Here is a 72089-nt window from a genome sequence, read left to right on the forward strand (position 1 = left end):
GAAAAAAAAAAGAAAAAGAAAAAAACTAGACTTAATTCATTAATAAAGAAAAGGATGGGAAAAAAGAGCTTTAATTTTAAAATGCTCACCAACAGCGGGGCCCACAGAAGCGTGTGTATGTTTTTTCATTTGGAGGTGGGGCAAAAGGGACACGTGTCAAGCGTTGGTTGATCCGGCGGCTGCCATCGCAAGATTATTATTTTTTGTGTTTGGTCGTGGAATTATTATTAAATAAATAGGATTACATAATGGTACTCTGTTATTCGAAATGAAAACGAAAGATGAGAAAACAAAAGATTTTGGAGTCTTTTTTTCCCCTCAACCAACGAAAAAAAGAAAAAAAAAAAAGAAAAATGTGGTATTTGGCTTATTATTCAAAATGATATTCCCATTCTACCATGACTTTATAGTAAATTAGAATTAAATTTTATCTAAAAAAGTTTAAAATTATTGTTATATTAAGTTCACTTTATTAACTTGAATGGAATAATTTCGTTAGTTTCTATTTTCGAAATTTGTAATTACTTTTTTTTCCGGAAGTTATTTATTTTTGGCCTTTACCTCTCTCAACAAAAAAATGGAATTATTAGTTAGTTATATTTTTTTTTAATTTTTTTTATAAAATAAATCAAAATTGATAATCATTTGATCCATGTGCTTTTAAAATATAATATATAATCTTAAAAATTGAAAATTTTAACCCACTCATTTTTATTTTTATCTCACTTTTAGATCGCATTTTTAACATGACTATATTTGCTAACTATCTTAAACTATACCCATGAATTTGTATTAACAAATTTTCATTGGGTATAAAATCTATGCTAAAGTTTTATAAATAGGGTCCAAAATGATAATTTTTTTTTTAAAAAAGAAAAACTATGAAAAAAAGGGTATTTTGAAAAAATAGAGACAAAAAATGAAAAAAAATTTGAAAGTACAATAGACCAAAATAAACCAAAGTCAAAAGTACCAATATCAATAATCTGAATTTAAACTAACAATGAAACTCGTGGACGTAAAATTGTGTCTATAAACTTTATTTTCAAAATCAAAAATCGGCCAATTTGATAACCATTTAGGCCCCGTTTGGTAATCATTTTTGTTTTTTAAAATTAAGTCTATTTCATCCACATTTCTTACCATAATTTGCATCTTTCTTAAGTACAATGGTTGAATTTTTAGCCAAATCCCAAAAACAAAAACAACTATTTTAAAACAACTTTTTTTAGTTCTCAAAATTTGGTTTTGTTTTTTAAACCATGGGAGGTGGAAGTAGTGTCCATAGACTTAATTTTCAAAAACAAAAACCAAAAGCAAAATGGTTACTAAATATGCCCTTGATTTTTAATTTTTGGTTTTTGTATAATGAAATATGTTGACTTAGGGTAGATATTTAACTTATTTTATTTTAATTTTATTTTCAAGAAGTAATCTATATTTCTTTAGAGTCTAGAAGTTGGTGGAGTAGGTCATTATAGCCTACCCCATGTTTGGGGCACTAAATATAATAATAGTGTGTATAACTATTCATAACATATAATTAAATATAACAAATACTATTTAAAAACCCTTTTTACTATATTATTTACTATTTGCTACAATATTTGCTATTTTTCACTCATCCGCTCTTTTCTTCTTCGTTTCAATATTCATTATTTCCTATCAAAACAAAAATAGTTTACACATCAAACACAAATTATTATAATCTAAACTAAAATAGTATACACTCCAAACACTAACTATTATAACCGAGTGATTATAATAAGGGAAATTATTTTAAATGATAAAACTGTTGAAAATATTTACAAGATATAGCAAAATTTTAGAACTATCAATGATAAACATTAATAGACACTGATAGATTATCAATGTCACTGATAGAAGTCTATCAACATCTCTCAGCATCTATCATTGATAGTTATAAAATTTTGTTATATTTTATAAATATTTTAGTTCATTTTTCTATATTTAAAAACAACTCTTATAATAACCCATTAATAAATTTAGAAATCGTGATTACTAATTTACAAGTGTACAATAATAACATTCATCAATCCAAATTACGTATATATGTAATTGTATTATATTGAATGATCACCATGTTTTGGTAGATTTGTTTATTTGTTTACATTTGCTTGAAATTTGAATTTTTCTTCATATTGAATCCCTTTGATTTGTTTTTCTATTTTTGACCATTTCCTTTTTTTTTGTTTCAAAATTTGGCTTCACCTTTAGAGCTTTAACATTTCTTAAAAAATTATTTTCATGATTGTTTGCTTTTCCATACTTCCACTATCTTTCCAATTTTCTTTTAGTTGATCTTTCTCGTTGGATATGTATTTATCATTTAAAATTATTTAGGTTAAAAAATATTATTGGTCCTAAATTTTCATGAAAGTAACAATTTAATCCCCGAACTTTGTTTGTAACGATTTAATTCCCGTACTTTCAATTTTATAACAATTTAGTCTCTGAACTTTAATATGTAACAATTTAGTCCTTGTACTTTTAAATTTATAACAATTTAGTCTCTAATGTAAACAAGTTTATCAAAATTAGATATAAATTTTTATTATTTTATGATATAGACTTTGTATTTTACAAAACTATCGAGCCTTTAATTAGTTTATCGGTTTATTTATGCAAGAAATCTTATTAAATCTTAACACTAATTGCTACAAAAGGGACTAAATTGTTACAGATTTAAAGTATAAGACTAAATTGTTACTTAGGTTCAAGGACTAAATTGTTACAAAATTAAAAGTTCAGATACTAAATTGTTACAAACTAAAGTTCAGAGACTAAATCAAAGTTTAGGGACTAAAAGTGATTTTTAATCAATTATTTTAATTGATATATGTTTTTCCCTTTTATGATGTCATTTTTATTGCATCTATCATGATGAGAATATCCGTGGACATATCTATAAATCAAAGGGTTTGAAATTGATATTAAATATTCATAGATATCTCCAACATCTTTTATAAATGGTCATAAACAAAAAAATGTCATTTGTTTAGTCCAATATGAATATAAATACTAATAACAATATTTATAACTTAGTTTGAGAGTAAAAACAACTTAATTATTATTCTAAATAAGTTTTATAAATTCCATAGCTTACAGAAAGATCCGTTGATATCAATATTATATCAATATATCTGTCTTTATATTTGTAAAATTAAAATCTCGATATCGATAATAATATTTTAATCCTTGCACCCCCATATCTTTAATGATTTATTTTATTTGGTGGAATGTCTACATAAATGATTTAATTTAGTTAAATAAGTACACGCTATACTTTTCATGTGAAATTTATAAGTTTTTTTTAATAATTAACTTATTTGTATATTAAAATGTGCAATGTCATTTGTTTAAGTGAAATATTTGGGATGAAATAAGAAAAATATGAACAACAAAATAACAATGAAAGTAAGACAAGAGAGAAAAGTATAAGAGAAGAAGTGGAAAGCTAATATTGAACTCAATTGTAATGTCCTTTATAAAGGCACCTTACAATCCTATTTATAGGGCATGGTGGAGCGTATGTTACAAAATAAAAGTTAATAGGGGAGGTTATGGGATAGAATAACTTATGAAGGTTATGGGTTTGTTGTAACATAAATAAGTTATGTTATGTTATGGATATCTACAATATTACATTTAATATACTCCCCCTTAAATATCCATAATATGTAAAATAAATGCCTCCTCGTTAAAATCTTACTAGGAAAAATCTGGTAAGATAAAAAACTAGTGAAAAAAAAGAATACATTTTTCATATACTTTAATAATTGCCTCATTAAAAACCTTGTTAGGAAAATCAGTGGGACAAAACCATAGTAAAAAAAAAAAAAAGAGTGCAACACATTTACTCCATTTCATGAAAAATCACTTGATACTCTTGGTTGTTACATACAAATATTGTGTGTTAACTTCTCAAATGTTGTTGTAGGTAACACCTTCACATACTTTAATAATTATCTCTTTAAAAACTTTGTTAGAAAAATCCAGTGGGACAAAACCATAGTCAAGGGAAAAAGAGTGCAACACATTTACTGTTTTTCATGAAAACATCACTCGATACTCTTGGTTGTTATATACAAATATTGTGGGTTAACTTCTCAAATATTATTGTAGCTAACACTTTGTCAATAAGTCTCCCCAATCGTCTTTTGAAGAATTTCGTTGAATAGTGATGTCGGTGCTTTATGCTTTATCATTGGCTAGTCTCGTACATCATCAAGATTTTAACATGATTAAAGTAGTTGTTATGATCTACTTATAAACTGCCATAATACAAAAATTCTTCTTTATGTAGGGCCTTTATCGTTCTTGGTATTCCAATGAAGCAACTCTAATCTCAACAAAATCTCCTCAAGTGGTATAGACTCATGCTGATAACGTGTGATGAAATAAGAAGAATATGAACAACAAAATAACAATGAAAGCAAGATGAGAGAAAAGTAGAAGAGAAGTAAGAACTAATATTGAACTCAATTGTAGTGTCTTCTACAAATAACCCTATTTATAAAGCATGGTGGAGCATATGTTACAAGGTAAAAATTAATGGGGGGGGGGGGGGGGGGGGGGGGGTTATGGATTGGATAACCTATGAAGATTATGAATTTGTTGTAACATAAATAACTTATGAATATCTACAATATTACATTTACAATAATATCCATTTTGTCCATATGATTTATTTTAACCTTAAAACTTATGATTTTATCTAACTTAAAATACTTAACCAGTAGTGAAGTTAATATTTTTTGGATGGGATTGGATAGCCTGTTTGGATGGCTCGGGAGAGAAAAAGTGTTTTTCAAACATGCATTTTCTTTTTAAATATTTTTTGAAAAAACTATTTATAATTAAAACACTCATTGGTTACATTATCTCAAAAGTATTTTTATACCTAAATTTCTTAATTTTTTCTACACTTAAGATGTTTCAACTACTGTCAAATTACTAAAAAGAACGACAACACTACGAACTAATAACTTAAATTTGAGTGATTTGAGTGATTGCTGGAGTTAGTCACTGTCATTGATTGAAAAGTGGGTTGGGGATAAAGAAAAAGATGCATGCAATTCATTGAGTACAGTTCATAGAGTATAGAAACTTATAATGGGTTTATGAGAATTCCAAAGTATTTCAGATGCTGAACATGTTCCTGCAATAGATTCTTCTAAACTAGAGGAAAAAAGTGAAAGATCAAGGAGAATCTCATTGTCACATGACTTGAACTCTAGCAACAGGCAATTAGATACTCGATTGCAGTTTCACGATCAAGCATGCGTGTCTGTGGAGGGTGTAGCAAATTGAAGTGGAGTTCTTGCTGTTAATATGTACAAACAAAGAAATGTTTGAGAATGATTTCAATCACTTTCGTCAGGTTCAAAATCATTTTAAAACATGTCTTTAACCCTTTAATATCTATTTAATATTTGACTTTACACTTCTAAACACGGTTTTTTTTACCATCAATGTTGATTTTGAATGATTTAAAACTTCTTTTGGAGTGATTTTGTCAATTAAAAAAATGATTTGAACCATTTCATTGTCATTCCCAAATATGCCTTTATAAGTTGCAACTGATTCCAATGGGCTGAACTCGAGAGAGCTAGCACAATAATCCATCCCCAGCATAAAGAACTCCATAAACTTGAAAAAGACTATGGAACTTCTCATTTGAGAAAGCAGCTCCAGGTTCTCGGGTAAACAATGCAGACAAGCCAACTACCAAGTGATCTGCAGATTTTCAAGTATGTAAAGAAAAACATAAACTTTAAGAAGCATACCAGAATTTTCTCAATCTTGTTTAAAGAATATGAGAGAAAAACTCCTCTAGATCATTTACGACTGCTCCGAGTTTCCAAGAAAAAATTGCATCTTTCACATCAATGTTGTTGTTCGGATAAACATTGGCCGCCTTGATTTCCATATACTCATTCAGGTTGTGTATAGTTCCATCTGATAACGAGGACAGTACATGAGGAAACAATGAAAGAAGATCATTATCAACCTCGAGTTCAAGTAATTAAAGGCAAAGGCCATTAGATAAATATTCAATCTAATAACATTTCAGATTTCAAATTTAAAAAATGATTTTGAACAATAAACTAAAAAGCAATTTTGATTGTTTATTCCATAATATAAAAAGGAGAGGCAGTAGATAGGAATTCATCCCAGTTAAGCAGCTTAGAGAGTTCGCAATTCATAGATAAGTTGGATGATATGTAAATCAATAGTAAACTTTCAAATTTGATTCACTTAAAGAAAAATAGAAGAGAATTTATTGAGATACTTGTGCTTGGTCACTCGCGCTAGATAATATATTCGAAGTATTCTTGACCTAGATAATATATTCAAAGTATTCTAACAAGTAGCAATTGATAATATAATTTTGAACCACAAGCAAATCTATCCCAAGCTATCCTTTTGATGATGAATTCTTGACAAAATATTTCAAGCAAGACCAAATCCATTCTTAGTTCATCTAGCCAATTCCTTTTGGGGGTGAAGCATCTCACACTAGGACGATTTGACATATACCCACTCGTTTTCATGTTTCCTTTCAATGTTTTCAGGAACCTATTGACTATTTCCTTTATTGTGAAATTCTCTATTGTATTTATTGTATTATATTTGCTGGTTTTTATTCTTTCCTTATTTGTATTTGGGTATTTCTTCTATTTAAGAAACTCTTTTCTCCTAAGAGAAATTTGAGAAAATAATATTTTTTCACTTGGTATCAGAGCTGCCAAGTTTTAGAAACCCCAAAAATTCTAATGTTCCGAAAACCTAAAAAACCCTACTTTTTTGTTGTGCTGCCGCTGCCGATTGATCTTCGATCATTTGCCACCACCATCGGTCACTTGCAGCCCTGCTGGATGTTGCTCTCTGCAGCTGGTCGATCGCAGCTCCGTCGGACATTACATCCCAGCCGCTCATTTGGTCGCAATTTTTGGGTTTGACGCTCATTCGCAGGTTATCATCGTCGTCCGCCCTAGTCTGCATACCTGTCTATCCTTTCCGCCACTCAGTGCCGCCCATTACCGCCATCTACCGGTGTCTCATCCAAGTTGCTGGTTTGTTTGGCCTCTGTTTGTTTTTTTTTTCCCCAGACTACTAGTTTTATTTTTGGGTCTTTGCTTCTTTAGCAATATGTCGGACACTAAGGCACCTATTGCTAAAGTTTTCAACAATCGTATCCATTCAATTGGTCCCACTATCCAAATAACTACCATTTGACTTAATGGGGATAATTTTCTTCGTTGGTCCCAAAATATTCAGATGTCTATTCGTGGACAAGGGAAGATTGGTTACATCACAGAAGAAAAAATTATCCCTAGTCCAGATGACCCTTCATTTGTCGGGTGGGATGCTGAAAACACCATGGTTATAACTTGACTTGTCAATTCCATGGTTGAAGACATCGGTTGTAACTACATGTGTTCCTCTACTGCCAAGGAATTATGGGATGGTGTAACTCAGATGTATTCTGATTTGGGCAGCTAGTCACAAGTGTTTGAGTTGAACTTGAAATTGGGTGAAATACGACAAGGAACTAACTCAGTCACACAATACTTTCACTCCTTAAAAAGGATTTGGCAAGACCTTGACCTCTTTGATACATATCAGTGGAAGTCTACAGAGGACCAAAAGCACTATAGGAAAACTGTTGAAGATAGTCGTATTTACAAATTCCTTGTTGGGCTCAATGTTGAGTTTAATGAAGTTAGAGGTAGAATACTTGGGAAAACTACTCTACCAACTATTGATGATGTTTTTTTTGAAGTTCGTAGGGAAGAAAGTCGCAAGAATGTTATGATTTGCAAAAAAACCTATTGATTAAGTTGAATGCTCTACGTTGGTGACTGAAAATATTGCAATGAAAGCTTTTGATCAATCCAACAAGCCACATGAAAAGCCTCGTGTCTGGTGCGACCACCGCAATAAACCTCAACATATACGTGAAACTTGTTGGAAACTTCATGAAAAACCTGCGAATTAGAAAAATTCTAAGCAAGATGAGTGAAATTCACTTCAGCATACCTCTAATGCTAATGTTGTTGACTCCAACCCGTTTAATAAAGAGCAAATTGATCAAATTCTAAAGCTGCTAAAGAACAATTCATCATCTGGTAATCCTAGTGTTTCCTTGGCACAAACAGGTACTTGTCCTCAAGCTCTCTCTTGCCTTAATTCATCTCCGTGGATTATAGATTTTGGAGCAAGGTCATATGATCAGTTCCTCTTATTTATTTGAATCATATTCTCGTGTATTATAATAAAAAAATCCGCATTACCGATGGTAGCTTCATCTCTATTGCAGGAAAAGGAACTATTCCTTTGACTACAAAGCTTATGTTACGTTCCGTCCTTCATGTTCCAAAATTAGATTGTAATTTGTTGTCTGTTAGTAAAATCTCTAAGGATGCTAATTATTGTGTTATCTTTTGTGAAACTCATTGTATTTTTCAGGATCAGGACGCGGGGGGACGATTGGAAGTGCTAGGATGATTGATGATCTCATTATTTTAATGAAGTTTTTGCTAGTCATAAAAAAGTTCAAGGTTTGAGTAGTGTTTGTTCTCCTTCAGTTAAAGAAACTATAATGCTTTGGCATCGTAGATTAGAGCATCCAAATTTCTTTCATTTAAAGTATTTGTTTCTTGATTTATTTAAAGAATTTGATCGTTCAGTTTTCAATGTGAAAGTTACATTTTTGCCAAACATCATCGATCCACCTATTTTCCTAAACCGTACAAGGCTTCATCACCTTTTTCCTTAGTTCAAACTGATGTTTGGGGTCCGTCTAAAGTCTTAACTCATAGTGGGAAGTGTTGGTTTGTTACCTTTATAGATGACCACACTCGTTTAACTTGGCTTTATTTGTTAACAAAAAAGTCAAAAGTAAAAGAGGTGTTTGTTCGGCTTTACAATATGATTAAGACTCAATTTCAAACTCAAATTCGAATTCTTCACTTTGATAACGACACTGAATATTTCAATGAACAATTAACCAATTTTTTGCAAGATAAGGTATTTTTCATCAAGCTATGTGTCGTGACACGGCTTAGCAGAATGACATTGCTGAGCGAAAGAATAGGCACTTACTTGAAGTTGCTCGTGCCCTTATGTTCTCTATGAATGTTCCGAAATATTTGTGGGGCGATGCCGTTCTAACAGCTGCATATATGATCAATCGAATGTCGTCCAAGATTTTGAATTTTAAAACTCCTTTGAATCACTTCAATGAGTTTTTTCCTAATAACCGACTGTTTTCTGATTTACCAACTAAATTGTTTAGGTGTATTGCTTATGTCCATACTTCTCCCTTTTTTTTCTCAAACTAAGTTTGATCCTTAAGCCACTAAATGCATTTTTGTAGGCTATGTCTCTCATAAGAAGGCGTACAAATGTTTTGATCCTTTGACCAACAAGTATTTTGAGAGTATGGATGTGTCTTTTTTGGAAAATCAACCTTTTCTTGACCCAAATTCTCTTCAGAGGGAGACACCTAACCTTGAAGATAATTTTTGGGACACTTCATCTCTCTCAAACATCAGTGGTCCTGAAATTATGAGTTCTAGTCCTTCGATGCCAAGATTGAGAATGTCAGCACTGCTATCATGGTCAATCTTCTGAGTACTTGCCAGGTGATCCGCTGTTGCCAGCTCAGAGATCCCGAGGCATGCGACCAATTGTTTGTTCATCGGATAGGGGTACCGCGCACGCAACGAAGTCCTACGATTAGTCTGCAAAATAGACACTTTGGTGCAACATAACTCATGATATGCGATCAGCGGGTGTTTATGAGATACTTCAACACAAGTTTAATATGTAACATGAATTCTTAACAAAATTGATGCATATTCTTCTTATCTATCCTTATTATTCTAAGTAAAAGACTATAATAACTTGTATTTCTACAAGTTATCATACCCCCAAATTTAGAATAATGCTTGTCTTCAAGCATATCTTATACTAAAGAAATTCAAACTTGCACTACACCTTAAAGTTGCGTTGACTAGCTTCTCAGAATGCGTTTAATTTTGCTGCATTCCCTTTTCAAGTCACCTATTTCTTTCGAGTCTGGTCACTTCTTTAAGGAAATCTTTTCTTAGCCTTAAATTTGGAAAGCTTTTGCTAAAAAATCTTTTTCTCATTTCAAATACTTTCATATCCCTTTTTCGTTTAGCATTGCGTTCGTTTGAAAGGAAAAATAGTCTGCGTTTTACTTATTCAAATTATAGGCAAGGCGTTGAACTTGGTTACACCCTTCGTTTTGGCTTGCTCCCACAGGTGTCATGCGAACATCCAACTTCGGTTGCGTTCCAGGTTCAACTCAACTCTCATCTAGACTAAGCTTTAACTTGCGTCAGACAATGAAGTTGTTTATTTTTATTTGATGTTATTTACATTACATTAATCCTAGTAACCTACTTTCATTTTGGCTTACCTACACGGGTGTCATGCAAAGTATCCAACTATGGGCAAGTTCCTTTCACAACTTAAACTCTTATCAGGTTTGGTTTTTCCCTTGCGCTGATAATGGAGCTTATTGTTTTTTTTGTTGTGTTTTTTTTTATGAAAGTGGGAGGTTATAAAAACGCGGTGTAAAAGTTGAACGCATCTACTTAGACCTCTCCCACCCCCAAATCTTTTAGAGTGGCAAGGTCCTCATTGCACTGTAAGAAAAACGAAAACAAACTTATTCAAAAATTTTGAAAAAGAAGGTTGAGCAAAGGCTTGCGCGCATAAAAGGGTAAGACTGTCAAACATTGAAGAAGCTACTAAGACGGAAAGAAGAATGTGAGTTGTAGAGGATGAGCTAAGGAAATGAATAAGGATCATCACGGTTGTTAATTTGCCAATACACAAGAAGATATAACATCAAAATGATTTCACAAGGATAAACTATAAAAGATAACAAGACAAAGATAGACAGAGCTAGAACGATGAGCGCAAAAATTGCAAGAATTCATTCAATGGTATCGGAGCGCTAAGGTACAAAGAGTGAAAGGAGATATCGCAAGTGAAGATACAAGAGATAGAGAAAAGAATATAACTTCAAATACATCATCCCCAAATTTAGGGTTGCTGCAGAGGATCATCACATTGTGGGGTCGGAGGGGCAGCGCCTTGCGAATCAGGAAATCGCAAAGGTTGGAAAAGATGAGGGACTGCTGGGTCGTGTAGGTAGACTATAAAAAAGTTGAAGTATTCACGATTCCTTTCTACCTGTATGCGTTGATTTTGGCGAGGTGTGAGGAGGTTGTGCTGCACATTGACAAGAGATTTGCGTATGTTGTCTGCGTCTTGGTGCAGTTCTGAGAGAGATTAACGGAGGGGTGCAAGCTGAGCCTGAAGTTCTTGAGAGAAGAAAGTTTTAAGCTCAACAAGGCTGAAAGGAAAGAGGGGGTGTGGTTGGGTGGATTGCGGCAAAACACCCAAAATCTCACCATCTTCGGATTAGGGCTGGTTAGAAGGGCCAGTGCTCAAGCCGTGTGGGTCATGGAAGTTGGGTGGAGGGGGAAGTGATCTTGCTGTGGTGGATGGAGGAAGATGCTAATGCCACAGCAAGAAAAAAGGTTAGAGAAGGCTTTGAAGAGCTAAGGAAACCACGATCCTCATCGCAACAACAGAACTTCATCACGAAATATGTGATGAGGAAATCGAGCAAGCTGGAGCCTCATTGCAGCCAAGGTCAAATAAGTCTCTGGATAGTGCGGACCTTGCGGCACTTAAATTCGAGAAGGAGTGGAGAGAAGAAAGTGATGAGGAGAAAAAAGCTAGAAGGGAAAAGGCCGAGCGCATCAAGCGCAATTTGAAGAAGATTCAAGAGGAGAAAAGACTTTTAAGAGAAGAAGATGAAAAGAAGAAGAAAGCGGGGGAAAAGAAGGGAAAGTCTGAAGGAGGCAGCACCTCGAAAAAGGAAATGACGCTAAGAAGAGCGGTGGAAAGGAAGGAAGACAAGGGCAAAGCGCCAATGGTGGAAGAAGAGAGAGTGCCCAAGAAGAGGCCTCCAATACTAACCGAGATGGGATTCTTCCCTGAAAATGCATCATTACCCTCCTTCATCACAAACGTGGTAGACGCGTTGGGATGGAGAGATTTCTGAGAGGAAGCGAAAACGGTCAAGCCGTTAGTGATGATCGCATTTTATGAAGGGAAGCCGCACGAAGATCGATATAGAGCGGATGTTGGCAAAGTAACAATTGGATTCGACGTTAAGAAAATAAATCACTTATATAATTTGGAGGATATCCCCAACGCCGAGGGAAATAAAATTATAGAAGCACCAACATCCGAAGAACAGAGGGAGGCGTTGAAAGTGGTCGCTTTATTAGGAACGAAGTGGTCCACTTCAGCAAAGGGAGTCAAGACGTTGTCGCCGCATAGCCTAACGCTTGAGGCAAACGTGTGGCTCTACCATGTCAAAAGAAATCTGCTCCCCACAACGCACGATCACCCGGTATCAAGAAATCAAGTAATGGCTATATACTGCATAATGCGGCTAATCCCAATCAACGTTGGTCGCATTATTGCAAGTCAAATATAGTCATTATTCTCAAGGCCGAGGGGGTAGCTGTTCTTCCCAATGCTAATCACACGACTACGTTGCACAAGGTTGGTTTGAGGAAGAGGAGGACGTGGAGGTCAGAAGCATGCTCACAAGTCATTCCCTCTGCCGCCTCATGAGACTGCCCGCTCAAGCAGAGAACTAACCCAAGCAACAAACAAAGTGACGATCCCACCAAACTCAGATACCTCCTAAACCTTTTCAACAAAAAAAGCGAAAGGCGATTAGTTCACCAAGAATTGAAGAAAGGGTGATTGCATTGTCCCGAGTTGGGAAGTCCCCATCTCGCCAAAGCCAAACCCCACCGCCTCAGCCTAGAATAGATTCTCCCTCACTCCAAGACGAAGTTGATCATGGGGAGTCTCTTAGGCAAAGCATCGACCTGAACAAGTGCCCACCATCACTTGAAAAGCTCCCTACTCCTGAAGACTTCCCTCTTCCCATGGCCCCCATTTCAACCAAATTACCAACACCTCCACCCTCCTTTAAGTCCAAAACTAGCTCACCACGCGCCTACACTGAACAACCAAATGACCCAAGCTTACCAACGCCTACACTGGAAACAGGTGGTGGATCAGGCATTGGTGAGGCTAGTGGGCACCAAACTGACGAAGGAAGTCAACACAACACTAACGCATCTGAAGAAATTCATCTTGATGATGAGTGGTATAGATTCCTTCACGATGACCTTTGTTAACCAATCTTAGGAGGTCTTGATGAGCTGTCGTGGCAACAAAACTCGCCAGCAACACAAATGAACGATCTGATGTGATAGCAGGAAGAACTCGTTAGGCAACAAAAGGAGTTGAAGGAATTTGTCCAAAACCAATAGACCGTACGTGTGAATCATTGTCTTAGACATACTTCCAATGTTTTTGCAATGAACAACCTACCTGTTGGTTGTAAATATGTTGATGTGTTGTAAAATCATTAAATATTTTATTTTATTATGATACTTTCCTTTTATGTATGTAGTCTTTCTCCTATATAGGAAGACTTTGTATCTCATGATTATTCATTGGAATACAAAATATTTTATTCCATTCATACTCAGATAGTATCAGAGCTAGGTTAGGGAGGGATTGTTAGGAATGAGAACAAAATCTCACATTGGTTAGGGAAGGAAGTGGCCATGAGTATACAAGTGAGGATAATTATCTCCATTGATATGAGGCCTTTTGGGGTCGTTCCAAAAGCAAAGCCATGAAGGTTTATACCCAAAGTGGACAATATCATATACCATTGTGAAGATATGTGGTGGTCCGTTGTCCGTAACAAATTGGTATCAAAGCCTTGGTCTAGACCCAACTGTGTGGGTGGAATCCTCAGATTCTGAATAAAGAAATTTGGAGAGCCTTGTTCATGTTCTATCTAGGTGATAAGAGCATGTGTGATCCATGGTCGTGCTCAGGTGAGCAAGTGACCCAAGATGAACGGGAGGTGCCTTGGGATTTAGAGCAAGCCGTGGTTGGGAGTGAAACGGATTTGTTCAAGGGGAAGCTTAAAGTGGTACTTAGTTCAAAGGGAGGATTGTTGGGAGTGTGAACAAAATCCCACATTGGTTAGGGAAGGAAGTGATCGTGGATATATAAGTGAGGACAATTATCTCTATTGGTATGAAGCCTTTTGGGGTGGTTCCAAAAGCAAAACCATGAGGGTTTATACTTAAAGTGGACAACATCATACCATTGTGGAGATATGTGGAAGTCTGTTGTCTGTAACAAAAACTACCAAATGGAGATATTTGGAGGTATGTTGTTTGGAAGATCGCCACCACCTCTAATATCTTATGGAGTAAAGAAAACCTCGAATAATACAGTGGAACAACAGTTGATGGCTCGAGATTTAGCTCTAAACACATTGAAAAAACATCTAACATTGGCTCAAAATCAAATGAAGAAACAAGCTGATTTACAACGTAGGGAATTGCAATTTGAGGTGGGAGAAGAGGTATTCCTGAAACTTCGTCCTTGTAGACAGAAATCCTTAGCGTGGAAGCGGTGTGAGAAACTTGCTCCTGAGTTTTATGGTCCCTACTGTATCATGGAGAGAATCGGGGAAGTTGTCTATACGTTAGAACTACCACCTGAGGCAGTGATACACAATGTATTCCACATTTCTCAGCTGAAGAAGAAAGGACAATTTGTCTAGATTCAAAATCATCCCCCAGCTTTGACTGCAGAGTTTGAGTTGCAAGTAGTTCCTGAAACTGTGTTGGGAGTGCGCTAGAACGGGGAGTTAGCAACTAATGAATGGTTAGTTAAATGGAAGGATATGGCCAAAAGTGAAGCTACTTGGGAGTCAATACAAGTGATGAAACAGCAGTTTCCAGATTGATCCCCAATACTTCACACATACAAAAGGAGGGGTAAAAGAGGAGATGGAGGCCAGTGGGGACAAGTTAGTTAGTTGAGGGGAAATGTTGGGGAGGGGGACCACCAGAGTTTGTTATTGAAGGAAAGTTTGGGAATCTGTGAGGGCAGAATTAATTTTGGTAAAAGCAGAAGGCCCTTTTGAGAGGGGAGGACCACCAGTTCTCTCGGATGTACTGGTTTCTTTAATTTCTTGCTTTCTTCACCACTTTCTATGCTGACTTTATCTTTGTGTACTTGTTTCCTTTTCTGGGAATTATAGCTAAGACTTCAAAGCATTATTTCGTCATCAATACTAATGATGCTCTGTTGTTCTGTTTCTTTTTATTGTCCTCTATTCTTGTTGGGTTTTACTGAGTGCAAGGAAGTAGATACCTACAGTAATCTTCCGATTTTCAAGTATGTAAAGAAAAACATAAACTTTCATAAGCATACCAGAAATTTCTCAATCTTGTTTAAAGAATTTGAGAGAAAAACTCCCCCAGATCATTTGTGACCACTCCAAGTTTTCGAAAAAAAATTGCATCTCTCACATCAATGTTGTTGTTTGGATAAACATCAGCTGCCTTGATTTCCATATACTCATTCAGGTTGTGAATAGTTCCATCTGATACCCAGGTCAGCACATGAGGAAACAATGAGCAGATCATTATCAGCCTTGAGTTGAGATCAAACAATTAAAGCCAAAGACCATTCAATAAATATTCAATCTAATAATATTTCAGATTTCAAATTTCAAAAATGATTTTGAACAATAAACTAAAAATAAAAATTGTTTGTTTCTTTCAAAATGTAAAAAGGAGACCCAGTAGATAGGAATCCATCCCAGTTAAGACAGCTTATAGAGTTCATAATTAATAAATAAGTAGGATGACATGTGATGTAGGGAGGTATTTCTTGTAAAATGACAGATTATATTCTCTTTTTAAATTCAGTTTTAATTTTAGAATAGGTGTGACAAAACCCTTCTCCTTTGGGTCTATTTAAAGGAGGTTATGTCAGTTAGTTAATTAGGTATGTATAAGCCCTTTCCTTTTGAGCCTATTTAAAGGGAACTTATCACTCATTTTAAATCATTAATAAAACTTCAGCTCTAAGATTCTTCCAAAATTTCTCCAAGACTCTTTAGTCTTCACCACATTGGTATCAGAGCGACCTCGAGAAGGGACCTCATGGCAGGTAATGGCTCTGGCAAGCTTCCTGTTCTTCACACTCTTCCACCTACTGATCGGAAGCATCTTTCTCATCCTCTCCACAAACGGTAAATTGCAAATTAGGCAATTTGGAAGCTTCGGTCAGTGGCATCTTCGACAATATGATGGCAATGCAAGCATCCATAGCCGGGCTGCAAAAATCCATCGATCAAATAGCACTTGATAATGGAAGTATGACCAATAGGCAACCAAGAAACAATCAAGAAGCTGTCTGAATTAACCCAGAAATTCGGAATAACCAGAGACCGTTTCAAAATCACCAGCAGGAACTTCCAAGAAACCAAGAAACTACTCAACATTTTCCTCCAAGAGACCAAGAACACCCAAGAAGAAATTTTAGAGGCTGTGACAGGGATGTGCTGCAGCTTCTACACCCCCCTCAACACCAACATATCCCAATCTATCCACCCAGTAGCCCCATACCACCATATTTGATAGGTTTGGATTCCGATTCATCTGAAGAGGAAGACTATGACAGTCCTCAGCCAAATTACCGTGCAAGAATGCTGCACCCACATCCATTGAATAACCCCTTATACCAAGTGCAAGGATACGGGAATCAAGATTACTATCAAGATTGGCAAGAACAACCCCATTGGCGGCAAGAAACAGATTTTAAAATGAAGATTGACATCCCCACATATAATGGGAGGACAAACATCAAAGTCTTTTTAGATTGGATGAAAAGCGTGGAGAATTTCTTTGACTACATGGGACTCCAAAACACAAGAAGGTAAAACTTATTTCCTTGAAACTTAAGAGTGGTGCATCGGCTTGGTGGGACCAAGCCCAAGGAAACCGACGTATGTACAGCAAAAGATCTATCGCTAGTTGGCCAAAAATGTTGAAATTGAAGAAGAAACGGTTCTTGCCAGCTAACCATGAGAGACTCCTTTATAACCAATTTCACCATTGCAAGCAAGGAACTTGTACAATTGAAGACTATAAGGAAGAATTTCATCAAGTGCTAGGAACAATTTGGCTGAAAGTGATAGCCAACAATTAGCTTGGTTCATGGATGGCTTGAGACAAGACGTTAAAGAAAAATTACATTTACAGCCCCTATCTTCTTTGGCAGAAGCAGTATCCATGGCATCTACAATCGAGGAAGATGAAGCATTAAAACATAAAAGATGGGTTGGCCGGGGGAATACTTGGGACAAGAACGCTTCATCAACAAAAAGGAATATGGCAGACACTCCCAAAGGGCAAACCAATTATGCACCTATAAAGAACAAAGGCAAAGAAGTTGAATCTAAGGGAAGTCCATCTCCTTTCGCTTCTGTTATAATTCTATAGTTAGGGTTTTCCATTCTTGTAAATATTTTGTGATATTTTTCTTTTCTTTTTTTTTTTTTTTGAAAAGGATACGAGTCTCTTTATTATTGAATTATAAAAAGAGACTAATGCTCCAAAGTACAAGAGATTTATACAAAGAGCATAAAGATCAAACAAAAAAGAGAAACCCGAGCCTTCTTGAAAAGAAATAGGAATACATCTTTAGTGAATGAAAGGACAACCGAGACAAAAATTGAAGAAAGTTAAGGTGCTGGAAATATAAAAGCCTGCCAATTAAGAAAAATGTCTTGAATTGAGAAACCATCGAATTCTTTGTTCAAAGAGCACCATGCTGAAACGTTCCTTTTAGCTGAATCAAAAGGAAACTCCCAATTTTCCCAACATTGTGGAAAATTCTCTGATTTCTTTCGAACCAAATATCAGAAAGGATAGCCTTGACCATGTTGATCCAAAGCAGCCGTGGCTTTTTTGGGAGAGAGGGACTCGAGAGGAGATAATTTCGGTTGCCTCTGAGACTATCACCAAATACTCCTACAAAGTTGACCATCTGAAAGAAGGACCACCAACATTTTTCTGCAAAGGTACATGAGAAGAAAAGGTGCTGTAAATCTTCACTTGCCGAATTACATAGAGGACAAACAGAGGGCAGTAGGGTGACTGAATGAAGTTTTCTTTGCAGAACCATAGAGCAATTCAATAGGCCAAAAAGCATAATCCATATCTGAATGTTAACTCTCCTTGGGCTTTTAGATTTCCAAAGAGCTTTGAAAAGGGAGATCTCCATTGGGCGCTTGGAAGAGAGGTGGACTGTGAGGGACTTGACTGTGAAAGAGCCCGAGGCTTCCAAGGACCAGTAACGGCTGTCCGGGCTGGATGACACTGACTTTTCTGATAATGCAAGCAGCAATGCTTGAAAATGAGCAATCTCCTCATTCTTTAACAACCTTCGAAAGGTGATGGACCAAGAGTTTAGGGAATGATCCCAGTGTTCAGCTATGGAGCCCCTTGGCAGTAAGGAGATCCTAAACAGAGATGGAAAATGAGAAGACAATGCAGAAGGAAAAAGCCAAGGATCTGACCAAAAGCTGACTCTATTTCCCTCTCCAACAGTAAAGGGAGCTAAATCTTCTATCTTGGACCAACTTTTTGAAACATTTATCCATGGGCTTCTCAAACTATTCCCATACTTTCCAGATGTGTGCCAATCATAGGGCCCTTTGCCTTGGACGCTGGAAATGATCCTCCTCCAGTAGGAATTCCCCTCCATCATGTACCGCCAGCCCCATTTTGCAAGCAAAGCCGTGTTTTTGGCTTTAAGTCCTCCCAAACCAAGACCTCCATTTAAAATAGATTGAGAGACTAAACTCCATTTAGCCAGGTGATTGATTTTGCTTCCTTTATGGCCTTCCCAAAAGAAGTTTCGGATTAATCTTTCTAAGGAGCAAACCACTGAGTCCGGCATTGAGAAGATAGACATGTAGTACATTGGGAGGTTGGATAGAACTGAAGAACAAAGCGTTGCCCTTCCACCTCCTTTTCTATGCTTTGTACACTTGTATATATTCATATCTTTAGTGAATCTGATTCTTTAGTGAATGAATAGAGCATTCTGATTCCTTCTCAAACCTAAGAGTTTTACATGGCATCAGAGCTCTCTAAATAAACTTAGGGTTTTTGTGAACCTTAGGGTTTGACAATTTAGAACCCATTTGTGATACGTTTAGGGTTTTGTGGAGAGGTAAGTTTACACTTTTGCTCACAGTCGCCGTATTTGGTTCGTTCGCTGTCGTTGGCCGCCGTCGGGGGAAAAAAAAGTTGTTTTTTCGACATCGCCCAGTCCAATGAGAAGTCCAGCCGCCGATCTACAAAACCTCAAAGTCCGGTTGCCATCCAACCAGCGAGTGAGGCTCACGCGCCGATTGTTCCAGTTTGCTGTCCGTCCACTCGCTGACGCGTGTAGGTGCGTGTGCCGCCGTTTTTCGTTTGTCTTCTGTGGCTTTCCTTAATGTTGTTGGCTCTTCTTGGTGGTATGTTTGTTTGGGATATATAGATATTCTCACTGCTTGTAAAGACATCTCTTCGGTAAATTAGGGTTTGATTCTCTGCTGTCCGGTGTCTTTGTTTTTGAGGTAATGGCAGATAAGAAACCAGTAGTCATGTCTGAGATTGTTCCTACAAAAGTAACTGAACACAAGTTGAATGGATCCAACTACTATTCATGGAGATCAAATGTTCGCCACTTTATTAGGAGCATGGAGATGGATGATCACATCACAGAAGATCCACCGATTGATGCTAATAAGAAGATTTGGTGGCGGGATGATTCAAGGATGCTTCTACAAATCAAGAATTCTATTGACCGTGAAATTATTGAACTAGTAAATCACTGCGAATCAGTCAAGGAATTATTAGAATATCTGGATTTCCTTTATTCAGGGAAAGAGAATATTAATAAAGTGTTTGATGTTTGTAAAACTCTATATCAACCTGATCAAGGAGAAAAATCTCTCACAAGCTACTTTATGGAGGTTAAAAATACATGCGCGGAATTCAATGCCTTGATGCCAATCAACACAGATCCAAAAGTTCTAAATGGCTCAACGTGAAAAGTTGTTTATCATGAGTTTTTTAGTAGGTCTTGCACCTAAATATGAGATGGCCAAAAATCAAGTGTTGTCAAGCTCAAATATCTCATCGTTGGAAGAAGCTTACACTCGAATACTTCGTACTGAAAGGACACAAGCAGTTACATCATCTGATTCTAGCAGTGCTTTGATTGGGCGCACAAATGATTATAGAAGTAATAAGGGGGTTGAATCAAATAGCTTCAAAGGTCATCCAAATAACCAAAGATCAAATCCAGGAGGTGTCGTTTGCTATTATTGTCATAAATCTGGCCATATGAAGCGTGAATGCAGAAAATTGCTGAATAAGGGTCAGAAGATGCCATCGTCCTCTGCACATGTCGCCTCTACTCCTGATAATCTAGATAAGTCAATTACGATTGCACCAGGACCAAGGAAATATAATCCAAGATCAAGTTACCCAGTTGCAGTTGCAGATTAATCGACAGAACGAGATATTTCAGCAGCAACTTGCTGCTATTGGGAAAGCCCTGGGATCGACATCCAAGATCCAACCATACCCTAAAAACTCGATAACTTCATTCCCTACTTACCCTTCAAATTTATGTTCTGGAACTATAGACAATTCTTTTGGAATTATTATAAGAGAAAAGTTGAATGGTGATAATTACTTCTCTTGGTCTCAATCTATTAAAATGGCCCTAGAGGGCGGTCATAAATTTGGATATCTGACAGGTGAAATACCAAAACCAAGGACCGGTGATCCCCAAGAGCGAATGTGGAAAGGAGAGGATTCTTTGTTGAGGTCAATTTTGATTGGAAGTATGGAACCTCAGGTTGGAAAACCTTTATTGTATGTAGCTACAGCCCGTGATATTTGGGAGGCAGCCCAAAAACTCTACTCCAGGAGACAGAATGTCTCACGGTTATATACTCTACGTAAGCAGGTCCATGAATGCAAACAAGGAACGATGGACGTTTACTGCTTACTTTAACAAGATATCTCTGTGTGGCAAGAAGATGGATTTGTGCCGTGAGATGATTTGGAACTATCCGTGTGGAGGAGTGCTACATTATCAGTCTGATGAAACGGATCATGATGTATGACCTTTTTGTAGGACTCAACTCTAAATTTGATACAGTGCGCAGTCATATATGGGCACCAGACCTATACCATCCTAATAGAAGTCTATTCTGAAGTTCGCCTGGAGGAAGATAGGTCGAGAGCCATGAACAGTACACCTGTAACACCAACAGATTCCGCTGCTTTCAAAACATCAGGCCCTGTACAAGATAAACAGAACAGTAAGCCGCCCCCAGTGTGTGAACATTGCAAAAAAACCCTGGCACAATAAAGATCAATGCTGGAAACTTCACAGCCGACCGCCAAATGGTAAGAAACGACAGCCAAGTCGGGCTCTTGTAGGTGAATCTGTTACTGGAGATACTCAGACTCAGAATCAGGAAACTACTCAGAGCACTATTACTACAGTGGGTGTAAGTGCAATCGCCCATATTGGTACTTTTCACTCCTTTGGCCTTGTGAATATAACTGGTAATAAACCGTGGATATTAGACTCAGGAGCCACAGATCACTTAACTGGCGTTTCTGATCAATTTTTATCTTATCAACCCGGTGCTGGAAATGAAAGAATCAGAATTGCAGATGGGTCCTTTGCTCCCGTTGCTAGAAAAGGACGGGTGTCACTCTTTTCCGGCTTAATACTCCAAGATGTGTTGCATGTGCCAAAAGTGTCTTACAATCTATTATCTATTAGTACACTTACAAGAGATTTAAAGTGTCGTGTTATCTTCTCACCTGATGATGTTTTTCAGGATCTGAACTCGGGGATGACGATTGGCACTGCCCGACATGACAGGGGACTCTATTTCCTCACTGAAAAAGCTTCCTTTAGGATATGTGATAGGACTAGTTTGTTTTCTTCCCATTTTTCTACTTCTGAAACTGATTATATGTTATGGCATTATCGTTTTGGTCATCCTAATTTCCAGTATATGAATTATTTGTTTCCTCATCTTTTTCGCAACATTAATATTTCTAAATTGAAATGTGATGTGTGTGTCCAGGCTAAACAGCCTCGTGTTTCTTTCTCTTTTCAGCCCTATAAGCTCTGCCCTCTAAACCGTTTACTCTGTTCCAGAGCGATGTCTGGGGTCCTTCACCAGTCACTACCATAACTGGGAAGCGCTGGTTTGTAACCTTTATTGACGATCATACTCGTCTAACCTGGGTTTTCCTTCTGACAGATAAATCAGAAGTCACTTCAGTTTTCCAACAATTTTACAATTCTATAGAAACCTAGTTCAATGCTAAAATCGGAGTGATAATGGTCAAGAATAACTTAGTAACGCCTTACGCGGATTCCTTGTCTCCAAAGGTGTTGTCCATTAGAGTTCTTGTACGTACACTCCTCAACAAAATGGAGTGGCCGAACGGAAAAACCGTTACCTCGTTGAAGTTGCCCGCTCTCTTATATTGTCAACTTCCCTTCCCTCTTATTTGTGGGGTGATGCTATCTTGACAGCAGCCCATCTAATAAACCGCATGCCATCTCGGGTCCTAAAATTCCAAACCCCCTTAGATTTCTTCAAAGAGTCTTACCCAAATTCCAGACTTTTTTCTGATGTACCCCTTCGTGTCTTTGGCTGTGTGGTGTTCGTTCATACACACAGACCTAACCGTACCAAGTTTACCCCTCAGGCACAAAAATGCGTTTTTGTGGGGTACCCTCTACATCAATGTGGGTACAAGTGTTATCACCCTCCTTCCAGAAAATACTTTGTCTCTCTGGATGTGACATTCTTTGGAGATCATCCATTCTTTCCCAATGGTTCTTTTCAGGGGGAGCATTCCAGTGAAGAAACCAATTGGGGTCCTTTTTGCCTTACCTGAACCTGAACCCATCCTTGATGTGAGTATCAGTACCAACGTACCTATCCTCCCAACCAAACAAGTCCCTTGGATCACATACTATAGAAAGAATCTCAGGAAGGAAATAGCGCCGCCTGTTATCTCTCCGGCTCCAGTTCATGAGTCTGAACAGAGATCAGTTCCAGGTACTAGTAGTCCTATCCCTGATCATGATAATAAATGTGACAAAACTGATGCTTGTGTTGAGAATGTTGAGAGCAAAAGCAGAGAAGATAATGATAGCAAGGATGTGATTGAGGTCGATAATGGTGCAGAGACAGATGATTGTATGACTCTTGAGGACATGGTAGAACCTGGAAAAGAAGCATCTCTTATTTCCACTGGAAAAAATATCGAGAGTGGGAAAATAACAGAACCAGAGGGAGAATGCAGTATGTCAGAAGAAAGTAAAGATAGAGATGAATCTCTTGATCTTCCGATTGCCCTAAGGAAATGTACGAGATCATGTACTAAATATCCGTTGCAGAGTTACCTCTCCTATAGCAATTTATCTCCTGAGTTCAAAGCCCTCGCTACAAACCTAGACACAGTGGTGATACCAAACAGTATACACACAGCACTGGAAAGTCTTGAATGGAAAGCCGCAGTTATGGAAAAAATGAGAGCTCTCGAGAAAAATCATACGTGGGATCAAGTCAATTTTCCAAATGGTCATAAAGCAGTCGGATGTAAATGGGTGTTCACAATAAAGTATAAGCCCGATGGAACTGTTGACAGAGACAAAGCCAGATTAGTTGCCAGGGTTTTACTCAAACTTTTAGGGTTGATTATTCCAAGACTTTTTCGCCAGTTGCAAAGCTAAACACTGTTCAGGTCCTCATTTCTGTTGCAGTTAATAAGGATTGGCCCATTCACCAGCTTGATGTGAAGAATGCCTTTCTCAATGGAGAACTGAAGGAAGAAGTCTATATGAGTCCTCCCCCAGGATTCGAGAAACAGTTTAATCACCGAGTGTGCAAATTGAGAAAGTCCTTATATGGGCTAAAACAGTCACCAAGGGCCTGGTTTGGCAGATTTACTATGTTTGTAAAGTCGCAAGGATATAAACAGGGTCATTCTAATCATACTCTGTTTACTAAAAAGTCTGTATCCGGGAAAATTGCAGTTTTAATTATCTATGTTGATGACATTGTTATTTCGGCGATAATACCTCAGAGATTAACCGATTAAAGGCAAAGATGGCATAGGAATTTGAGATCAAGGACCTTGGAAAACTAAGATACTTCCTTGGAATGGAAGTAGCTTGATCAAGAGAAGGAATTTCAGTTTCCCAATGGAAGTATACTCTGGACTTGCTTAAGGAAACAGGTATGACGGGGGGCAAACCAATTGATACCCCTATAGAAGCAAATGCAATGTTAAGTAATATGAGTAAAAGTGTTCCAGTGAGCAAAGAAAGATATCAGCGACTTGTTGGAAAATTAATATATTTATCTCATACTAGACCCGACATCTCTTATGCAGTAAGTATGGTAAGTCAGTTCATGCAGTCTCCATACAAAGAACACATAAGGGCAGTAGAGCACATTTTGAGATATCTGAAAACCTCTCCAGGGAAAGGCTTGATGTTTAGGAAAACTGAAAAACGATGCATCGAAGCTTACACCGATGCTGATTGGGCAGGATCTATAGTAGACAGAAAATCAACATCAGGGTATTGTACCTTTGTGTGGGCCAACCTTGTTACATGGAGAAGCAAAAAGCAAGGTGTCGTTGCCAGAAGTAGTGTCGAGGCAGAATACATGGCCATGAGTCTGGGAATCTGTGAAGAGATCTGGCTTGAAAAAGTTTTGAAAGGCCTTGATCAAGAGCATTCCGATCCAATGAAACTCTACTGTGATAATAAACCAGCCATAAGCATAGCAAATAATCCTGTTCAACATGACTGAACAAAGCATGTGGAGAATGACCAGCATTTTATCAAAGAAAAACTTGATAGTGGCAACATGTGTGTTCCTTATATTCCTTCCAATCAACAAATTGCAGGTGTCCTAACAAAGGGACTTCCCAGACAGTTGTTCGATGCATGTGTGAGCAAGTTGGGTCTTATTGACATCTACGCCCCAACTTGAGGGGGAGTGTTAAAATTAGGGTTTTTGTACTCTAGGGGCAATTTTGTCCTTTTCATTGTACCCTAGGGTTTCTCTGTTCTCTATTTAAGCTATTGTATTTCTTTGTATCAGTTGTCTAATAAGAATCCCTTTATCCCGTGGTTTTTCTCCCTAATTAGGGTTTTCCACGTAAATCCTTGGTGTGCTATTTTCTTTTCCCTACTCTATTTTTCATCAATCGCCTTCCACATGTTCATTCATTGCATCCTTAGAGTTTGTATCCATCCCTAAAACTGTTCACGAGGCTTTGTCTCATCCTAGTTGGTGTGCCGCAATGGTGGAGGAGATGACTGCCTTAGATGATAATTGTACTTGGGATTCAGTTTCTCTCCCTGCAAGAAAGAAGGCTATCGGTTGCAAATGAGTGTTTGCAATTAAAGTCAATCCTGATAGTTCTATTGCTCGGTTAAAAGCGCGCCTTGTAGCGAAAGGCTATGCACAAACTTATGGCGTTGACTATGCTGATACTTTTTTTCCTGTGGCAAAAATGGCATCTGTGCGGTTGTTTATTTCATTAGCTTCAATCAATCATTGGCCTTTACATCAGCTTGATATTAAAAATGCATTTCTTCATGGTGATCTTCAAAAAGAGGTGTATATGGAGCAACCACCAGGGTTTGTTGCTCAGGGGGAGAATGGAATAGTGTGTCGCCTTCGTAAATCCTTGTATGGATTAAAGCAGAGCCCACGAGCTTGGTTTGGTAAATTTAGTCAGGTGATTGAAAGCTTTGGAATGCGAAAGAGAAGGTCAGATCATTCAGTCTTTTTTAAGAGATTTGAGGGTGGTGTCATCTTGTTAGTTGTATATGTGGATGATATTGTGATTACTGGTGATGATGCTTTAGGTATCCAATCTTTAAAGACCTTTCTTCATAGTCAATTCCATATAAAAGATTTAGGCATGTTGAAATACTTCTTAGGAATTGAGGTAATAAGAAGCAAGAAAGGAATTCTATTATCACAGAGAAAATATGTACTTGACTTGTTGATTGAAACAGGAAAGCTAGGGGCTAAGCCATGTAGTACCCCAATGATGCCCAACTTACAGCTCACAAAAGATGGAGAATTGCTAAAAGATCTTGAAAGATATAGGAGGTTAGTAGAAAAACTTAATTACCTTACAGTGACTCGACTCGACATAGCCTATTCAATAAGTATTGTGAGTCAGTACATGTCATGCCCTACAGTTGATCATTGGGCTGCATTGGAACAGATTCTTTGTTATTTGAAGGCTTCTCCTGGGCGTGGTTTATTATATAAGGATTATGGTCATACTAATATTGAATGTTTCTCAAATGCCGATTGGGCAGGATCTAAAGAAGACAGAAGATCAACCTCAGGGTATTGTGTTTTTGTTGGTGGTAATTTGGTTTCTCGGAAGAGTAAGAAGCAAAATGTGGTGTCACGTTCAAGTTCAGAATCAGAATATAGAGCAATGACACAATCTGTGTGTGAATTGATTTGGATATATGAACTTCTTGTTGAGTTGGGATTTGAAATCACCACACCGACAAAGTTGTGGTGTGATAATCAAGCAGCACTTCATATTGCGTCTAATCCAGTATTTCATGAAAGAACTAAACATATTGAAGTTGATTGCCATTTTGTACGTGAGAAAATTCAACAAGAGGTTGGTAATCTACAGGATATGTGAAGACTGGAGAACAATTAGGAGATATCTTCACGAAAGCATTAGATGGAAGACGTATAGATTATTTATGTTAACAAGTTGGGCATGATTAACATATATGCTCCAACTTGAGGGGGAGTGTTATAATTCTATAGTTAGGGTTTTCCATTCTTGTAAATATTTTGTGATATTTTCCTTTTCTATGCTTTGTACACTTGTATATATTCCTTTGGTGAATGAATAGAGCATTCTGATTTTTTCTCAAACCTAAGAGTTTTACATCTTCTAAAAACCGTACTAATTCTTATAATAGACCTAATCTTGGCAAATGATTTAGGTGTGGTCAAACGGGACACCTTTCTAACGATTGCCCTCAAAGGAAGAACCTCACAATTCAAGAGGAACATGAGGATGAAGAAGATGAGGACTACTCTGAAGAAGACATCAATGTGACCCAAACCGGATGAGGGAGATAATATTTCTTGTGTAATCCAAAGGTTCTCTTGACTCCGATAATCGAAACGAACCCGCAAAGACAAGCATTGTTTAGAACCTGTTGTACCATCAATGGGAAGGTGTGCAACGTTATTATTGATAGTGGTAGCTCGGAGAACATGGTGTCTAAGAAGCTTGTGCAACATCTCAAGCTAAAAGTTGATCCCCATCTAAGTCCCTATAAAGTAGGATGAATTAAAAAGAGCGGAGAGGTTGTTGTTAAAGAACTTTGTACAATTCCATTATCAATTGGACCACATTACAAAGATCAAATCATATGCGATGTCCTAGATATGGACACTTGTCACATTCTACTTGGAAGACCTTGGCAATATAATAACCACCCCAAACACAATGGCAATGGCAATACATATGAGTTTGAATTGTGGGTAAAAAGGTGATCCTTGTACCTATTGATTTGAAAACTCCTATGAACAAACATACCATTAAGGAGAAGCACAAGGCAAACTTATTTTCTAGCATGCCTTATAAACAAGCTTGGGCAAATGCAAATACATTTAAACTAGCTTTGTTTGTCCGTGCCAAACCCGAGGCCTTATTACCAACCCCTGTGGACAGCAAAGTGTAGAACCTTTTAGACAAGTTTCCCTCCATTACCAAGGTCCCAAGTGACCTACTCCACTCCGAGACATCCCATATAACATAGATTTCATCCCCAGATCTTCTTTACCTCATTTTCCTCACTACTAAATGAGCCCTAGTGAGTATCAAACCCTCCAAGTCATTATCCAAGATCTTTTACAAAAGAAACATATTCAACCTGGCCTCAACCCTTGTGCTGTCCCAGATCTTTTAGCTCCTAAAAAAGATGGTAGTTGACGCTTATGCATAGATAGTCATGCGGTCAATAGGATAACAATCAAATATAGGCTTCCGATCCCAAGAATTTCAGACCTACTTGACCAATTAGCTGGTGCGAAGATATTTTCCAAGGTGGATCTACATAGTGGATACCACCAAATACAATTAGACTAGAGGATGAGTGGAAAACAACATTCAAAACTAACCAAGGACTATTTGAGTGGCTTGTAATGCCCTTCAGGCTATCAAATGCACCTAGCACCTTTATGAGACTTATGAACCAAATATTTTTACCTTGCATCAACAAATTTGTGGTCATTTACTTTGACGACATCCTAATTTACAGCAAGACCATCAATGACTACCTTACACATCTCCAAGAAGTATTCTCTATCCTTGAATCTAATACTCTATACATCAATCCTAAGAAATGTGTCTTCTTATGCAGCAACATCAAATTTCTTGGCTTCATTCTTGGACAAGAAGGTGTCCAGGCAGATCCTCAAAAAACTTGCAGCCATCAAAGAATGGCCAATATCTACATCATCAGTCAAAGGGGTGCAATCTTTCCTTGGTTCGATATCATTTTACCGCAAATTTATTAAGAATTTTAGCTCCATAGCTTCCCCTTTTAACTCATTGTCTAAAGAAAGGTAAATATGCATGGTCTAAAGAGACTTTAGATAGTTTTAATGCTTTAAAAGACAAGTTAGCCAACCCACCAATTTTAGCCCTCCCAGATTTTACTAAAATTTTTGAAGTAGCTGTGAATGCAAGTTCTATTGGCATAGGGGTTATCCTCTCACACGAATCCCATCCTTTAGAGGTTTTTAGTGAAAAGTTAAGCGAGGCTAGACAAAAATGGTCCACATATGAACATGAACTTTATGCATTGGTAAAAGCCCTCCATCAATGGGAGCATTATCTTATAGGTAAGGAATTTGTTTTAATAACCAATCGTTATTCCTTAAAATTCTTTCATTCTCAAAAAAGCATAAACCGAATGCATGCTAGATGGATTCCTTTTATATGAAAATTCGATTTTATCATCAAGCATACCTCCGGAATCATTAACAAAGTGGTTGATGCCTTGAGTAGAAAGTCATCCCTCCTTACCATACTTCAAAGTAAAATTATTGCCTTTGACCACCTACCAAATTGTTCTGACAATGACCCTGATTTCCATGATATTTGGCATAGATGTTTCTCTAACTCTCCTCCTAAGGACTACCACCTTTTGGATGGTTTTTTATTTTGTGGTAATAGGTTATGCATCCCACAAGGATCTCTACAAGTGGCTATCATCATGGAAGCCCATTTGGGCGGCCTAGCAGCTCATTTGGGCTGTGAAAAAACCTATGAAACCCTTGTCACACGTTTTTTCTAGCCTCAACTTTGAAAAGATGTAAACAATTTAGTCAAAAGATGCTTCACTTGCCAAACCTCCATAGGTCACACTCAAAACACCAGTTTGTATACTTCTCTTCCAATCCCGACTAACATTTGGGAGGACTTATCGATAGATTTTATATTAGGGTCGCCCAGGACACAAAGAGGGTTTGATTCTATATTTGTTGTTGTAGGTAGGTTTAGCAAAATGGCTCATCTCGTACCTTATAAGAAAATATATGATGCTTTGAACATTGCTAATCTTTTCTTTCGAGATATTGTCAGGCTTCATGGAATTCCAAAGACAATTGTATCTGATAGAGACATCAAATCTATGAGTTTTTTGTTTTGAAAAGTTTGTGAAAACTTTTTGGCACTCACCTCAAATTTAGCTCTTCAAGCCACCTACAAACTAACAGTTAGATAGAAGTTACAAATCGAACATCGGGTAATATGCTTCGACGTCTAAGTGGAAATCAACCAAAATAATGAGACATTAACCTTGCACAAGCAGAGTTTGCTTACAACAATAGGCAAAATAGATCAACAGGGAAGTGTCCATTTGAGATTGTATACACTAGACCCCCTCGTTTGACTTTTGATCTCACAACTCTTCCTTCTAATGTAGATATTAGTGAAGAAGTTGAACAACTTGCTGAATGTATTCAGGAGCTACACTCGTAAGTCATTGATCACCTAGAGAAAGCAACCTCTACATACAAAGCTAAAGTGGATATTCACAAAAGGCATGTTTCATTCATGCAGAGAGATCATGTAATGATATATCTTCAAAAGGATCGCTTGCCAAAAGGAGCCTACAACAAACTTAGTGCAAAAAGTTCAGACCATTTGCTATCCTTGAGAAATTCAGTGATAATGCTTACAAGATCGACCCTCCCAACTTCATTCACCATACACAATACTTTCAATGTTGTGGACATCTTCCCTTATCAAGCTCCGAACGAGTTCAAACTTTCAACTTAAAACTTAAGGATGAGTTTAGTTCTAAGGGGGGCGAGTTGATGTAGGGATATTAAGGGTATTTTGGGCATTTCTTGTAAAAAATGGTATATTGGGTATTTTTATAAAATGACAGATTGTATTCTCTTTTTAAGTTCGGTTTTAATTTTAGAATAGGTGTGACAAAATCCTTCTCCTTTGGGTCTATTTAAAGGAGGTTAGGTTAGTTAGTTAATTGGGTGTGTACAAGCCCTTTTTCTTTGGGCCTAGTTAAGGGGAACTTATCGCTCATTTTAAATTATTAACAAAACTTCAGCTCCAAGATTCTTCCAAGATTTCTCCAAGACTCTTTAGTCTTCACCAACATGGCCACAATCAACATGTAAATCAATAGTATCGTAAGGTTTCAAATTTGATTCACTTAAGACAAATAGAAGAGAAATTAACGAGAGTTTGTGCTTGGTCATTTGGAGACTCTTTAGTCTTCACCACGAGCAAATCTTTCCAAGTTATCCTTTCGATGATGAATTCTTGACAAAATATATCAAGAAAGAGCAAATCCATTCTTATTCCATCTAGCTTATTCATTTTGGTTGGTGAAACATCTCAAACTTGTATGGATTAACATACACCCACTAATCTTCATGTTTCGTTTCAATGTTCTCATGATCTAGGGAATTCTAAATATGGATTCTAACATCAAGTCTAAGCAACGAGAATCTAATAGAACCCAAATACATTGAAAGATACATGATAACATAATTACTAGATAAACCAAGTTTTTGAGGTACTTAGACCCTCCCAATCTTAATATAACCCTCGAGCCCAAATTCAATCACCAGAATATTACTTATCTTCCCTATTCTCCTTATGTCTATTTATAACCAAATTCCATAGCCAACTCTGCTAACTAATTACTAATATGCCCCCAATATCCTTCTAACACCCGAATATCATTCCTATTAGAATCACATGGTGGAAAAAATAAATGTGGTCATTTACTTCAAACAACCACCCTATTAACAAAGGTTAAATAAAGACATATTAAACAACTTGGACATTGTAATTTAAAGTCTTAAATGTAGAAAGCATGAGCTTCCCCCATACTTCATCACCAAGCAGGCCATGACAAAGCAAAGCATGCATCCATGGTCTTTAAAGTCAGCATGTCATTTTTTAGAATCATTGACGAACAATTAAGAGTTCTACATTTTTCAATGCAGTTTTTCGCTCATTTTTTTCAGAAGCAATCACAAACAGGATATCACTAGAACAAACAATGCATCAATGGTGTACACGAGCACGGTATGTGAGACACCAAGAAGACTATTTCCTAAGGAGTGGGAAACATGATAGGCTAAGCAGATCAGGTTAAATTGATTACTCATTAGAAGCTGATATTTACCTTCAGCAACAATGGCTTCATAGTCAGGGGGTTTAGCCATCCAATTTCCATTGGAATCTTTCATGTGCCTTCTATCAGATGCAAAATGACGAAAAAGTATTGGAGCATGGATGATTCTGAAAAGCCTGTCCCCAGAAATAGCACCTTTTGATTAAAATTTTGACGAACAGTATCAGCATTTTAAGCTTGAATTGCACTTCACAGAGAAAGGACCGTCTTCTATATTGAGAAACCTTTCCTAACATACAACAAGATCAATGCAAGACTATTTCTAATTCTTGACAGAAAGAGACTTTTACAAACAGTTTTAAGTAGAAGGAGAACAATATTGTGTTATGTCAAAATTAAAATTGAATCAGGATGGACAGGAATAACACATAGCTAACCCAATTAGTCAACAAAAACCAACATAAATATTAATTGCATGTTTGGGAGTGCATTTGAAATTGTTAAAGTCACTTTTGTCAAGTTTAAATAAAATTACTCCAAAATACGTATTTAATCACTCAAAATCAATTCAATACTTAATTTTACACTTCCAAATGCATTTTTCAAACGGTTAAAATTGATTTTGAATGATTAAAAGCATTTTTGAAGTGATTTTAAAAACACTAAAAGTGCTTTTATATATTTTAGAATCACTCCCAAACATGCCATAAAATACTTGTGCTTATAGTGAGAAGTATAGACACAAACGCCATGACACTTTGTTTTTATTGGAAAAACAAAGGACATAGATAGGACACACATAAAAGATAAAATAATTTTTTTCGAAGTATATACTCATCAAATCTCCTAGGAACTCTCCCGTTCAAGACTTCACTTGATGTGGTGCTCCTTGGCTCAGCTTCTAATGTCTTTCAAAGTTTCTAACAGTGCACTCGTGCTTACCAATGGTGCCCATGATGGTACTCGAAAAGTGAGAAATTTGTATCTCGTCACTTTTAAGAACACTTAGTCCCAAAAGTTTTTTGACCATTAAAATGCAATGACCTGATAATTGTGAACATATACATTAGAAAAAAAAATGATTTTTAACTGACAGGCTCTACCTTTGAAACTCAGGGGAGATTTGAAATGATGGCCTGATAGCTTGTGACACATAGCTGCCCAGAGGGAGAGGTAAAGGGAGAGTTGAGTCTAAATCCCACACTAAAAAAGGAAATTCACCTTCTTTCTTTCTCTGTCAATTGAAATGAACTCAACATCTCAAAAAGTGAAAAAAAAAAACAAGAAAATCTTGCAGCAAAGATCAAAATAAAGTTCTAATGCAACTCAAGTGATTATGACTCAAACAACAATTGTTAAAGTAGGATAGACCATCTTACCTGAACGCAAATGACATGGTAATCCCACAGAACAAGACCATCTGCTCTTTTGCTGGTTTTCTGATGCCAAAGGGGAATCTAAACAAATTTGTTTTAGGGGGTGGGGGGGTTAAACTTTTAATCTTGATTTCACTCAAGGAAAGATGAATTTAACAAGATTGTATCTGATGACCTGAACAACATGAGTGTACCAGGCTTAAAAATAATCTTGTTTGCAGAGCAAACATGTTTTTTGAAATAAGAAACAAAAAGAAAATTCCATGGTTAGAAAGAAATGAAAAGAGAAACAAGAGAAGTCGTTCAGAAACCCCTTGGCCAAAAGGTAAAAAAATCCCATCCAAAGTGGCAGCTACTTAAGAGATTGTGTAATTACAAAATTTGAAGGGGATCTCCAACAGGTAGCAAGAAAAATTATGAGGTGTCAAATATTTTCCACCTAAGAAGCATAGGCACTTTGGTTTGGCTGGCATGACCGTGCCCAACATGTGTCAAAGACTTGTACACTTCGACACTTGTTGGACACGTATCGGACATTTGTTAGTGCAACAAATATGTTAGACATGCATAGAACACCTGTTTAGTAGACTAAAATAACACATATATGAAAAAGAAAAAAAAATTGAGCGTGAAATACATCAAACTAATTTTTTCAGCATATAAATGCATCGATCCATTTACTTTAAATTTTCTTCTGGTATAAAAATGTATATTTTAATAAACGTGTCCTTGTCGTGTCGTGTCCTAAATTTTTAAAAAAATGACGTGTCGCCGTGTCTGTGTCATGTTGTGTCCGTGTCTCGTGTCCGTATATGTACTTCTTAGTTTTCCCCCATCTTCTACCATTCTAAACAGTTTTCCTATTTCTTTCTAACAAAGAGCATGAATACAATTTCTCTAGAATCATGGCATCATTATTGAACCTAAGGCTATCAATGGCCAAAAATTATACTTTGAATAGTAACAAGAATGACAGAGAGTCATTTAGCAGAAGTTTTAATCCTCAGAAATTGCCAAATTACCAGAGAAACAACAACATACGTGCCTGCTTCTTCTCATTAGAAATGAAAACAACAAAAAGATCAGCTTCCCGTGCATCACCCATTCTGTTTGTACATAATTTCTTGCATAAAAAATATACATTCTCCTCACTGCAAAATTGAAAATACAAAATACTTTTAAACTCTTCCTTTTCGTCGTTTGAATTGGCATTATCTGGTCCAATTCAAGGCTGTATTACAAGTATGAAACTTCACATTTGAAAAATATACCCTATACAATTCAAATATATATTTTTTTAAAGATACCACCAGGGAACGCAGGTCTCCTCCCTAAGGTTACAGTGTGAAACAAAATGATTCCACAATGATTATCAAATGGAAGAGCTCAATTTATATCGTCATCTTCCGACACAAAGTTGGTACCAAAACATATACAATTCAAATATTGCAAGTCTGCTCCCAACTAAAGTAATTTCGTCCAAAGTTCCATAAGAATTACACTATAAAAAGGGTATCAGAAGAATAAATTGGCAGGAAATTTTAGTATCGTCTTCTTCATTACATCTTTTTCCTTGGGTCATTTGGGATATTGGAAATTTTGGCAGCATATCGTGTTTTTTTTTTTTTTTTTTGGGAAAAAATCTGATGAAGATTTTCCAAAAAACCATGTTTAAGAACAAAAAATTTTCACAGGAAGGATTGTTAAGGCAATGGGAGAGGATAAACTAAAAGGATGTTCGATTGATTACCAGTAGAAAGGCGTATGACGGAACTGAGAAACATCCAAATCACTTGATTCTACAGTTGATGTTGTTGAAGCCATGGCTTAATCGGCTAGTTGAGTTCCTTCAGAAATCAGTTCCCATTTTCCAGTGAGATTGCATTCAACTCATTTTTCTATAAGCACTTTTCAATGGCACGAGTGATTCTTGCAAGCGCACTCTCCCGTGAAATTGGGTCAAAAATGTTAAATGACGCATTTTTACAAAATAATGTCAATTGATCTTTTTACATCATCGTTATAATAAATTACGTAAATTACCCTTATCTTTTCGTCTTCTTAACCTTTTACTAAAATCAACCAAAACTAAAAACTCTTCATTCAAATTTTCTAAGCGTAACGTCTTCGTATCACTCATAAACTAAAAGCTCTTTAGAATCCATCATTTGGACTTGCAAACGATTCCATTGTCATCGACAAATCGACAAATCTTTCAATTTGTGCCTAAACATGTCTTAAATTGATCGGTAATGGAGCTTTGTGGGTCGTTCTGGGTTTAGAAATACTATGAACCTATGGTTTTGTTTTTTTTTTTTTTTTCGATGTGTTCTGTGGTTGAAGACGAGTAAAAAGAGTTTGTGAGTGAGATAAGTGAGAGTGAAATCGACGAGAGCAATACTAGGGAGAGCGACACCAGAAAGGGTGGGTCGTTTTGGGTTTTAGAAATACTGTGAACCTATGGTTTTTTTTTGTTGGTTTTCGATGTGTTTTGTGGTTGAAGACGAGTAAAAAGAGAGAATGTGAGCAAGATAAGAGAGAGCGACACCAGAGGAGCGATACCAGCGAAAGCGATACCAGCGAGAGCGAAACCAGCAAGACTTAAACAAAATGTTTTTTATAATTTTTTTTTTCTTTGAAGGAGTTTACTGATTGAATCTTTATTTCAAGCATGAGTGATTTAAGATGTCAACACGTTTCAAAATACCTGTAGTCAACCGATTTTCCGGTCAAGTAACGAGTTTGGCCCACATTGCTAATGCGAACAAGACTGTGAAGGAAAAGCTTTCCCCAAGGTAGTTAGAGATGTTTAAGAGAACAGTTTTTTGGTGATTTGTAGATGTTGACATGGTGTTTAACAACCCAATTCTCCATCATATGTTGTTGAGAGAAGTGAAGAGGACGAGATCTGACGCAATCTCATTCTCTGTTTGTAGAAAGGTCATCACTTTTTTTAATGATGATTTTTTGTGATGATTGGTTTGTGGCGATCCCCTACGCGATTTTAGATCAAAATGAGCCGTCCTCGTATGAACTTGCAATCAAGTATTTTGGTAATCGAGTGATGAAGGACACCTTACATGTTCGTCTACTAGAAGAAAAATACGAGTTGGAGTTTGAAAATGATGAGGATGCTGTGAAGATCACGTTAGTCTACTATACTGAGGTTGCAATTATGGGAAAGAACAAACAGAAAAGTGTAGTGGACCTTAAACGTTTTAAGGATGTTCAAAACATAGAGTACTACAATAGTCTAGACTAGGGTACCATTATTTGGGGGAGGACATTTGATGCCCTAAAAACTGCATTGAATGATAAGAGTAGTCTATACAAGACGAAGATGAAAGGAAATAAAAATTACGTCGTGAAATACTATTTGTGTGGATTTCCACAAGCGTTCTTTCATTACCAACAATTCATATAGTCAAGTCTAGATGATCTTTCATTACCAACAACTGAAGTACTGCCCAATTCTGAATTCAATATTGCTAGATTGGTGTGGTCATTGTCTAGTGATAATGTTGATGGTACAATGTTGGTCGACAATGGAATATCAACCTTTTCCCGACGAAACTGATATAGTTCCTCGTATTGTCTGTCCAAAGTCGTACCCATTCTAATATTTTCGTCCTGATTCGATTTCAACGTTACACATAACTGAAGACTACTAAGCTCTTCTCGGAAAAGAAGAAAGCGAACATCATCATCATTCCTTATGTATTGTGGAGGGGCTTCATATTCAAGCTTATAGTTAACTCTCAGTATAAGATCAAACTCTGAAAAACTGACATTTGTAACCCTGTAAATGTGATATTTAAGTTCTCCATACCTCCCTTAATATATGAACTCTCATTCTCATCCCAATCACCTTCATATCGCACTTTTCTGTCATCCTACAAAGCAAGAGAACATTTTTCATTAAGTTATACAAGCAATTGAAGTGTACTCTCGCTCTCTCTCTTACTATTACTCTTTCTCACTCTTGTTCTATCTCTCGCTCTCTTTCTCCCAATACAAAATTTTGTAATGCTACATTTCCAGAAATAACACAGTAAAAATAATTAAACATACTCAAAATAATGAAACACCTTTCTGAAAAATCTGTTCCATTCTGAAAAAGCCTCATCTTGGAAATCCCCGTTCGAAAAATCTCCGTTCAACAAAACATCGTCGAAAACCAGAGAAGTAATCACCATTGAAATGAAGTTTAGAATTTAAATTTGAGGCTTTAGTTGTGAAAATTGTAAATTCATTCGTACACTAACGAGCAATCACATCAAACCAAGGAATTTTAAGCGAGAATGTCTAATCAGACGAGAGCAAGACTTACCTCGTGAGGCAATTGTGAGGGCAATTTACGTAATTTGGTATGGCGATGATGTCAGTAGAGGGTCAATTGACATTATTTTTTAAAAAATTGATCATTTGACATTTTGAACCCAAAAAATGGGTCATCCGTACAAATTTCCCCACTCCTAAAAATTTAAAAAAGGATCATTTCTTATGTTCGGGGGTTTTTTGAAGTCAACAAATAAACCACCACCGAGGAATATTTCTTTTAAGTACAATTGGAGTAGGGAATTCGAATCACGTACCTTGTGGTATTTAACACACTTGAATGCCAATTGAGTAGGAGTAAGTATTGGTCGGTTGGAATCAATTTTTCAATCAAATTGTCACCGAACCGACTATGGTAGGTTTAGTAAATGTTCAAACCAACCTCGACAATCGGTTAGTTTATCCTTAATTTTTTTTGAATTTTTATCAAACCAATACTGATCGACTCCTCTCCTTCTCCGATCGACCGACTTCAGTTCAATCGGTCGACTTGATTTTTCAATCTACCATGCTCACCCCTACAAATTGAACTATGCTCGGTTTGACATTGAGGACTATTCTTATATTGACCAAATTCATATAATTAAAGTTACAAATACTAAAATTGATAATTACAAATTATATAATTCAATAAACTCAAAGTACATAAACCAAAATAATATTTGAACTTTTTTCTTCTAATTTAGTGCCCAACAAGAGGAGTAAAAAGGTTCCGAGGATACGACATCTTTGAAACTTAGCAAGGGCTTATTTGAAATGATATGTGTTCTTTCAAAAAAAGATAGTCTTCAAAAGATCATTCCAAATAAATCCTAAAAGATAGTCAAACTATTTGAATTTTTATTATATCTAAATTAGAATGAGATAAAATATTTTACTATGATTTACATTTTTAAATGGGAATTCGATCCTATTCTAGTTTCTAACTCATAATATATATAGTACTTCTTAAGTCACATAAAATAATTGATACCGACAAGATGTAACTACTTAAATTGAGATTTCTCTTGAGAGGATTTGGTTTGTTTGTTTTACATATAGGTGTGGCCAAGACTAATTGTTGAGATGTATAGCTACAAGCACACCTTTCATTAAAAAAATGAAAAATGAAAAAGTCATCTTTAGAAGTTGGCTATTTGAAAAGTTTTTATTTCACATTATTTATGTGAAATATTCAACATTGAATTATTTTTCCTTAGCCAACATAAGCGTAGTTCAACTGGATAGTGCTTGTACTATCAATCTCGAGGTTTGAGGTTCGATTCCCCTCGAGTTGAGATGTCGACTGAGAGAAGTGGTGCATCTGTTTGCATATAGTTATGATCGGAATTGTAAATGTGAAACTTCACGACCTAATAATTGAGTTATGTTTGTATGAGATATGTTTGTACAAACTTTCACATAAAATCAATTCCAGTAACGGGGTTTTTATCAAACTCAGTCCAACTACTAATTTGGAAAAGCCCAAAAAGTCCTATGGTAGTTGAATCATGTCTTTACCAAGTACAATTTGGATTGATATCTAATATATCATTGATATACTACTGATATATTGATAGATGTTTGATATATTTTATATCAGGTAAATTAAGCAATACAATATTTCTAGACAACATATGAGTTTTTCCATTAAAAAAAAAAAAACTAGTTAGCAATAATTATAAAACAAAGCTTTGAAACTTTGCAAATCAATTATTGGCCAATATCAAATGATAAAATCAGCAAAATTAATATATAAAATATTAGGTATATCAATATATATTAGTTGTAGAACTGGTATACTAAATATTAAGTATATCAAATTTAACCAATTTTGTTGACAAGTTTTACTGATATATCAGTGTATCTCTTTTATAGTTATATTAATTTTTGGTTTATCAGTGGTTGCCATCTTAACACATCAATTTATACAATTGATACAAATTTGGTATATGAATTATATGATTGATATATAACTAATCTACTATAGATTTGGTAGATGAATTTTACATCTGACATATCATTAAAATCTGATTCAAAACTAGAAAATAAATTCGTCAAAACGTAAGTTACAAAAACCACTAAATGGGAAAAAAAGAACATTAAAACGAAACACAAGGATCCCTTATAATAAAAAAAGATATAAAAAGAAAATTGAACAAAAATTAAATACAATATATGACAAAAATAGATTTTAAAAAAAAACTAACATGCGAATAAAATCACAAAAAATACGTAATGATGTTCAAGAGAGAAGAAAGAACATTAAAAAAATTGAGAATACATACTAAAAGAAGATCAAGGGGGCATTTGGGGCACAGAGTAGGTTATTATAATCTGTGGGTTATAATAAACTGTGTGTTATTATAGTATGTATTTGGGATGCAGATTATTACAGTCTGATTTATAGTAGTCTGTGTTTGAGGTGGTGATTATTTTAATCTATGTTTTGTATATGAGATAATCATATTTTTGAAAATATAATTAAAACTATATATTCCACCAATTTATACAAAATTAATTGGATTTTAATTTATGTTAAAAGCTATCTATTTTGGTCATTTGGGAGGTACCTTAGTTAACATGGACAAAAAAAAGTACATTATATTAGGATGCAATTTATTTTGGGAGGTACCTTAGTACATGGATTATTAGAGACCAAAATTTACAAAATGGACAAATAATGGACAAACAGAGACCAAAATGGACAAACAATGAACATAAAATCATCCATCGGAGCCCAATAAGGATAAATAGTGACCAAAATTTACAAAATTTACAATCGAAAACATAGAATTAAATCAAAGCTATTGAAACTTTTGAGCTAAAATTGGAAAGAAAAAAGGACCTTATCATCGGCTGGGGAAGAGAAAGAAAATTATCTTAGACCTTCTCCCCCCTACCAAGCTACACAATGGATCCTTCAGCCCCTACCACTCTCCAAATGAAAATCTCCACCCTTACCAAGCAGAATCATCCCTCAACTAAACAAATTAAACATCAGAATGAAATGATAGAATGAGAAAATCGAACGAAGTGGCAAAGGAAATCCTTCGTTTGGAGCGGCAAGGGGAAGAAGGAATGGATGCGTTTGGAAATAGAGAGGAAGTCAGATAAAACCCCAATCAGATCTAGAGAAAAGTATGCAAGAGGAGTACCACCATAAACGTAGATCTAGATCTATGAATGGTCAGACAAAATAAAATTACGAGCTTTAAGGATCCAAATCTGGTTTCAACAAAGATGGAATCGACGGAGATGAAGAGATGCGAAACCAAATCTAACGAGTGGTATTGACGAAGATGAAAGAGGCGAAAACCATATATGAGGAGTGGAATCGAGAGAGAAGATAGAGAGAAAAGGCAGATATGAGGAGTGAAATCGAAGAAAATGGAAGAGATGAGACACGGTCTGATTACTACATTCGATGGAAAAGAAAGAGCGACAGAAGAGATGAGCCAAGAGACAAGAGAGACGAAACCAAAAAGTTGCAAATAGTGAACACTGTAGAAATCGTAGGTTAGGAAATAGTAAATACTATTGTTAATTTTGGGTATAATAGTTGGAGCTCAAACATGATAGCCCACTCTATCCCACTCTAATCTAAGGCTTAAATAACCCCTAAAAAGTTAATATTTAAGTATACTAATCAACTAAAAAGTTGATATTTAGACACTTTAGAAAGTCTAAGAATAAAATGGTTACAAATTTAAAAGTTGGACAACAAAACTTCAAATTTAGTCCTAAAAAGAAAGGGGTAAGAAAGTAAAAGAAAAAAAATGATGAGATGAGAGTTTTAGAAAAAAAAGGGAAAAGTGTAAATAGGAGAGAAAAGAGAATGAAGAAAACAATCTTTCATCCAACTGAAGACAAGGTGACTTGTGAATGGAAGAAATACGCACTACAAGAATTTTGGGCTTTAATGTCGGTTGGAAAAAGTGAAACCGGATGTATAATGTCGGTTTTATTTTTTAAAAAAAGCGGATCTTTAATATCGGTTTAAAACCAACATTAAAGATCCACTTTTTTTTTTGTTTTTAAAAAAACAAAACTCATTCTCCCCCCATTTTTTTTCATTTCCGTTTTCACTCCCCCCCCCCCCCCAATTTTTCTTTTCTAAATCCTATTTTCCCTATCAGCTACCTCATCCTCCCATGACCAGCCACTGCACCTCCCTCGTTCTTCAGCTTTCTTCGCTTGCCGTCCGTCAATCGTTCTTCAGTTATTAGAGTGATTTACCCGTTATCGGCAATGCAAGAATCTGACACCATTAATATGGCTCTATTTTTTGTTTGTTCTTCAGGTGTACAGTCTGTGAAAGCTGTGAAAGCCGCGGAACTCTCAGTCGCATTGTCGTGTCTCGAATCAAGAACCGGAGTAATCGACCAGGGTGTCGCTGGTCTTTTTCGGTCCACCGATTGAGACCGTTTAGGACCAGAGGAAGACAATGGAGTCGAAGCAGGGGTTAAATTAGTGGACTAGAGAGCAATGGAGAGGGAAATCGTCGAGAAGAAGCCGAGGACGAAGTAGTTGACGAAGTAGAAGTAGAAGGCGAAGGCGAAGGAGACATGTACCTGGAAGGAACCTGTCTGCCTCTAGGTTTTCTTTGAAGAACCTTATTATCTCTCTTAGAGGGTAACAATGGAGGTCTGGCTTGGTTGTTTCTGAGGTGATCTTGTTGTTGCTGGTCATTGCGTTGTTGGGTTGTTGAAGTTTTGGGGATTGAAGTTGTTGCTCTAGAAATGGCAGCCACCATTGATGCAACAAAGCTTCTGTTTGTCCACTGTTCTGTTTTCTTTAGAGTTGGATACTCAAAACCCATGATCTCGATGACGAATGACCCATTTGCAGGGAAGAAGATTCAAGAAATTCCACAGAGAATGAGAAGGAATATGGCTCTGTTTTTTCATATTGATCATCTTGAATCATGTGTTTTGGCTAAATAATAGCATGTTGTGATGTCATGTAGTAGTGTAATAGCTTACGTGTGAATGAGTTATTAAGTGATATGGTGCATATGACTTTGTTGACTTGTTGAGAATGTTTGGTTGTGCATATGATTATGTTGGAGGCATGTTGTTACTTTATGTGTTTTGACATGAGATATGGTTTAGGATTATATGGTATAAATCATGCATTGGTGAGATTTTGTGAGAAGGGAGTTGAGAACCTTATGAACTTGTAAAGAAAATGTCTCAATGTTGGAGGCATGTTATTACTTTATGTGTTTTGGCATGAAATTTTTGTTCTTATGTTTACACCTCTCAACTGTTTGTGTAAATGTCTCAAAGAAAGCCAGCTATGGTTTCACTCCAATATGTCTCTCTGCTCCTAGATTTTGGCCTTTTTATGTGTCTATGGCCTTTGAAATTCGATTTGATTAATGGTTTTTTTGTATATGATACATTTGTTGAATTACTTGAAGTTCTAGTGCATAATTACTTGCTACCTTTTGTGATAACATCCTTAAGAAAGGTAGGAGTGAGAAGCTGAGTGATGAAGCAATTAAGGAGACACTTAAGAAGGTAATTTTTTCTGTGATTTGGTGTATCTCATTTGGATGTGTTTTTACTGTGTACTGCAGAAGTTATTTATCTTCTGCTTTCCTTCTGTGAGAGATTATCAATAGAAGTGTTATGTACATCCAAAGAGGAAGTTCCAAGGATTAATAATTTTATCCTTAAAATCCTTGGCCATTGGATTAAAGAGATCACTGATTTTGTGCAACACAGTTCATCCACGATTGATATTAATAAATCTAAATTGGCTATTTTATGGGGTGTTATTCGTTGTTGTCCATATATTGTTAAATTTCAAGCCAATTCATCCTTACTAGTGGACTTGATTGATGCATTTGATTGGCTTTGTACTGTTGAAGGTAAAGTTTAATCATCTAATATGAGAGTGGTTTATTTTATCTTATTTTCTTTATGACAGTGATATTGATTAGATGGGTGTATAAGATTATCATAATAAGTACATATTGCTCTTATACAACAAGTGGAAAGGTGCTTCTTCTAGTTGAATATGGTTTTGATATTTTGTTTGTTTTTGCACATGCATACCCAGACTAGATATGTAAGATATGGCTATGGTTATCTTTATTGCTTTAGTTGAGGCTACTACCACTTTTAGGTGCTCGGTTTTAGTTTTCTCTTTAAGAATTACAGTTGAATTTATTCATGCTCTTTTAGGTGACATATTTGGCGTCCCTAAAGAAAATTTGGAAAGCATAATTGGTGCCACCATAGGTTCTTACCTTAAGTTGCTCTCTAGTGAGAAGGCTGGGCTTGAAGAATTAAACAGACTTATGTACCTTGCCAAAAGATATAGCTCATGTTCACAAGTCTTGGTAGCTGTAGCTAATTATTTGGATTTTATTTATGGGTAAGTTGGAAATTTTGCATTCTAGACAATTTTTTCTACCATCTAATCATTATTTCATCTCCAACCTTGGTTGTTGGAAACATGTAGTATTCCCTTAACCGTGTTAATTGTAGGCCAGGGGTCAACAAAAGATTCTATTCTGAAGAGTTTCAAGCAGATAAGGTTGAAGATGTTGTATAGGTGTTTGCAGATAATTTGCGTCACCCAGATAAGGGAGTTTGTATATCTACTCTCAGAATATTGTGCCACTATGAGCCTTTGCGGTCTGCCTCCCTTACAAAGGACCCTTCAATTGATAACGAGATGGAAACTGAAAATTTCGAACAATATTTTGATGATTCAGTAGGCGGTGAGTTAAGTTTGTCCATGTTCCTTTATTTTCTCGTTTGACTTTGTGCTTTGGAGCTCTGGATTCACTATCTAATTGTGTCAAGTCCTTCATCATCTTCTCACCATTGAATCAACCCCTACTTCAATATATGCCAGCAGAATTATTATATTATTAATCTCTAGAGTGCAGATGGCCTTGTCAGCTAAAAGGATACCTAAAGAATAATTGTGTTTATTGTTGTTAAACCATTTTCTATTATTTCAAACCTCACGAAGATCAAAAGATAGCTACACGGTTGATGAATACAATGTTTAACTCGCTGAAAGGGAGGCCTGTTTAGATACCATAAACATAAAGTATACGTGATAAATAGCTTCTATCTTTGGAAAATTCCTTATCATATGCTTTTTTCTTTTGGCAGGGTCGTATATTTTAAGGCAAAGAGCCACCCCAATTTATTGCCCTCTTTCAATTTTTTGTGGAGCTCAAGGTGGTAGTCTTATAAAGCTTCTTTCTTAACTCATCTCTTTTGATTAGAATCACATTGTAGTTTCTTTTACAAGGTTCTGATGTGGAACTGAGAGGGTCCTTGAGAGACACAGATAACCATCATTTTCTTAATGAATTATGGTGTAGGGTGGCTTGAGCTCTAGTTACAAGAAACTCATAGCAGATAAAGCTTTGGCTAATGAAACTTACACGGAAGATTTTGTTGCCCTTATTAGGATATCACAAACATCCATTCACAACAATAAAACAGTGCAAATTGAAGTTGTACGTAGTAGTGATTTTGATAATTTTCTTTCTATGTTAAGTGTGATTTATGCTTTTTAAAATGCCTTTCAATCTTGCCTCTTGAGGTTTGAAATATATATGTGCATACATATTCAAGCTGACTAGAAATAATGTTATAACATTGTCATTGGTTCATGTTTCATGTTTATGCTGAAAGCCTGTACTAATTTGAGCCATTGCAAGTCTTATGGTAACGTCTCAACTTATGATTATCTAGGTTGCAACCTCACTGAACTCTACTGAGTGTTTGTCCTGCAATCTGGCTCTTCTGTTTTCTCTTGGCATGGAAACCAAAGTACATTCGAGCAGCAATAGGTTGAGCTGGCAAAAAGCTGCACAGTTTCTAAGGGTAAGGTCTCAAACATATTTATCCATTTATCTCTCTCTCTCTCTCTCTCTCTCTCTCTCTCTCTATATATATATATATATATATATATATTATATATATATATATATAATATATATATATATATATATATTTGAATGGATACAATCTTCCGTTGCATGTGTTACGCTTACGCCCAAACCTTTATTGTTTGTGATCCTTTGAACAACAGCGTTCAAACAAAGATGCCTTTAACCAGACACTGCTGAAGCTGGGGGGTCTGTTCATGAAGAATTATGAAGGGATCCATACTTACCAAGTGGAGAGGGACAATAAACTCATAATGTTTGTAAAATCATAATCTTTGTATTACTTGTAATTTGTGTTTTCAATGCCTGAATTATTGTACGCCTTTTAAATTATAATTCTATAGCAGAATTTGCGGATTAAATGTAATAGGTTTATAATTCATACATGAATAATATGTCATAGTCATAGTGTTCAATGATGATGTGTCATGTTATACCTTTTTTTTACTGAAAAAATGGATTTGGTAAGGGAACTTTAAAAAACGGACAATAATTGATAAAACGGACAAATTCAGACTTCAATGTCGGTTAAGAATTAAAAAAAAAACAAGCTTTAATGTCGGTTGCAACCAACAGGCTTTAATCACTAAAGACCGTCAACCGACATTAAAGACATTCAATGTCGGCTGCAACTGAAATTGAAGGCTGTGTTATTGGTGTTATTGAAGCCCTTTAATGTCGGTTTAAAACCGACATTAAAGGCAACCGACATTAAAGGGCTTTAATAACACTATCTTTAATGTCGGTTGTCAACCGACATTAAAATCCGAATTTCTTCTAGTGACGGTAAAGTGTTGAGATGACGAGGACAATTTTGGAAGAAAAAAATCAACCATTTTTCAAAATTTAAGATTTTGTTACGTTTGCAAAATCTCAAATATGGAAGTTATGCTTGCAAACATCCATTTTGAAATTGCCACCCATCACAAATTCTTTCCGTAGAATGTATGACAACAACATTTTTAAGCATGAAGTCTATTCAAATAAATACTTAAATAATAAAAATTAAAGATTAGGTAGGGATAATAATGAAAATATTTGTAGTAGTTCAAAAATTAGTATTCCACTTTTTAAGACAACTTTTGGGTTATTTTACATTAATAGTTCTATTTTATAGTGTATATATATGTCAGAATTAAAGTTATTAAATCATTATCTTTTATTGGATATATATCATATCATTTAAAAGTAGGTTTTAAATTCACTTTGAAATCTATGTAATAAATATTAATATTTTTTCTATAAATTTATAGGATAAACAAAGAAAATATCACACTCTTATAATACTAGAATTTTTTTTTTTTTTTAAATGCTTGTACTATTGGCAAAAGATATTGTTGACAAATATGTGGATAAACTTATTTTTTCATCAGCAATAGTTTTTCTTTCTTATGATGATTGTTTATGTGTAAGGAGAAACAACATCAAAATAAATAAATAAATAAAAGTTAATTCTGACCTCATTTTGTAACTGTTTAATTTTTTATTTTTAGTATTTAAAAATTAAACCGGTAAACACTCAATTTATCTCTAAAGGTATTGTTTTGTTTTTTATTTTTACTAATATTTTAAAAAATAAGTCAAAATTTGAAAACTAAGATCCCGTTTGATAACCTTTTTTTTTTTTTTTTGCTTTTTTAAAATTAAGCCTATGGGCACTACTTCCACCTCCAAATTTCTCCATTTGTTATCTACTTCTCATTAGTGATTTAAAAAACTAAGCCAAATTTTAAGAACTAAAAAAGTAGCTTTCAAAAAATTATTATTATTATTATTTTAAAAAAAATTGGCTAAGAATTTAACCATTGTACTTAAGAAAGATGCACATCATTATAAGAAATGTGGATAAAATAGACTTGATTTTCAAAAACAAAAACAAAAAATAAAATGGTTACCAAACCAAACCTGAAAAATTAGTTTTCAAAAGCTTGTCTTTGTTTTTAGAATTTAACTGAGAATTCAATTCTTGCACTTAAAAAAGATGCAAATCATTGTAAAAAAAATGAAAGAAAATAGGATTAATTTTCAAAAAACTAAAAATAAAAAATGAAATTGTTATCCTATAAGGCGTAACTAATTCAATAAAAAATTTCCCACTAATTTAATCGAGTATACAATATATATATATATATTGTTTAAATCAAGATAAATATTAATATTATTGGATCTTGTGCTTTATTCTTCAAGGTTATACTCTTTTTTTTTTACTTATAATAGGTAGATGTCAATCGAACATCTAATCTTGAGATCGAAAGTATATATACTTGATACGTTAGGTGAATTATGCTTATTTGATATGTTTTAAAGCTATAATAGTTTCCTTTTCTAAACGCTAATTTGCATATAAAGACCATTATGATTCCTTTTTTCATTCAATCTTGAGATAAGGAAAGATAGAGACTAATTCTTTTAAAGCTCCATAACTCCATCAAAATCTAAAGTGGGTAGTTTTCCCTTTAAAAAATTGGAAAACCATTTTGCCGAGAGCTTGGGATATTTTTTTGGAGCTGGGTCATCCAAATGTATGTAGAATAATCCATAACTTGTTTTATAGTCAATCAATAACTCGAATCCATCAAGAAATGACCATGTAAAATACGCATTTATATTTGATCCACTCCGACAAAAAGATTCAATGTGAAGTCAAAATGTATATATAAAGCAACTTTATTTAGACAAGATGTATATTAGAGATGCAATCAAAAATCAAAATCAAAGTTTATGTTAGGTAGATGTAAGAGATTAAAAGAGTTTATTATCCATGACCATATTCACTAGTATGATGCATTCTGGTTAGAGTTCAAATTAAAATTATAATTCAAAACATTATTAATGTTATGTTATTATGAAGATGTCAGAGAAGACTATATTAGCCTAAATCCCAATAACATCAAGTTGAGATTATATATATATATATATATATATATCAATGAATATAATAGTATATAGCAAATGATTCAAAGTGAGTTTTACTTAGTTGGAGTTGATATCTTAAATTTCGTAGTCTTGTAGCTTGTAAATTGTATTTATACAAACATATTATTTATTTAATAAAATGTTATTGTATTTGATATTTAGTTGCATTAACCAAAAACAAATAAACTAAGATATAAGGTTATTCAATGTAGCTTAAACCTGTATGATTTCTGTACAAGAATTTGTTAAGTAAGTTAATGATTTTTTGACCGAATATTGGAGACTAATCGTTATAGGGATAAGAGTTATTCTGGTGTAATGGTTGGTTGAGATTCTCTCAATTTAGTGAAGGGGTAATTGACCACCCTATGGTGGCTTTTATCTTAACTCACTGAAACATCATTGCAAATTAGATGTCACATAGGATACATTAGATTTTTGCCAAATAGATTGATTTTTCTTGGGCAGTGCCTTAATAACTAATATAAATGATTTGTATGTTTTCAGCAATCTTCGTAATGATTAGCGATAAACTAAACTTGTTAGGTGCTGATAAACTGAATGGTACAATTACACAAGTTGGAAAAACACTATAAACATTGTGTTTATAATCGATGACCTGAAGTTTGTCCTTTTTGAGGAATGTCCTCAAGTGTCCACTGCTGAAGCATCTCAAAATATTCGGGATGCATATGATTGATGGGTCAAGGCAAACGAAAAGGTGAGCGTACATTTTGACCAGCTTATCTAAAGTCTTGGCCAAAAAGCACTAAACTATGGTTATTGCACGAGAGATCATGGATTCGTTGAGAGAGATGTTTGGACAACCGTCTACCTAACTTCTACATGACGCTTTTAAATACATCTTTAATGCCCTATGAAAGAAGGGGCCTCTGTTTGATAACATGTTCTGAACATGATGATCCACTTTAACGTGCTTGAGATGAATGAGCTAGTCATCGACGAAACCAGTCAGGTTAGCTTCATTCTGGAGACACTACTTGAGAGTTTTCTCCGGTACTGTAGTAACTCTGTTATGAACAAGCTAGACTACAACTTGACCACCCCTCTTAATGAATTATAGACTTACCAGTCCTTGATGAAAGTCAAAGAGCAAAAGGGGGAGACAAATGTTGCCATTTCCTCAAAGAAGTTCTACAAAGGTTCGATCTCTAAAATGAGTCTATACTTTCTTCTTTTAGCATTAGAAAGTGGAAGAAAAAGAAAGGGAGGTCAAGGGAAAACTAACTTTGTTGTGGCTAGAGGGGCAGGAAGCTCAGGGTTGCCAAAGAAATCTGCTTCCATTGCAACCAAAAGGGACACTGGAAAAGGAATTGTCCCGAGTATGTGGCAGAAAAGAGGAAAGGCAAACAAGATAAATGTGATTTACTAGTTCTAGAAACTTATTTAGTGGAAAATGATGATTCAACCTAGATAATTGATTCAGGTGCCACTAATCATGTTTGTTCTTCTTTTCAGGGAATTAATTCCTACCAACAACTCGGGACTGGTGAGATGATTATGCTTGTTAGAACTAGGCAAGTCATCTCAGCTATTATAGTGGAGGCCTTCGATTACTTTTACAAAATCATATTTATTATTAGATAATGTGTATGTAGTTCCTGGTTTGAAGAAGAACTTGATTTTTGTAAAATGTTTGCTTGAACAATCTTATAATTTGAATTTTAATGTAGACAAAGTTTTTATTTACAAGCATGACGTTCAAATTTGTTCTGAAAATCTCAAAAGTAATCTTTATGTGCTAGGGCGTTAACATCTAAGACCCTTTTTAATACTGAAATGTTCAGAACTGCAGTTTCTTCTAAAGAAAATGCCCAATTTTGACACCTAAGAATAGGTCAAATAAATCTCAATAGAATGAGAGATTGGTTAAGAATGAACTTTTAAACAAGTTAGAAGAGATTTTCTACCAGTATGTGAATCATGCCTTAAAGGTAAAATGACTAAAGTACCTTTTACGGAAAAGGTCATAAAGTCAAAGAACCCTTGGAATTATACATTTGAACCTCTGTGGTCCTATGAATGTTAAGGCAAGAGAAGGGCATGAATATTTCATCTCTTTTATAGTTTATTATTCTAGGTATGGGTATGTTTACCTAATGCAATATAAGTCTGAACCTCTTGAAAAGTTCAAGGAGTACAAAGCTGAAGTTGAGAATTCATTGGGTAAAATTATTAAGACATTTTGAATTGATCGAGGTGGAGAATATATGGATTTGAGATTCTAAGACTATTTGGTAGAACATGAAATCGTATCCTAACTCTTGGCACCTGGTACACCTCAACAGAATGGTGTATCAGAAAGGAGAAATATAACTCTGTTGGACATGGTTCGGTCTATGATGAGTTATATTGATTTACCTGATTTATTTTGGGGTTATGTAGTGCAAACTATAGCTTATATTGTGAACTTTGTTCCGTATAAGAGTGTTTCTGAAACAATTTTGGAATTATGGAATGACCGTAAAGATAGTTTATGTTATCTCAGGATTTGGGGTTGCCCCGCACCTGTGCTTGAGGCTAATCCTAAGAAATTGGAATCTCGTTCGAAACTATGCCTATTTGTAGGCTACCCCAAGGGAATGAGAGGTGATTATTTCTATGATCCTAAAGATAATAAAGTGTTTGTGTTGACAAACACTACATTTTTAGAAGAGGGCTACATTAGAGAGCATAAGCCACGCAGTAACATAATGTTAAACGAGCTTTCCAACAAAACTACTGAAACTTTAACAAGAGTCAACAAGAGTTGTTAATGTCAGTTCACCTAGTCGGTCTCATCCACCTCAATCGTTGAGGAAGCCTCGACGTAGTGGGAGGTTACGAATCTACCTGTTTCTTATATAGTTTAACAGAAATCTTAACCGTCATATATGATGGTGACATTGAGGATCCATTCTCCTATAAATAGACAATGGAGGAAGTGGACAAAGATAAATGTTTCAAATATATGGATCTCAAAATGAAGTCTATATACTTCAATTCAATATGGAATCTTGTAGATCAACCTGAAAGGGTCAAACCTATAGGTTGCAAGTGGATCTTTTAGAGAAAAAGAGGTGTTAATGATAAAGTGCAAACCTTTAAGGCTAGACTGTGGCAAAGTTTATACCTAGGTTGAAGGAGTCGACTATGAGGAAACTTTCTCACCTGTTGCCATGTTAAAGTTTGTCAGGATACTCATGTCTAGTGTCATATATTATAACTATGAGATTTGGCAAATTGACGTCAAGACTGCCTTTCTGAATGGTAATCTTGAGGAGACCATCTTCATGCAACAACCAGGGGGATTCATTTCTTAAGGTCAAGAGCAAATGTTTTACAAGCTTAATCGATCCATTTATTTATTTAAGCAAGCATCATGATCTTGGAATATAAGGCAATATTTTGATCAAATCTTATGGTTTTGACCATAATGTTGATGTGTCTCGTGTCTACAAGAAAATCATCAATAGTTCAGTAGTTTTCTTAGTGTTGTACATGCACGATATCCTACTCATTGGGAATGATGTAGGTCTACTAACTGATGTTAAATAGTGGTTAGTGACCCAATTCCAAATGAAAGCGCAATTTGTTTTATGGACCTAGATCTTTAGAGATCGCAAGAACAAAATGCTAGCTTTGTCTCAGGTATCATATATCGACAAGATGCTTGTTAAATACTCGATGCAGAATTCCAAGAGAGGTTTATTACCTTTCAGGCATGAAGTTATTTTATCTAAGGAACAGTGTTCTAAGACATCTCAAAAGGTTGAGAAAATGAGACGGATTCCCTATGCATCAAATTTTGGAAACCAAACCTATGCAATGTTATGTGCTAGACCTGACATTTGCTATATAGTAGGGATAGTCAGTAGAAATCAGTCTAATCCAGAATTAGATCACTGGACAATAGTTAAAAATATCCTCAAGTATCTCCAGAGAACAAGAGACTACATGTTTGTGTATGGGTCTAAGAAATTGATCCTTACATAATACACTGACTCAGACTTTCAAACTGACAGGGATTCTAAGAAATCCACTTCAGGATCAATGTTCACTCTTAACGGATGAGCTGTAATTTGGAGAAGCACAAAGTAAGATTGCATAGCTGATTTTACCATGGAGGCAGAATATATAGTAGTTTGTGAAGCGGCCACAGAAGCTGTATGGCTTAGAAAATTTCTAATTGATCCGGAAGTTATTTTAGACATGTTGGTTAACATTCCTCCTAGAGTAGTTGTTAATACGAACAAAAGAAACTCTATTATAGCCATTTCTATACCTTCAATGTACTATATGGATAGAGGAATACATAGAGTTGAACATAGTAAAATAAGAAATTGATCGTTTGGAAATTTCTTGAAAAGCTAATCATATGTTCTTCTCTCCATCAGAACAATAGGGTCGTTATGCTCATTACTAAACTTGTTGAAGAGATGAAATATAACCAAATCGATCATCAGAAAAAGAATTAGGCCAAAGTTTTTGATACATTCTGGGAAAATAAAACTTCCATCGAAGGAAAGTAAATGAAAGGCTTTCATAAAAATTCTCGTAGAATCAAGAATGAAGTTTTCATTCTGTACATGCCAAATCATGAATTAGTAGCTGCATCTGGTGGGGGAAAGGAAACTTTTAATTTTTTGTGTTAAAGGAGATGCGTTGAGTCATGCAATGATCATGCGTTAATCTGATGAATATGCATTAATGGTGTATGCGATGATCATACAATAATTTGAAGAATATACAGTATGCGTTAATTGTGTATGCTATAACCATGGGTTCCTGTCATAAGTTTTCATGCTCTCTCGCCAAGTATAACGAGAATGAAAGTTTCTCGAGATGATTTGAGGTCAAACATGGGGACTTACAACTAAGAGATGAATGTAAAGTAGTGCATTTGAGGCAGCAAATGAAAATAACAAGAAAGAAATTGATTGCTATGTGCTACTTCTATTCCTAGCTAAATAGATTGAGCAATTGAAGTTTGACTATGAGAATTGGTAGAGATGCGGCAACTGTTAATGCATAATGAGATGCATGGAGAAGTAGAGTTGAGGGAAAATTTCACGAAGTCATTAAGTTTGATCGCAAGGGTAGTCCTAGCTCGGCACACTAACGCATCGCACACCTCTTGGTGGTCAGTCACATGCTTATATCTCTATAATACATGGTTTCGTTGAGCATAAGATTATTCCTATCTTTAGGAACGCTGCTTACTTTTCTTAGTGAGTTCCACTACGTACCCTCTCGGGCAGTTGGTTATAGCTACTCTACTTATAGACAAGCATTGTGATAGCCATGCACTAAGTAAAAAGGATTGACTCACTATACTCGCGCAATGCACACCTCTCGGTGGTTTGCTACATGCGTCATATCTCTATGCCGCATGATTGAGTATGCGATAACTCTTGCAATTTGCACTTAACTCATTGCGATGAAAGTAAAAGATGGCAAAGCAGAAGAAGATGATGAAAATGATGTTGAAAGAATTGAAGAAAGAAATTGATTACAAAATGTATTAATGTCTTAAGCCAAAATGTAATACAATACAGAGGTAAGAAGAGAGGTGGAGGACTAGATGTAGGCAATCTCTTGCTTCCATCAGATGTGTGTCAAGGCGGCTAGTGGTGCAATGGATGGGCGGTGGAGTAATCTCTCTTGAGCTCTATCTTCGGCGAAGTTTCGGTCGTCATCGGAGGGAGTTGTAGAAGTGAAGAACTCTCAAATAATTTCTTGCTCATGCTCTCGTCTGTGATCACAGGAATCTGCCCAAGGCAGAATCTTCTGATGCTTTGAATGTGGGTTTTAAGGCTCTATTTATAGAGTTCAAATGCCGACAACTTTGGCAATCCCACTCTGAATCACTGCCATTCTTGTCGCGGTAGGTGAAATGTCATCATCTTATCTTTTTTATACTTCCAAGGTAAGCGTTCATGATTGTTTCTTCTGAAGTATCAACGTATTCCACCCACTTTGAGATCATCCTCCTATCATGGCTATCACTCTATATTTACGGTATTTCATGCGATCAACTTGTCTTCATTAAGATTAACGCATGCGATCAACTTTGTGATGGTTTGGGATCAACACATGCGATCAATTCCTGCAATAACTACAAAAATAAACATTTTGACGCAAGATAACGCATGATATAGGGTTAGCGGGAATTTTCAGCACTGGTCGACGCAAGCTTATTTTTCCACATGAATCCTTAGTCATTTTAACGCATATTTTGCTCATCAACCCTCATAATTCTAAGTAAAAGGCTGCAATAGCTTGTCTTTCTACAAGCTATTAGCATCAAGTCTCCTAAAAAATCCTACTTTGTGATAATAATGGTGTTGTGGCAAATTCTAGGGAGCCTAGAAGCCAAGCATGGAATGCACATAAAGTGCAAGTATCATCTCATTCGAAAGATTCTGCATCGAGAGGATCTGATCGTAAAAAAGATAGCTTTGGAACACAATGTTGCTGATCCATTTACAAGGCTTTAATGACTAAAGTGTTTGAGGGTCACGTGGAGAGTCTAGGTCTATAGGACATGCCTCATCTAGTAGGGCAAGTGGGAGATTGTACTAGGCACATAGTGTATGCCCTAATTTATTGTTTTGTGTATTGTATTGGTTTGTACTTTATATTTGTAACCCTGCTAGCTGACAAGTGGGAGATTGTTGGCGTTGATGTCCTAAATCCTATGGTCTTGTAGTTTGTAAATTATATTTGTACAAATGTATTATTTATTTAATAAAATGTTGTTTTATTTGACTAAGAACCAAGGTTACTCGATATAGCTGAAACACTTATGTGGAGACATACATGTAGATCATGTTTAAGTAATAACCTAACGGTCTATAGTAGATGGATAAGGCTGGGTACCTTATCCTAGTGACACTACGGATGCAATCTGCTTTGTAGTTGTGACAATTATTGTAAAGTGCTACAAATGATTTGATCTTGATCATTCATGTGGAGACATGTGAGCAGGGGTATAAGAGAAAGAAAATTCTTGTTTTCGGGCTCAACTATGGGAATAAGGGGAATAAGAGCTGGTAGTAAGTGAAGAAATTCCTTCCGATAGTGGATGTTGGTGAATCGGAGTAAAAAATCTTTCTTTTCGGAAGCGAATTCATAACTTATACCATTCGAAAGGTGCTCTTGGATAAGACTGGACCATGAAATGAATAGTCTCTTTTTATAACACCGTTATTAGAAGAGACTTATATTTAACCAGGATGACCATAGGTGACTTGACCTTAATACTGAGTGAGTTGTGAACTCATGCCTGTGAGGGTAATCCTTTAGTCTGCAATGGTGAGAGTGGTCAGATTCGCCGACTCAATATACATACCATTTTGGGGATTCGTCTAATTAGATAGTTGGAAACACAACTACACAGGAAGGAATTCACTTCTTCCTGTTTGTTAGGGTAAGTAGATAAATTGCTCCCTTAAGGGCTGATTCTGATTCTTGAACAATGTGACGTCATACCTTCCCCTAGCCTGAGAGGGGTTAAGTTATAGTTGGACTATGATTAATTGTTCATTAGAGAGATCAGTGGTACTTAAGAAGTTAGATGTAACGACAAGGGTAAAACGATAATTTTGACTCAATTATACTTACAAGCAATTTGTAAAGGGTCAACATACTGTTGATTAGTTATATTCAATAGACACAACAATATACTATAGTGCGAAAAGTGCAGTTGTCGGTCTTTAATGGAGTGATCGACAGTTAATGAATGTCGATTAATTTAATTAAAGAGTTTAAGTAATTAATCAAGTATTATTGGAGCTTCAATTTATAGGTTCATAAGGTACCTTTATTAACTCAATAAGGATTAATGAGAATCAAACTAATTTTAGATTAATTTGAATTGTTTAAATTAATTATATATGATACAATTAATATAATGTATATGATGGATTATAATATAAAGTTTTAGTAAGAGAAATAAATATTTGAATATTATTCAAATATTAATTATATGAATATGATTCATATAAAAACTATATTGTAAAACTAATATGAATATGACTCATATTAATACTATAGGTTATATGAGAGAATAATAAACTACAAGTTATATTATATGTGATATAATATCTATTGGTTATATGTGATATATATAACATATGGTTTAATATGGTATATATTAAAATAGTTAACATATATTATTATTAAAAATTCAATTTTGATTTTTGAAAATTGAAAAGGTGTGGGGTTTCAATTTTATGATTATCTTCTTCATCCTATTTTCTCTCTCGGGGTAGTTCTCAAAACAAGAAATTCCTTCCTTCACTAAAATTAACACTCAGAAGCCCACACCTCTATGTTGATTCTCTCTTTGAGAATAATTCAAGTTCACTTGTGATGGTGTCTCCTTGTTGCTGTTCGTTGGGTTCGTGTTGTTGTGTGAGGGAGAAGAAGAAGGTCAGACCTATTCATGATCTTGGTTGTGAAGAGGATACATGAAGAGTTAAGTACTTCAAAGGTGAGTTTAAGTTTGCCCTTTCCTCTCTGTATTATTTCAGTAGAAGCATGTTTAAGATTAAATTGGTTTGTCCTGTTAGCTTTCGTCCTCTGTACTGTAATATTATGTAAAATGAAATTAGAGACATAATGCACTCAATTGCTTTTGATTCGGGGAATTCAAATCCCTTCAAGTTTAAGTGTCACAAAATATGTATTAATGACCAACAAGTCCGTAGATCGAATTGCCCACTCTATAACATGCACACACGTTTGCAAGCTAAAAAAAACTTATCTCTCAAATCATAACTGACAATGGTTTCTTATCAAATGATTTATGATAGAATAGGTTGGTAATAAGAATTGGATGTTTTTTTATGTAAAATTTTAGAAATTGGTATAAAGCACAACATTTAAAAGTGACGAAAACTCAAGACACTTGAAAACTTAAAGGTTTTCCTTCATAACTATTTGTTTTTTTAATTGTGTTTATTTTCTTAAGATCTCTTTACAAGGATTTTTGTAAAAAGAAATTATTAGCTTTATAATAATAATAATAAAAAAGAAATACTCTATTTAATAATCATTTATTTTTTTTTAAAATTATGTTATTTTTCTCACCATTTCTTTACAATGGTACGTTTTCTTCTTTCTTTAGGAAACATTTAAATTTATAGCCAAATTCTAAAAGTAACAAATTTTTTAAACTATTATTATNTATTTGTTTTCAAGATTTAACTTGGATTTTGGAAATATCCTCGAAAAGTAGATAGTACAAAACAAAGAAATTCATAGATAGAAATAACATGTTTAAGTCTAATTTTCAAAAACAAAAAACTAAAAAAAAGGTTAGGATTCCTGACAATATTTTTTTCATTTTCAAAACTTCACTTTGATTTTGAAATTATTTCTAACAAGTAGATAACATAAATTGATAAACTTAACGTTCATAAACTTAAAAAAAATTCAAATAGTTATCCAATTAAGTAAATAATGTTTAAGAGAGTTACCTCAATGTTTCCAAAACTACTCGAATGTGTTCAATCATGTATTCCACTCTTGCCACATCTTGCAACCATGAATTCCTCACAGATTGAAAGCCTAACAGTGAAGTCATTCCAAGCGCAAAACAACTGCGGTTTATCTTTTTTTAAAAAATTATATATATATACATATATATAAATTATTTCAAATGGTAAAACTACTGAAAATATTTATAAAATATAGTAAAATTTCAGAACTATGAATGATAGACGCCGATAGACACTGATAGACATCAGTGTCTAACAACACTGATAGAAGTCTATTAATGTCTATCGGCGTCTATCATTGATTGTTCTAAAATTTTACTATATTTTGTAAATATTTTGATTCATTTTTCTATATTTAAAAATAACTCATATATATATTTAAAATTGTTTTCAAATATAGAAAAATTAGTTGTTGACAAATATAACAAAATGTCACTTTCTATCAGTGATAGATACTGATAGACATAGACACCTATCAATGTCTCTTACTGACACTTATAGATGTCTATCTAATATTTTATTATATTTAAAAATATTTTTAGCAGTTTTGTCATTTAAAATAATTATCCATACATATATATATATATAAAATAAAAAATAGGATTCTTGAATTAGATAGAGATACCATTTTCATAGATAATAGTAGGAGGATTGCCAAAATCTTGCTTCAAATACTCTAGCCCTCCTCTTAGGCTCTACAATATTATATAAACAAGATATAATAAACTAACTTAGTTACGTGTGTGTATATATTTATTTATTAAAAAAGAAGAATCGGAAAACAAAAAAATAAAAAACAAAAATGTTATTAATGTAGCTAAGCAAGTTTGGTTCAACGATAATTGACATGCACTTCATCTCTTTAAATCAGAGATTTGATTCTTCATCTTTACGATAGTCGTTGTAATAAAAACTTAAAAGTTACTATTAATGGACCACAAATTTCCAACTCTCACCTTAGCTTAGGTTGAATATTTTTCCTCTTGCTCTCTTGTGTCAAAATGTCGCACAAGTTATTTAGTAAGGAATACTTATCAATTCAACTAATAATTTAAATACTAAACACAACTCCTTGTCCCTTGAAGTGAATTCAAAATATTTCTTTTTAAGTTTAACCTCCAAATTATTTAAAATTAATAAATTACATATTTTGAGAAAAAAAAAAGTGAAGAAAGTGACAAAAAAAATTATACAACGATGGTAAAAAGTAAAAAAAGAAAATTCTTATAAATGGAAAAATCTTTAAAATATTTAAAGTTTATAGAAAAAATTCTAAAAATGCTTCGTAGTTTTTGAACTTTGCTATAAAGTATTAATTAAAAAAAAAAAAAAAGTTTAAAGTGATAAAAAAAAAGTTAGAGAGAGGTAGAAAAAGGAAAAATAAAGTGAAATAAGAAGAAATTTATGGATTTTAAAAATAATAGAGATTTCAAAATTTAATACCCTTCCCCATCATCCCTTCATAATTGACCAAATTAAAATTCATTTTTCAATATCACTTTTTCATTAAATGCAAATTAAACATCACACCCATTTTAAATGAGAGTGATTTTATCCATAACAAAGGTAATCAAGATTCCAAGTCTTAGATCTTGAACGTTATACTATTAGATACAAGCTTAAAAGTTCATGGACTAAACTTATAATTTAATTAAATTTTGATATGATAACATACCAATTTGTGCTTGTATATCGGCGAAGATATCTCTATTTTCTATGCTCCAATTACTAGGGTTGTATTTGATAAACATGTGACCCCTATAAAATCACAAGAGCCTTTCACTAAGTTGATTTCATCTTTTCTAAAAGTTGGCAATCTTAAGCCTACTCTTTCTTTCATCATTCATACTAGAATAGTCTCCAACCAATAACAGATGGAGGATCCTGCATTAAGCCAACAATAATATTTATGAAGATTAGTTTGGATTGTTTATAAAATTCTCGATAAGAATATAATTTAACTGGTTTTGACACCTATTTTATATAAAGATGTTAGAAGTTCGAATTTTTCAATTGATGAATGTTGTTGGACTCGAGAAAGAGAAGAAAAAAACTCAAAGAACTTACCATTCTTACAAAAATTGTTTGGCTATAAAAAAATTATTAGGCATGAGATTTTGAATTTTGTGTTTAATGGATTTGTAAATTAAAAAATAAATGTTAAATAGGTAGGCATATAAAATTAAAAGTTGAAAAGGACTTATTATAGAGATACTTCCCACACTCTAGAAACCTATTTAGAAAAAATCAAAAGTATTCAGTAACCTATTAAATTTTTTTTAAAAGTTCACAAGCCTATTTGACACTCAACATAAACTTACGTTGGGAGCTAAACTTGTAATTAAGGTCACGTTTACCAAACTGTAATAAAATTTGGTGTAATCGAAATGAGATCTCATTGATGGATGAATCGTAATAGGCCTGGATTGCAAACACAATTGGATTGTTTTTTATCGTGTTTATATAGAATTATGAATCTGTCACATTTTACTATTATCGTTACTGTTTGGCCAATTTTCCACATTCATGGCTACCTTCACCATTACCGTTACTGTTACTATTACCATTACCGTTACTGTTAAGGTCAACAGTAACGGTAATGGTAATAGTAACAGTAACGGTAATGGTGAAGGTAACCATGAATGTGGAAAATTGCTAATTTTCATACTATTACAATAACAATATCTATAACGGTAATGATAAAAGTAGTGAGTCCCAAGTAATTTTCAACTGCAATCAGATTGAACACCTTTTACTTCTTAATCAGATTACACGATTTGATTACAATTTCAAGACGAACCCCACATCTCATTACAATTATGGAAAGTAAGTAAACAATACAAAAGTAACCAAGTGGGGGTCACTTTTTATATACTTATTGATGGATTACTTTTCAACTGCCGTAAACATGGACTAAGTATAAAAAAAGTATGAAACTAAAACTCTATAACAGAGGAAAACAAAGTGTATATATGTATATAAATGTTTAGATACTATTTTAGTCATTGTATTTTTTTGTTTTGGTTTATCTTGGCCTTTATACTTTTAAATTATTCATTTTTGTCCTGTACTTTCAATTTTGATTTATTTTGGTCCCTATACTTTAAAAATGTATTCATTTTGGTCCACCAGTGAATCCATGAAGGGGCCCTCAACTCGGAAAAATATTATTCATATATATAAATTTTGTATTTGACATACAATATTATTTAAAGTTTGCTGTGTAGGAAACTTTGGCTTTTGGTTCGTTGGCTATGATCCCCACCGTGTGTCTCAGGTTCAGCATACCCCTCTACACTTCCTGGTTCGGATCTTTCCAGCTACAAATAATTCTCTCATTTCTTCCTACGTAACCCTTCTGTACTTTTTACTTGTAATTTGTTACATTAGATCCTCCAAAATTCGAATTTGGTAATAAAAATGAAAATTTTCATTTTTCAAATAAAAACATATATTAATTTTCCAAACTAAAAGATACATGCCTTTTAAATATATATATATATATATATATACCTAATTAATTAAGAAGATTTCTAATTTTCAAAATAAATAATTAAAATAAAATAAATGAGATTTTAATTTTTGTAATGAATTTAACTTCATAGATATAGATACAAAGATGATTGAAATACTATTTTGACATATGTATTCTATTTTTGTTTTTGTACCTTAAAATATTTAAATTCAACTTTTATATTTTTGACAAATCTTAAAATTAGGCCTCAATAATTTTGAAGCTACTTTTATATAGAATTTTAAAACTATAATATCAACTAATAAAGATTATATTTAGACATTTGAAATTACATCAACTAAAATATATTACATTTTAAAAAATTTAATATGATATAATATAATATAATATGTTCCAAAGTGTGCATGATTTTATTTTTAAATACATGACAACTTATTTTTAGAAAATCAATTTCATATAAATAACTTTAGCTCAATTTTAGAAAAGTTATAATATAGATTTTATGTTGTATTTTAGGTATATTCTTTTAGTTTATTCAATTATATTTTATTTTTTTAAAAAAATAATATAAAACTATGTATATATAAATTCGTGTTGTCAATATCTATATTAAACAAAATAGATATAATGCACAATAGTTTAGTTTGAGTATTACATGCATTTGCCTCCAACTTTAAATTCTAGATTCGTCATTGTTTTGGTCCTTGTATTTTCAACTTTGGTTCATTTTGATTCTCATATTTTTAAAAAGTTATCATTTTTGTTCTTTCATTTTCGCTTTTAAAGGATAAAAATGGTCATTTTTTTTTAAAGTTCAATGACCAAAATGAATCAAATATGAAAGTACAAGAACCAAAATGAACGTTTTTAAAATATAGGGATCAAAATGAACTAAAGTTGAAAGTATATGAATCGAAATGAATATTTTAAAAGTAGATGAACGAAAATGAACAAAAACCAAATGGTATTTAAACGTATATATAAATATGCTTTGAAATATTGGTTAATATTGAAGGAAAACTTTGGAGAGACACATTGTACCTTGTACTTTGTTGTGTACAAATTTGCAGCTGATGCATGTGCTAGTAAACAATAATGCACAGCTAAGTATGGCTCAGTTGTGGAGTTTCCTTTAGAGCAATTTCTTTGTCCAAATGGAGCTGAACATCTTTGTGGTGGCAAAAATCCCAAGTCATATCTCCAAATTCAAATCACAATATAAGATAAGAAAACTTCAATTAATTAATTTTAGTGCCAACTTCTCAATGTATTCACACATGGGAACAAATTAAAGGCATATATTATTGTTAGTTTGAAATTTAAATACTAGTAATTGCTGTTATTTTTGGCTTTGGTTCATTTTTTATTGGTATATACTTTAACGTTGGTTTATTTTGGTTCCTATATTTTCAAAATCTTATGTTTAGTTTCTATATACTTTTAAAACGTATCCATTTTGGTCCCTGTTTGTAAAATTTTTCAAAATTTTATACATTATGTAAATCCTTTAATACAAATTTATGACTACAATTTAAGAATATTGCGATTGAAAAAAATGAAAGGACTAAAATGGTCATTTTTTAAAAGTACGACGAAAAAAAAACATTTTAAAAATATAAAGACAAAAATAAACAACAGTTGAAAATATAATACCCAAAAAGAGTTAAAGTGTCGAAAGTATTACCAAAGTCGAATAGAATTTAAACCTTAATTATTCAAATACTTGCACAATCCTTGGACTGACCATCCTCCATATTCATCTTCAAGTACTTATGGAGGATCATAATTGAGAAATGTCACATGTGGTTGGATGCCTAAGAACAACAAATTTATCAATGTATAATTCTCTTTTATATATATATATATATATATATATATTATAACATGATGTTTATGACTTATATAAAAATTTGGGTAATTGCAATTGGTAACATATTTAGGAATAATAACCAAGTGTATAATATTATATTTTAAAAGTTGTAAATATAGAATAATAACTAACTTCTATCATTGATAGACTATTCCCAATGATATGGTCTGATAGACTTCTACCAATAATATGGTTTATCATGATAAAGTATTTCAATTTGGTCATATTTGCAATTTTTTTTTTACATTATGTTATATCTGCTAATACTTTAAGTCTAATATCTACATTTGTAACTGTCTCTAAAAATTTTCATTAACCATGAAGAAGTAGCTCATTGATGAGATTGTTGTAGTACTTTACGCGTTTTGGGTTCAAAGGTCCTCTTCCATCTAATAGACATAAAAAGGGCAATATGGTCAAATGCATGTCTTCTTTTGGTGGGGATATTATTATTATTTGTACAAGAACTTGGTGTCATTACTTGGAATGAGTCTTCACCGTGAGATGGAAAATCTATAAGCATCAATTCCCATATCTGCCATAAGCTTCACATATTCCTACACTAACAAACATTAACTAATCAATTGACCAAAACCAATTAAGCAATATATACCTAACTCTGGCAAAGAAAAACAAACCAATTTCCAACTATTATATATATAGTTCTATAATATATATATATATATTTTATAGATGCACTTAAATTCATGGTCATAATATTGTTTGCTCCACAATTTGAAAATAATGAAGTATGATTATTTTTCATCTCCAAAATGCACTAAAAGCATGTTAATCATCCATATTGTCCATAATGATTTTTGTGAGTGTGAAATTAAGGTGATTTCGTCGATAGTGCCCTCACACGCTAGGGCATTTCCTCCCTCCCTCACGCTTGCACATGCGCTTCTCCTCCCTTCCTTGTGCCCATGTTCAACTAATTTGATACAATAGTGCTCTCACATGTTTAGGGTTATACATCTACCATTCATTTACTCTCCTATTCAATCTCTCACTCACGCTTGCTATGCTGAACCTTCATATATCATGTACAAGGACAATATGAATAATTAACATGCTCTTAGTACACTATAACAATGACAGAGATTTTTACTTCATTATTTTTAAGAAATATGGGAAAACATTGTTACAAATCCAAAATTTGGATCATTGGTCAAATAAATCTCGTGTAAAAATGAATATATCTCTAGAAACATAAGTAATACATTGGTCAATTGAATTCTGTTCATGCAAGGAATTCTCAACTTTGATCGGCAAAGGAAATTAATTGCAACCTACGTCGGTGTCTTTTAGTTGTTCTCATGTCATTCAAAGGGTAATTGCAGTGTTGGTAGTACTTTTAGGACTAATAATTAAGAGTATAGTAACATTTTCAAAGCCTTTCAAATATAGCAAAATATATCAATTATAAACTTTATTGCGAATAGAGTACTATTAGGGATAGACTCTATCGCTAATAGATTCCTACAGTGATATTAATCTATCATTGATGTCCAAGAGACAAATCTAAATTGTATTTTTTCAGCAAATTTTGTACTATATTTGTAAATACTTTAAACCTGATTGCTATACTTGCAACGATCTCTTATTCAAATGCTACAAACAAAAACAAGAGAAGTATTAAAATAGTTTCTTTTTTCTTTTTTGAGTTAAGTAACAAAAATAGAAATTACAAAGATCGAACAAAAGTACAAATTACAAAGAACAACCAAAATGCGAAATAAACCTTAAAATTCATTATCATAAAAAAAAAAAAAAACATAGTACTACACCTCGAGAGACACCTATTTTTGGTTCAGTCCACTAAATATTCAATCAGTAGGTTGTCACGTCGTAAAATTTTCTTCTTAGAAAAAAAATCATTTTTTTATATTTTGTTGTTCTATGATTGAAAATGTTATCAAAACCCATAATTTACATAGAAAAACTTAAAAAAGGCACAAACATAATTTGAAGAGTAAAATTATATGAGGATTTAAGTGGGTATAGATTATAGAGAGCATATATACCAGATTGAACCAAAGGTATATCCCAAATGCTAGGAGTCCTTCCATCTTCCTTAGCTGTCCCTTCCACCTTCAAATTTCAACAAAAAAAAATTAAATTTTTTCAAGACCCAGAAGATCCATCTTTCGTCGGGAGAGAATCTTTCCCGACAAATTTTTTCCGATCAAATTCTCGACGATCCATCTTTCTTCGGGAGAAGATCTCCCGACGTATTTTTCACCATTTTCTGACGATTTGTTGCATCGGGAGAAGTGCGATTTCTTGTAGTGAAAGATGAAAATAACAATGCATGATAAAACTGACCTAATAAGCAGTGGTGCCAAAACCATGGAAAGAGCATATCTACTATAATAATATTGATCATCAACAGCATCAATGGCTCCTAAAATGGATATGGGCAACAACACAGGCAAGAAACTCAGACCCATTTTTTCCTTTTTTTTTTTTTTTTTTGGGAATTTTCCTTATGTTGATTGGCAAGGCTCTAGATGCTGCTCATCAAAGCTTCCTATCTTTGTCATATAATTGACCTTTTATGTACATGTTCATTAAATCTTGTGAGACATCGGGACCTCTACATAAATGGTATGATATCATGTGATAAAACTTTCATGAGTTTGCTTCAATTAAGAGTATAAGTGGGTCAGATCAAGCTGATTTTTCTTTGAAATCGACCCAACCTCTGATGAAAGTGGATCGGGTCAGGTGGTGGGTCACTTTATGGCTATGGTTTTATTTTTGGAACGACTCTAAAATGTCTCATATCTATATCAATAGAGATCATTGTATTTGTCACAACTTATATACCCATGATTATTCTCTTCCCAAACCAATTTGGGACTTTGTTTATACTTAATAATTATTTTCTTTCACGAGATATGCCTCGAATGGGATGGAAATTTTTTTATTGTAATGAGGAGAGAGAAGGGAAAAAAATTCCATTGGAAATAATCTGTCTCCATCCCTATTCTTGGCCCAGTTAATTCCCATGTTATCTTTTTCTTCTTTTTTTTTTTTTTTTTAAATGGGTAATACTCAACTGCATCCCAAGATGCATTCATTTTTATGCATTCACTCTCTCACTTACATCAAGAAATAATTAAAATATTTCAAAAAATAAATAAGAAGAATTTATCACATGATAATAATATTTAAATTTATGGTTTATTTGTTTAATGGATATGAGATACTTAATAAATAGTGTCAAAAAGGACATAACTCATTAGGCATCAAGTATGTACTATCTTGTTAGAAGTTAGATCCCCTCACCCTACAAATGGTCAAAAAAAAAAAAAAAAGTTAGTATGGATATTTTAAAATACTTGACAATTTTGAACTCTTATGTATGGATTTAATTGAAATAAAAAAATTATTAAACAGAGAATAAGAGAATAATTTCTTACAAAAAAACCTGTTTTTCTTAAACTCTCGATAGAGAATCCATACTTCAATCTTCATGAAATTTAGAGAAAATTTTCATAATTAAGATGGAAAATCAACTTACTCCATCAACCGATAATAGATTTGTAACTAACTACGAAATTCGATATCAAACTAACATAAACCAATCTAGCAAACTTTTGAATACAATGACATAGCTAGCAAATTTTATGAATCCACACCACAATGATTTCAATAATGAAAGAAACTGCAAATTTACCGTTTACCAACATAATGAAACCCAAAAAATTACAATAACATCACAATAATGTCAACGACTCTAGTTACAAAAGTAATGCATCTCTATAAACCTCATCAACAAAAATAGTATGCAATCTATATGTGAGATTGGTAAGAGAAAAAAATTCGAAAAATTATCATTTTAGTCTCCAAATTAGGAAGAATATATATGTTTGATCTTTAACTTTTCAAAAAAGTCCCTGAAATTATTTCATATTGGACCTTGGACATATAATAATTTCTAGTCAATTTCTTTAGAAAAAAAGATCTTTTGTTTGATGTATCTTTTTAATTTTGAACTTATAAGAATGTGTGTATTTGATATGGTCTTTGAATTTAAAAAAAAAAGTTTCATTAAAAGGTCCATGTAATAATTTTTCTATTATTTTTAAATTAGAAAAATAATGTTTTTATGAAAATAATCTCTTCTCTCTATAATTATTTTTAAACTCATTTTTTTCAAAATTTGAAAACTAAAAGAATATATTTTAAAAATCCATGGACACACCTATTTTTTAAAACTCAGAATTTAAAATGTAGACCCGTTTAGTAACCATTTCATTTTTTGTTTTTTATTTTTGAAAATTAAAATTTATTGGTGAAAATTTGGGTTTTTAAAAAGGAAGAATTGATTTTGAGAATCTCACCTTGCTTAAGTTGAGAAGTGAACTACCAAGGGGTATCCATATTTTAGAGGGGTAAGGACATAAGTCAATGTATGTGATTATTTTTAAAAAAATATTTTAAATTTTATTTTACTTTAATATTTTTTTTCCTTTTTGACCAAAACCAAATCAACATGTGTCGCTTGCGAGCCGGTCAAGTAGTCCTCTTCACGCATATGCACGATCAGTGGCTCCACGCATTTTGCAGAATCGCACATTTTCTGCCGAGCATTCTCTGTATCATCTTCTGTTAGCTTTAGAGGTCTATAAAAGGCGCAAGTCTTTTTGGTAGTGAGACACAACATGATTTCCTATCACCATTTCTCTCTCGCTCTTTTTTTTTTTACTTCTTCCGTTCAAGTTTTCCGAGCAAGTCAGTCTGAAGGGTGTGAATTTTTGATCGGTCACGGTGCTACTCCGATCGAGACAGTATTATCTATTTTGGCTGTTTTATCCTAGGGACGACGTGACATTTCAATTGAACTGCTTGCATACTTAGAAAGAGCCACAAAACGTCTTAAAGAGAGCGAGAACCGCGACTCAGCCTGTAATGAGTTTCTGTTTTGTAGGTTCCACATTTCTGACAACTGTCATTTGTGACTATTCACTATTGTCAAGTTTCACCGTCTGAGGGTAGTTGGTTCCAAGAAAATTATTTGTTCTTTATTTCTTATCATGATTTGCATTTTTTTCTAAAGTACAATAGTTGAATTCAACCAAATTCTAAAAACAAAAACAATTTTTTTAAGGTCCCGTTTGGTAACCATTTTGTTTTTTAAAATTAAGCCTATGGACACTACTTCCACCACCAAATTTTTTCGTTTGTTATCTACTTTTCACTAATAGTTTAAAAAACCTAGTAAAATTTTGAGAACTAAAAAAAGTAGCTTTCAAAATATTGTTTTTGTTTTTAGAATTTGGTTAAGAATTCTACCGTTGTACTCAAGAAATATGTAAGTCCTGGTAAGAAATATGGATGATATAAGCTTAATTATCAAAAACAAAAACAAAAAAAACCAAATGATTAACAAACGGACGCTTTTTTAGTTTTCAAAATTTGACTTGTTTTTTAAATCATTAATAAAAAAAATAGATAACAAAAGAAAAAAAATTGAAAATAGAAATAATGTATATAGATTATTTTTTTTTTAAGAAAAACTAAAAACTAAATGGTTATCAAACCGAATCATAGTTTTTCAAAGATTTAAAATGAAAAGGATTTTTTCTTTTTTCTTTTTTTTTTTTAATGAATCAAAAAGGAAGATGAAACACCTCAATCATAGTTACCACATTATGTGGGGTATTTATTAATAGTCTTTATGATTTAATTGCTATTTTTACGCATTTATTTATTCATTTTGGAGGAAAATCATGTTTGCTTAATAATCATCAGCACCGAATTTTCTAAAAAAAGAAATAATAAATAAATAAATAATCATCCGCACCAATAATAATGGCTACCAGAATGCAACTTGAATTCAGAATTAGAAGCAGAAGAAGCAAATATATATATATATATATATATATAACAGAATAAAAACTAATACTCATAAAATTTAGAGAAATTTTCCCACATAGAAAAAATCTGAAACTATTTATAAAAATAGTAAAAAAATATAAACTCGACGTTTATTAGTGATAGTCTTCTATCAGTTTCTATTACTAATAGACTCAGTCTCTATAAGAAAAAAATTAAAATTTTACGATTTTGTATAAATAGTTTCCTTTATTTTTCTATTGTTGAAAATCCCTCTAAAATCTAAGGGTTTTTTTTTTCTTTTAAAAAAAATAACTTTATTAACCAAAACTGACTACCAACAAACTCTTTGTTAATTGATCATGGGTAAATAAAGTCTCAACGGGCCTCTTTAACATCTTCAGAGGTAGGAGACCTATAATCAAAACGAATGGATGTATCCCAAATTAGAGAGTGGATGACAACATTACATGTACACTTACAATAGACGACAAAATTAACAACACTCAAACTATGAACGATTTTCAAAAAGCTTCAACCACATTTTTAGTTTCAGACATGTCGATGAATGGCTCATTGAGAGCACGACTTATATCCACCAAATCTGACTCCACCCACAAAGGGTGACATGGTGCCCCTCGCCTCTAAGAGCAAGGATTTAATCCAAACTATTTACCCTTACCTTACAAAGCCTTAAATGACCACTCATGATCAAAGAACTTGTTTTGACTAGTGCAAATAGGAGAGTCCTCAGAGTCATGATGAACCACCCAACTTAGCCCACCTACTTTCTTTTCGTTGTTCCAGGACGCATCAACATTAAGCTTCCTAGTTAACTCCCGCAACTCTCGAATCTTACTATATTCGGAAAAATCTGTTAGTGATATTGTTGGATAATATAATATTAAATTTATCTCCATCCATTTAAGATGATATTAAAATAGATAATCTAGAAAGTCCAGTGTCCATAATTTAAGATAGATCATATCAGTACTAACAATTGGGTGTCACGGCCATCAAATTTAAAGTGGCTTTTAAAAGACCCGGACCTCAAATTCAGTCGCACACAATTCCGCGTGCTGTTGTTTCCCCCATCATGTGACAGTCATAAATAACCTAATGGAGTGTTTAATGGTTCTTTTTTTCTTGTTTCAAATATACTTTTCTAATAAATAAAAAAATAGAATAATTAAAATGTTAGAAGATTTGAAATCTCATGCTATAAAGACCAACCATTTTTTTACCTTGTCAAAACGAGTCTAATTCAATATACACTAGTTAAAGGTTTGATCCTCTACTTTACATATTATAAAAAACCATTTTCTTAGACAACGTGGACACATTTACTCAATTGTATAGTAGACTGAGTTTTAACTTTTTTTCCCCAATTGTTAGATGATATATAATTAAATCTACCTTCACCCATCCGTTTAAGTTTTTTGGTCACTTGGTCATTTAAGTTGGAACTAGAGCTGGTTGGTCTCCTCCCACCCTAGTATTGTTGTTTCTTTCCCAATTAATAATCATTTATACTTGTTTGACTCTTCTTTATATTTCCAGCCTTCATCTATTAGTTTAAGTTTTTGGGTGAAGGTAAATTTAATTTTATCATCTAACAAATCAAATCCCTAATACTAACACAAAAGAGGACAAAAAAATCTCTAACGCAAACTTTGTTCATACAACTAAGGTGAAAAATCTCTAACGTAAGTGTCCAGATTAAGTTTTAATATAGTGATGAGTGTCGAGTATTGTTCTCATGATTGAGTTTCTAATTCAATTGAATACCGTAGAAACTAACACTTAATTTTATCTAGATAACACATTGAAATATACTAATTATTGAAATCGAAATTAAATCTAAACTAAAGATAAGTGGAACAATCAAAGGGGGCATCTTAGGAAATAGATTTCATTGATAATTAGATTCATGTTTAGATAATCTTAGAACCCAAAATTGGTCAGGCATACAATTGTAAGGAAGGTGAATTTTATCAACTGACTTTCTCGAACTCAAATAAATTTTCTTGACTAATATTATAAAACCAACATTTCTATCTAGTTTTTAAAATACAAGGAAAACATTAGCCTAACGGTTTTTTTTTGTTTTTTTTTTTTCTTTTCTTTTCTTTTAACAACTTCTACTGGAAAATCCTCATTCTCATGTAAGTTTTTTGTGAAATGGGTACCTTGGTCTCTATTTAGGGATCATCTCGAAATTTGACCTCACTTTTCAATTTATTAATAAAAAAATCACCATTTGAATTTATCACTTTTATCATTCTTCTTTCTCTCTTTTGTAGATTTTTTTTTCGTTTTTTTGCATTTCTTCTTCTTTTTTTCCTTTTTCTTTTCCAGTGATTTCTTCTATTTACGATGCCTTTGTTTTTTTTAGTGATTTTCCTTCTTTTCTTTTTTGACGATTTATGTTTATGTCGCCCTCTTTTTTCTTTTTTTCTTTTTTTCATTTTTTTGACAAGATTTCCTTCCCACATTCTTTTCTTCAGTTGACCGTGAATCAGAACGAGAGGAAGAAGCGGGAGTGGTAGAAATGAGAGGAAGAAGCGAGAGTAAGAATTCAAAAGAAGGAAAAACTCAAAGGAAAAGATTACAAAATTGACGAGGAAGAAGCTCTTGAGGAAAAAACGAGAGGAAGAATTCAAATGAAGGGAAAAATCAAGGAAAAAAATGATGGAGAGCAGCGTGAATTAGGAAACGAGATGAAGGAGCGAGAGGAACGTGAAGTGGGGAACGACATGAAGGAACGAGAGGAACGAGAGAAAAGAGCGCAAAATTTGGGTTGCATCTGGCCTCACATGCGTTTTGGAGTTAAAATAGTACTTTTACAAGCAGTTGATATAAGCAGAAGGTCAAATTTCGAGTGGACGCCATCCGTACAAATTTTACTAACCGTCATTCATCCCGTATTCTAACTTAAATTTTACTCTTATGAACTAAGACAAATCAAACAATCATTTAAATTTGTACTAAAAGACTAGAAACATGAGCACAAGACACATGAAGTGATTGATATGCAATATTTAAAAGTCCTTCAATCAATAAACACGAA

General features: G+C 34.1%; 1 protein-coding gene across 5 annotated transcripts; it reads right to left on the reverse strand.

Moving 5' to 3' along the window:
• Window positions 1–5090: 5090 nt before the first annotated feature.
• On the reverse strand, window positions 5091–35108 carry LOC120091126 (protein N-terminal glutamine amidohydrolase). 5 transcript variants are annotated; one of them, XR_005485661.1, is made up of 8 exons: window positions 34912–35106; window positions 34207–34312; window positions 33165–33242; window positions 32889–33019; window positions 31837–31961; window positions 15409–15580; window positions 9541–9773; window positions 5855–5982 (listed from the first exon to the last, which is right to left on the reverse strand). XR_005485661.1 is itself a non-coding variant. In XM_039048983.1 (7 exons), exons 1-6 carry the CDS (start codon window positions 34983–34985, stop codon window positions 5831–5833), a joined length of 666 nt encoding a protein of 221 aa, XP_038904911.1. In that variant the 5' UTR covers window positions 34986–35108; the 3' UTR covers window positions 5091–5347; window positions 5811–5830. The 5 variants fall into 5 exon arrangements, 4 of the variants coding, with proteins under 4 accessions (XP_038904911.1, XP_038904910.1, XP_038904909.1 ...); XM_039048983.1 differs by lacking the exons at window positions 9541–9773; window positions 15409–15580 and adding an exon at window positions 5091–5347 and having other exon boundaries at window positions 5811–5982; window positions 34912–35108; XM_039048981.1 differs by lacking the exon at window positions 9541–9773 and having other exon boundaries at window positions 5843–5982; window positions 34912–35105.
• Window positions 35109–72089: the final 36981 nt, after the last annotated feature.

Source organism: Benincasa hispida, chromosome 11, assembly GCF_009727055.1.
Source record: "Benincasa hispida cultivar B227 chromosome 11, ASM972705v1, whole genome shotgun sequence".
Classification (NCBI taxonomy): domain Eukaryota; kingdom Viridiplantae; phylum Streptophyta; class Magnoliopsida; order Cucurbitales; family Cucurbitaceae; genus Benincasa; species Benincasa hispida.

Coding starts and splice junctions, on each gene's coding strand:
- LOC120091126 (XM_039048983.1), bottom strand. CDS start 34,985: ATGGCTTCAACAACATCAACTGTAGAATCAAGTGATTTGGATGTTTCT. Junction 33,020..33,164: donor ACCATGTCATTTGCGTTCAG/GTAAGATGGTCT, acceptor TTCAATTGACAG/AGAAAGAAAGAAGGTGAATT. Junction 5,983..31,836: donor TGAAGCCATTGTTGCTGAAG/GTAAATATCAGC, acceptor CCTCGTTATCAG/ATGGAACTATACACAACCTG.